Source organism: Mus musculus, chromosome 12 (genome assembly GCF_000001635.26).
Source record: "Mus musculus strain C57BL/6J chromosome 12, GRCm38.p6 C57BL/6J".
Lineage (NCBI taxonomy): Eukaryota > Metazoa > Chordata > Mammalia > Rodentia > Muridae > Mus > Mus musculus.
In genome coordinates, this window is record NC_000078.6 from 73,034,064 (window position 1) to 73,105,983 (window position 71,920).

The following is a 71,920-nucleotide window of genomic DNA, read 5'->3' on the forward strand; positions in this document are numbered from 1 at the left end:
TAGGCGGGGCCTTAAATTCTCTATTCAGCTGAACGCCTTAGTTCCTGTCTAAGTAATTTGTCATCTAAGGCACCTTGAAGAGCGTTTCATTCTCACCAGTGGAATTCTACCATGTATGATGGCATCAATGCCAGAGTTCAAATCATAAAGAATATAGAGCAAATCTGAATACTACTGATTAAATATCACTCCTGGATTGGGTTACTAGATTCTGCACTTACCTAGAACTTTAATAAATAAATTTCAGTTTCACTATCCTTCAAATAAAAAACAAACAAACAAAAAACCCTAATCAAACCTTAGTTCCCTATAAAATAATGTTTCTTTCATTGTTCTAAACAAAAGGAGAAATTACTCTAAGCTGCCTTCACTGGAAACACTAGCATCATGGGAATTTTCACAGTTTTGTGACAATCCAAGGAGACTTCAAGGATGTTATAATTATAGCCACTGTTCATTATATATGTATTGTGCTGAGCGTTTTATATTCAATGCCCCGGCTTATTTTAGGCTTCCCTGCAGTATATCATAATCCCTACCTTCCCAAGGAGGAAATCAAGGCTTGGAGTATTTAGGAAGCTTTCCCTCAGGCCGCACAGTTTGCAGGTGTGTGCAAGAGGTGGATATCTGGGCACCATTCTGCTTCCTGGATCAGTATCAGTTCTCTGTGATGGGGGAACTGGGGGAACTCGCCATCACCGTGAAGATTGAGGAGATGAGGACTCATAATGCTGTCTGGGGAAGATTTCTTAGTACAGAGGACGAAAAGGAAAGAAGAAGAAAAAAAAAATCAGGGTTGCAGGGAACAGTCGCAGCTGTTGAATTAAGGAGAAAAGCTCCCCCTGGAGGGGCTCTGGCTCTCTTTCCTCCCACCTACGGAGAGCTCAAGCCCACTTAGGGCGCGATGATTGACAGGAGCCTACGAGCCACCGATGGAGGACCGCGTGGGGCTCAGAGCAAGCGTCAACTTTTCGGCTTTGCTTCTCCCATTACCTCTCCCCCCTCCCCGGACCCCACCCGGCACCCGCTGGAAGCTTCCACCGCCAGGGCCGCGAGGCAGACAGAGGCCGCTGACTGATGAGGGCGGCCGGGGCGGGAGGGTGCTGAGTGAGGCCGGGGCTTTCCTGCCTCTTCGCCCTGGGACCCAGGCAGCTCGCCCCGCCTGTGTGGCCTGGTCGGAAGGGGCGCTCAGGCCCAAGGCTTGGCCTAGGGTTCTAGAACCTTCACCTAGGCAAAAGAGGATGGTAGAAGTGAGGCCTGGGCCTGGGCCATGGCCATGGGGACTTGGAGACCCGTGAGGCCTGGGTTCCTAGGATAGAGGTAGTAAGGCTCAGGTTTTCCTCCCACCGGGGATTGACCCTGAAGACGGATTTCACTGTGTGGCTGACTGGGGTGCAGGAGAAGAGCAGGCCTCAGACGCCCAGCCCCCAGCCGCCCTGCTCGCCTCCTCCTCCTCCTCCTCCTCCTCCTCCTCCTCCTCCTCCTCCTCCTCCAGCTCCACAAGCTTTGCCAGCCTAGGCCCCAGCCTTCCCCACCCCTCCCGCTTTCCCTCCATCAACTCCAGGCCGAATTCAATCCGAGAGGGCTCCTTTGAGCTTTTGTGTTTGCTGGGGGAGATGTGGGCGCAGGACGGATCGCGTTACAACTTTCATTTCCTGAAATGTTTGAGGGAACATCCAGGGTTTTTATCCCCACATCAGGCCCGGCCGTGGGCTCGTGTTTCAGGTCTTGTCACTCAGCTGTCACCAAACAAACGAGGCTCTCAGAGCCCAGGAGAGGGAGAGAGAGCTACCTGCTATTCATGACCCCTGGAGCAGGTGATCGCTCATGGGAAAAACAGGTAGAATTAATCATAGGGCTGGTCGCTGCTTCCTCTCCTTTTTGGCAGAGCTGGCCACCGTGTGAAACCTATCAGAGATCAAATTAACTCTTTCTTGTCCCCCACGGGAACAGAAAATATTTTTTTTCAGAAAACTCAACACATACCCACACCCAATGACAGAATGAGAGTGTGAGGTGACATCTTGCATCCCACCCTACTTGGCAGAGTTTTAGCTTCTAGTGTTCCCTGAGTTTGGGGTAGAATGAGGCACTACCATGACACCTATTAGAAGTCCTACATGTTAGAAGAAGCCAAGGGTATAGTCCTAACCTCCAGCATCTCCCCCTGTTCACCTGGATACCATTACTTGCTTGTAGTAAAAGGGAAACTTCAAGAGGAGTTCCTAAGAAACTTCTGTTGTTAAGTATATCTCTGTCCCCCATCCTTCCCTCAGCTCTCAATATGTAGACTATCCACAGATCTCTGTATTCGACCAAACTCTCAAAATCTCCTCCATCATTTTCTTATTTACCGTTTGAAATTTTCATGCATGCATGTGATCAAATCCACCGCACTTACTTTCTCAACGCCTCCCATCTCCCACCACCACACCCTAACTTCATGTCTATGTTTTAAGCCCACGTAGTGCTGTTAGTGTGTGTATCGGTATAGGACCACCCCCTAGAACATGGCAACTATTAGGGGCTACACCCCTAAAGGAAAGCAACTTTCCCTCCCTCCCATTCATTGTAATTGTGATTTAATTCTTGCTCTAGCTAGACCAAAGCAGAAAGGCCCACATTCTTGTACTCTTTGCAGATATATATAGCATATATATATGCTTTAAAATTGTACTATGAATTTTAAATTATATGATTTTATGTTTTGTTATGTCTTTCCTTTTCCTATACCTCTTTCTCTCCCTAGGGGAAAATATTTTTAGACAGGAAAATAGAAACTCATTCAGCTTGTTGCTTAGATATATTAATATTGGAAGAGGAACAGTTTAGGAACTTTAAAACAGATTGTTGGTTTTTTTTTTTAAGTAAAAATATGGTAAGGAGCCTGTTATTACCATTCTGTCTGTTAGTTCTTCCACAAAAAAAAATTTTTTTTGTGGGAAACCAGGAGATATACTGCATGTAAAATAATCCTCCTGGCCTTTTTTATGAAGATTTTGTCTGTTTACTTTGAAAATAGCCATTGGTTCCAGATTCCCAGAACTGATTTTCTTAGGTTAGTGATTTGTACTTAGAGTTAGAGCCCTGAGCAATATTATTCTTCAATTAAAAATTTCTTTTAAAAAAACAAAACAAAACAAAAACCCTTGACTTTAGGGGAAGTGTGTCATGTTTATATAGCATCAGCAATGCACAGAAGATATTCACCACACATATCTGAGAGCAGACAAAGGTTCAATTGTTTAAATGTCCTTTTCGCCCCATAGACAGTAAAATGTGCTCACATTCTATCTAGCTCAATCTTTTTTAAAAAATGACTACCTACTTCCACCTTTAAAGCATTCTAAATAACTTCAGCACTAGCCCTGTCTTCCTTATACTAACTAGGCTCATGTCTTAAAGGTACAATTAACTCTGCAAACAAAATATCGCAGAGACTGCCATCTCACTGTCAAAATGAGTGTTCTCTAACAACACTGCAAGTTTCTGTTTTCCTCTACTCCACACCAGTCCCTATCACTACCACACACAGGAAGCAGCACAAGCCAAGGGGAACGTCACCACATACAGATGCTTACAGTAGCATAATATTTGTATGAGAGCCAACCAAAGATGCCACACTTTGTTGTGTTCTTGGGTGAGACAGGGGTCACAACCCCATTGTCTTCTCCTGGTATTTAAACCACTCGGATGATTCTAGAGTCAAAATGGAAATTTTACCAAAGCGTGATCGAGCCTTTCCTGAGGGCAAAGGGGAAAAAGTTTGTGTGGAGAGGGTGGGGGAACAATGGAGTTTGTAAAAATACCCAAAAAGTCAGCCTCACAAGTCTGCTGCCCGCAGATCTGTAGATTATCAAGGACACTGAGATGTATTCTTTATGAATCCCACACTTGACATGTCAGTAAAGATGTGGAGTCTGGGACTCTTACTTAAATTCCACATGCACAGCATCTCAAATCCTGAAATCACCACCAATTCCCCACCTCCCCCTCAAAAGTTGTTTCTATTATAAATGAGTCATGGCATTTTAAAAGTCACAATCCTTTTAAACTCCCAAATTAAACGAATGTATATGGCATATTAAAGTAGATTTGGCTGTCAGTCCACCATGTTCCTGTTAGAGTCTACCTGTGTCCACCTCATAAAGTATTTATCTTTTAACTTTGAGGGAAGGGCAGCAAGGGGACCAGATGAATTCGGGGGTGGGGCATACATTTTTAGAGTGTATTGCACAAAGTAAAGGTACAGAGCAGAATCTCTCTGCTTTTCTTTCAATGGCAATCGCTACCGCTAACAATAAGGGAGAAGAAAGAGTCTCAGTGTCTTTCAGCCATATTTTATTTAATTACAATTGAGTGGCCGCTTCAGGCACACTGAAGTATGTGTAATATATAAAACTAACCCATTCTCCCATTTCAGTAAGACTTGCTGTTGATGTTTGGCTTTTAGTTTTCCTTTCTTTCCTACACTGTTCTGTTTGGTCATGGAGAATATTTTCGCTTTCCTGTAAAGAATAGTGAGTACTTTTCTAAAAAGCAGTGTGGGGTTGTACTCTACCTGCTGAGAAACCGGGTCTGGGCCATCCATTAACAAGTTAAAAGGAGATCTGAGGCAGGGATTGGAGAGCAGGCAGCTTTCCGGCCCCTAGCAGTCTCTTTTTCTTTGTTTTTAAACGCTACTGCAGTGTTGTTTCTCGCTGTCTGAAAGGAATACAGCGTCTAAAACCCTGATTGTCATCCTCAGTAGGAGAACAGGTCTCCAATTTCATCAGCTGGAACGAAGTTGTGTGTGTGTGAGTGTATGTGTGTCTGCGTGCGCAATAAAACGAGACCATTCCCGGACAGTGTTTTGTTTTGTTTCTCTGGATAAAAGAATAGCCAAGCTTTCGGACATAATTTTGATAATTTTTTTTTGTCCCTGGCTGGTCCACCAGTATTTTTTCTAGCTCGTCCCTCTTAAAGACATTTCCAGGTAGAGTTTGTAGACCCAGTCAGAGCAGAGCCTGGAGTGCTCAGAAGTGCCCTCTCTAGTGGGTAAGGTAATCCAACACACAGGCAAACTAGGAAACGAAGTCCTCCGATACCCTCAGTGGCTGAATGTTCCTGAGACAAAGTGGCCACCAATACTAGCTCCTCTGGCTTTGGACCGCTGGAGGGGGGTGGTCTAGAAGGTTTTAGAGCCTTCTGGGAGAAGGCTTTGGAAAAGGAACACCCCACCTGTGCCTGTCAATACCACCCACGTCTATAAAATCTGGCTAGAATGTGTACTTCAACCGCCAGAACCAGAAATGCTGCGCCCCTGGGCTGGTGCCTTTCGGCTGGGATCCGGGACTGGACAAAGGGAAGAGGGAGCTGTCCCCCGGAGCCACCCGACTACACTGTGGAAGCAAAGCGACGACTCTGCCCTAAGAGAAATACTTTGGAAGCCCGGGTACCTCTCCCCACCCGCAGAGATGGAGGCTAACTCCTAATTAGGCCACCTTCCTGATAGGCACTGCTTGGCCAGCGATCGGTAAGGCGTTTAAGTCACGGAGTCGAAGCCAAGGCTCCAGTCTAGTGGGAAGGGCCGCGGGGGAACGGACGGCGGGGCCGAGGCGGCACGGACCGAGCGGACTGTCCAGGGCGTGGTGTAAAAGCCCGGGGGCGCTGACACTTGCTCTGGGAACCTCTTGCAGCCAGGAAATCTACCCCACTTCAGGGCTGGGTGTCACCCTACGGTGGAGCGCCCTGTGCCACTCACGTGGGCTAGGAACTCATCAGGGAGGTCGAGCCTTGAGTCTGGGAGATGTCCCGAGACGCCCAAGGGGACAGCTGCATTGTCCGGGCCCAGCCTAAGACCTCCTCTTCTCCCTTGAGGCCAGGCGGGACTGGAGACTGAGAAGTCTCCGGGACTTCTCAGGGGTCCACCAAGCCCCTGCGCCTGGAGCTGCCATACGATCCCGGTCCTGAGACAGGTGCGATTCTCTTTGGAAACTACAGGGAGCAGAGCCTGCCCTTGAAGTCTCAGTGCCCCAGGACTGCTCTTGCCTCCTTAATGCAGAGTGGCACCAACAGCTTCCCGAGCAGGCGGATAACAGACGCTCCCCCAGTTCTCTGCAGCAGAAGCCTCTCTATCCTAGGTCTGGAGTCCTGCCCGTGGGCCCAGCGAAAGACCTTCAGGCCTGGGAGGCCTCTATGAAGGCGGCCTCTGCAAACAGACGATGCAGAGGCCGAGGGTCGCTGCGCAGGGGTGAGGTGCCTAGCCCTTGGAGCTAGCCCATCAACGCGGTTCCACTGGGAGCTTCCATCCCATCTCCAGATGAAGACCAGGCTGTCCTTGCCTAGAAGATAGGTTTAATACCTCCTGCTGACAGTTCCAGTGGTCTTGAAATCCCAGTTCTTGAGTCCCTATTATCTGTTAAACCAAAGACTCAGGAACTGCTGGCCAAACCCCTTGGCCTCCAAATACTTAGGAAACTTCTTTCTCAGCCAGGGGGTCACAGGGAGAAGAAAGCCGGATCCTGGCGACCTTGTATCGAGATTAAAGACATTTTAGAAAACATCACTTGATTTGGTGGGGGTTTTGTTTTGTTTTTGTTCCTCCCCCCCACACACCCCCCCCCCCGCTTGGCAAATGCTGTGAAGTTTCGTCCTAAAACCGCCTTATTTGTAAGATCCTGCTCATTATTTTTGGCTATCGCTATGAAATCTGTGGAGAAACGAAAAGTGGCTCTAGATTCAGTTAAACTTTGACTCCGAGAAGGCAAATTGGCCCCTCAACAGCTGGTTCTCTCAGTTTTCCTCGAGGGAAAGAAATATGGTTAGCTCCCCACTAATGATCGCTCTAAAAATGATTGCCAAGAAAACTAAGCAATATCCAGCTTTCTCGCCTTCCCCCGCGTGTCCCGCTCTTAGCCAGACTGATCGGAGAATGGCGGAGAAGGGCAGACTGCAATTTCTTGTTAGACACATCTGGAATACGCACATTCTGGATCGGGTGCCAGGGATTTTACAAAGAGTTTATGGCTATGACAGAAAACTGTCCTTTTAACGAGTTTACAAGCAGTAATCACGGGGGCTTTTACAGGACCGGCCGTCTTAGCTGCTAGCCAGACCTGCAGACTTTTCCAAGATCCACCAACCAAGCGAGCAGGAAGTGGGCCGGCGCGCCCTGGGATACAGAACTTTCACGACTCTAAAATTATGCCAAGCGGAGCTGCAAGAGTGGGGGGTAGTCGGAGTAGGAAGCGAGGGCATGTAAGAAATTAAAGTAATTGGCCCTTCCTTATTTTCCAGAGAGATTTCCGCGGTCTCTTTTGAAGCCTGTTAGGGTCACTGAAAGCTATCTTTGTGCCGGGTGTTTGTTTTGGGGAGTGAATGTGAAGAATGTGTGGAGATTCCCTGAGAGAGCCCCTCCTGCAGAGGGTGGCATTTCTCCGTGGCCCAAGACGTGGAGAATAAACACCCTAGTGACTTAAATAAACACCGACTTAATGATCCAAAACACTAACAAGGGAGAATGGGACCCGGAGCTCCCAGACCAAATGATGGTCTCTGTGTGCATATCTGTCCATCACCAAGGGAAAATGACTTTATAAGTAAAAGTGACTATATTTAAAAGCACAATGACCATTTCTCTTCTGAACTCAAAACAATCCGACAGTCAAAAAAAAAAAAAACTCATTATAGGGAGCCTTACTTTCACACATTTTCTCTCTCTCTCTCTCTCTCTCTCTCTCTCTCTCTCTCTCTCTCTCTCCAGGTCAAAAACAATACGGAAAGATAAGAAAGAAATATATTAATATTGACACTTATAGATGAGGAAAAATCAAAATTATGAAACTGTCATGTCAGAAAATAAATAAACTCTCCCTGGGGAACAATATTTTACAAAGCATGAGCAAGCCAACCCTGTTATCCTGAGTAGAATTTTAATAAATAATGCCATTTGTCTTACTAGTCTTAAAAGCTAAATACAGAAGATACATCATTTTGCCCCAGGCAAAAAGATCATGGAGCCTTCTTGATTCCTGGGATTTTTCTGGGCACTATCTGACAAAAGAGCTTCCGATGACCTGCTTTTTTATTTGTACAATTCAATTCATAATCTTAAATTCTTGTTCGAGTTCCCTTTTAAAAAAATAGATAAATTAGGTTTGCTGTCACAGTCTTTTCATAAGTTGCTAACACAAAAGAGCCAAGCTAACATATGAAGGCTGTGGAGAAGAAACAGTGGTAAACAAAACTGCATTTCTAAATAACAAAAAAATAAATAAATACCCAAGGCTAATTTTTTTTTTCTTTCGTCATATCATTAACCTAGCCACTATTCTCTCTGTTTCGGGTGACAGACTTCAAAAATACCCTCTGCAACTCACAACTACTACTAAGAAAGCAAGAAAACTTGTTTTTAAATAGGCCCGGTGACAGCAATACACAACTCACCTTTCAGAAACAGAATCAAACTCCTGCTGGGCTACTGAGTTTTAATTTAGACTGGTTTAGGTACAATAGAAAGGAGGCCTAAAAACACATGCTGTTTTAGTAACAAACACCGGGCTGCCAGATTGGTTGGCACCCTCTTGTAAGTAGGAACTAGGAGTAGTAGCAGAGCCCTCTGCACAGAGGCAGCCTACAGATAGGAGAGTTTCTGAGGAAGAACTGATGACATTTAGGAAAGCGGGTTTTCCCCCTCCCTCGTTGGTACACGTTTAGAGTTTGTCATAAAAATTAAAAAACAAAACAAAACAAGAAAACAATCACCAAAACCCCTATTAAATTTGACAAAAATAGTTGTATTACTAACATCGCTGCTACCCTAACCGCCTCCCATAGAGAGCATTAAGACATTTAGGCACTTGTTTCCCTTGCTAATACTGCTCTTTTATTTTAATCTACATAAAATTATTTAACACTAAATATGAAAAATGTAAACTTAATCTTCCCATCAAAAAACAGCTGTGATTATAGTTTTCCTATTTGTCTTAAGAAGGCAGCCAGTTCCCCTCACACTGAAGGTTTCTTGTTTTCATTATTTTGATCTCTCTTCATTTCCTTTTCCTCTTCCCTAAACCGTTTCTCCATAAATAAATTAAAAAAATAATTACAATCCAGCTGATTTGTAATTTCTGTTCATTAAAAGAAGACGAGGAGGAGGAGGAAGAAGAGGTGGAATAAGGGACTACTGTAAAGGATGCCTGGGTTGCCCAGAACCAAGCCTGGCTGTTTTTGTTATTTCCTGACCTTTTAGTGGGAGGGGAAATGCAAGGGTATTAAGAGTTGGAGAGGAGGGAGAGGATGCTCAACTGAGACCGCTGTTGGTTGTAATTTTTAAAAAGACAATTGTGAAAGCCTGTGGTTCCTTTCTGCGCAAAGAACCCCAGAAACAAGCTGCAGAATTGTCCCTGGCTTCTATGTACAAGTGTCCCCTAGATTGCTGCGGTTGGTTGCTGCTCCGGCCATCCCTTCAAGGCCCCAATATCTCCCCACTTAGGAACCCAAGTCCACCAAACTGGAGGTGAGTGGGCCCAGCAGAGAGTCCTGGAGCTGGTGCTGATGGGCTTGCAGACCGTGGCTGGGCTGGGAGGCTGTGAGGCCTGGAAGAGAATAGTTTGAGCTCCTGGCGTGGCCCATATTGCTCTGGAGCAGAAGGACCGAGTTCTGGTCTGGACTTTGGGGGGGTGAGAACTCCTCTTCTGAGCTGGACATGAGCGGCTTGCCCCCTTCCAGAGGAGAGAGTTGATTCTGCTTGTTGGAGGAGGAGTTATTGTTTTCGGTGTTCTCCCTGAGAAATAGAGGACAACGCCATATGGTTAAAAAGAAGTTTTGTTTTGTTTTGTTGCTGTTTTTAAAAAGTGTGAGATGAAAGAAGGGGGGCTGGGAGGAGGAAAGGGCCGTTGTGCAATCTGTCACCAACCCAAACGGAGGCGCTCTGCCTCCCACCCAGCCCCAAGGGTCATGGGGGAGGTGAAGAGGCAGCCTAAAGAAATGGGGGTGGGGGGCTGCTGGGAGATAGTTCCTTACTTTACTGTACGTCTCACAGTCGGGTGAACCAGATTTATTTAAAATAAGCCAAAAAGAAAAAAAAAATGTTTTCAGCTTTGTATGTTTAAGTACCTATTAACCAGCCCCATAGTTCCAAGTAACTGTTTGGAAGCCTTCCGACAAATGGTTGTTGCAATAACGAAATGATCGGGAGACAAACTGCCCAATGCACAAATGCTTGCTCTGACCCAAGTCAATTGCCTGCCTCCATCTGAGGAAACAATTAGATGACCAGTTTCCCTGCCCCTGTCTGGAGGCTGGGGTTCCAGAGACCTAGGACAGGTCATGGGAAGTCGTGCCCAGAGCGGCCCAGTGACCTGAGTAAACACAGGGAGCTTAGCCAGTCTCTCGGATTTCACCCGGGAGTGGGCCCTCGCTTGGCTTGGGGACCGGCCGTTTTGTAAACTAAAGGGTAGCTGGAGCCGAGCAATCCCTGTTTCGTTACTCCTAGTTCATTCCCCAGCCCCTCCTGCTCTCCTCTCTGAGCTGCTCGCCCACAATCCAGAGCCTCCCACCCTTTCTCAGCCGGGCAAACTTCGCTGCCCCGCCCCGGCTGGGCGCCGGCCGACCCCGCACAACGGAGTGTCAGTCCGTCCCCGCACCGGGTCCCCGGGTCCCCGGGTCCCACTCAACTTCAGGACTGCTCGCTCTTCCTCCTTTCCAGCGCCGGCGGCCACCCGGAGCCTAGCGCTCGCCCGCCTGCACACTCCCTTCCCAGCACCGTCTTTCTCTTCCGGAGAGCCCCTTTCCCCGGAATTTAGGCAGGCTCTGTGGTTTCCCCACCCAGGGGGAATCCTGGAAGCCAGATCTTCGGCCCCCAGGCTGACAGTGAACAAAGGCGAGCACAGCGGGGCTCTGTGCCCAGCTCCCCAACTTTTCCGCCCCGCGCTCCTCCGAACCTCGGCCAGAAGCTCCGCTACGAACCTCCCGGGCCGAGGAACCGCCGCGTCTGCGAGAGGAGAGGAGGGGAGAAGGGAGACTTTTCCCCTTTCTTTCTTTTTCTTTCTTTCTTTTCTTTTCTTTTTTTAAAGCTTTGCTTCCGTGCTCCCGGGAGGGGGAAGCCAGCGACTGGAGCCCTTCTCCTCGCCCGCAGCGGCGGCGGCGGGGCCAGCGAAAGCAACCCGGCCAAGCATGAGGGAGCGCGGCAGGCGGCAGTCTTCTCCCGGCTTGGGGCCTCTGATAGGACACCCAGCAGCGACACCCCCAGTGTCCCCTTTCCAGGGTATTTCTTTTTACAAGACTCCTCCCTTTGTCCAACTAGCGCGAAATGAAGCAGAACTCTCCTCCATAGACTAGCCGGAGAGAATGAGCAGAGAGCCGGGAGGTACTGGGGGCCGAGCGTTCGACTCAGACCAGCTTCAAGACGGAGCGAAAGAGCGGAGGTTCGAGACCTTCCGCCGTACCGAACAGCTTCCCTCGCGATACCAAGCAATACCCCCGTTTCCTCTGATCTACAAACTCCCTGGCCATCCCTTCTCTTCGCCGGAGCCAGCCCGGAGGGCATGAAACAAACCCAACGCCGACCGTTCCCCACACTTTCCCTCACCAAAGAAACCCACGCGCGAGTGCTCCACGCAAACGCGACCCAGTCCCTAACAGGCAACCTCAAGAGTTCATGAACCTTCACAGCAGCGTCGCCGAGGCCGGGGTGCCGCCCCACGGACCTCTGCCGGGTGGCGGCGGGTAGGAAGCTGGTGGCGACGCCTGCGGGGGGCAGAAGGGAGCGAAGGGTGAAACTTCCCGGGGTCACCCGAGCCTGGGCAAGCACGCCGCGTACCTTTCCTTGGCCTCGGCGGCCCGGTCTCTTTGCCTCCGGTTCTTAAACCAGTTGCTGACCTGGGTGGTGGTGAGGCCGGTGGCCTCGGCCAGCTCCCGTTTCTCCCTCGGTGAGGGGTAGGGGTTGTGCGCGTACCACTCCCGCAGCACGCCCCGAGACTTCTCCTTAAAGCAGTAGCTGGTCTCCTCGCCGTCCCAGATGGTCCGCGGCAACGGGAATTTTCGGCGCACCCGATATTTGCCCACGGCACCCAGGGGTCGGCCGCGAAGTTTCTCGGCCTCCACGTAGTGCGCTTTCAGCCACAGCTGCTGCAGTTTGGGGTGATTGTGAGGCGAGAACTGGTGGCTCTCCAGTATCTTGTAGAGCTCGCGGAAGTTGCCGCGGTGGAAGGCGACCACCGCCTTGGCCTTGAGCACGCTCTCGTTCTTGTGCAGGTGATCGCAGGCGGGCAACGACCACAAGAACCTGCCCAGGCGTTCCAGGTTCCCTCCTTGCTGCAGAACTTCGCACACGCACGCCACTTGCTCTTGCGTAAAACCAAACGACGGCAGCATCGACATGGCTGGCGCTGCCGGGGCGCACGGGCCCGGGCGCACGCGGCAGTGAGCAGAGCTGGGAGAGCAGGGGGCGGCTGCCGCGGGGAGGGGGGCGCGGCTGCTCCTAACCCCCTCCCTAGCCTTGGCGCGGGCGAAGAGACCAGTCGAACCTCGGCGGGTGGGAGGCCAAGGAAGACGAAGAGAAGTAGGGGTGAGCTAGACTCCGAGTGGCTGGCGTTCTCTACAGCCTTCTGGGCCTCGCTGGCTCCCGCCTGCCGCCGGGTGGATGCTGCTGGTTGCCGGGGAACTTGGTTTCTGTTCTCCCCGCAGCGGCCTTAAAGCGCGCAGCGTCCCCGACACGCTGATTGGCTGCGAGCGGCGCCTATCCGAAGCTGGCCAGCCTGCGCGCCGCCCGGCCCGGCAGCAAAGCCGCGCCACCCTGCCGCCCCGCGTGGGGAGGGCGAAGCTACCGAGTGCTGCCTAGGATAAGAAGTGGTGGGAGGAGAAGGACCCGGAGAGGTGGGAAGTGAGGTGGGGTCGGGAGGAGGGAACTGGGGTGCTGAAAAGGGTGGTGACCAAGTCAGGACCTTGCGAAGCGGCGCCCTCTTTGGTGTCACCTAAGGGGAGCCTCACGCAGCACAAATCAATGGCTGCAGACGTTCTAATGACCCTCTTCTCCATATTCTTAGCCCTGTCTCTTGCAGTCTTGGCTTTTCCCGGTGAGCTCATATTTAATTACCTTAATGTTAAGATGAATAAATAATGGATTGATGAATAGCTTATGGAATGAGATAAATAATACAAAAGGAGACTAGGGTTCTGTGCTGCAAGCACTCTGAAAGTGGCTTCTTCCAGGTTTGGTTCCTGGAGGTGAAGACAAACCTAGCCCCCCACCCCCACCCCCACCCCCACCCCCCAACTCCTACACCCTTTCTCTTCCTAACTCCTAACACCTCCTAAAGGTCTCAAGGACTCTGATCTGGGCAACATTCCCCTCATTCTCAAAGTGCCTCTAGAAGAGGGATCAGAAGGGTTGACCCTGGCACTGTAGCATAGAGACACCAGGGCTTCATCTGCAATTTAGAATCTTGCTGTCCATAGACTTCTGGACTCAGTTTCCCCAGTTGTACGGTTGCGTTTTTTCAAAGCAACCCCTGCTACCGATGGATGCTGAAAAGCTTTACTTGCCATTAGCAAAAAAAAAAAAAAAAATTGGGGAACCTCATGCAAAAGGCGCTGAATGGGGTGTAAATTAAATAAAACTGCGCCCAGCTCCAATAACTGTCTGGTTGTAACATAATCCTTGCCCTGCTCTGAGAGGGACACTGCCCTCTAAGCTAGAACCACAGTGGCTCCAAGAAGATTAAATAAAGTGTGTGTGTGTGTGTGTGTGTGTGTGTGTGTGTGTGTGTTTGCAATGCTGGCCTATTTTACTGCCAGCCAATGAGATGTGTCCTGCAATTTAAGTTCCATCATCTGCTATTTTGTTTCTGTGGGGAGAATGCTTAGTAAAACTGCACAGACAAATGAAGCTGTAATTAACTTAAGCCTCATTTGCACACCTTGTTCCAAAGCAATTATTAAAAAGATTTCAAAAACAATTAGCCTCTCTAAACAAAGATAATCTATTGTCAGTGGCTAAGTCAAGCAAGAGATAAGAACAATGGGTGGAGATAAGGGAAGGTGGAGGGAGAGTGACTTTATGACTATACTTATCTCTGATTAGATAAGTTGAAAACAGAATTTTAAGTACACTTCAAAAATGCTTTTGATTCCGGTGTGCCCTCTTAGGGAGTGGCAGGGAGCAAACACTGGGCTCTTCAAACTAGCTTGTCTCCTTGCCGTGGTTTGATTCCATCAGCCAAAGAACTCTTTGCATTTTGAGATCCAAGTGAGAGAAGGGATTCCCTTTGTATTATTTAGATGTTTTTTTAAAAAATGCACCCAGTTCAGTGCACCCTGCTACATGCCTTTCAACATCATAAAGGGTTCCCACCTCAGGGCTGTTTCCCTGGAGAGATTGTAAGTAGCCAGAAAACCTCTTCTCTGATGAGCTCCCACACAAGGCTTTCTGCTTCCTTGAAACTCCGTCTACCCTGAGCAATTAAACCTTGGAAGCAGATGCTGATATGTCATTACATTTAGGCTTGGGTTTTTTTTTTAAATATATAAAATGCATTTAATGGTATTTATCATTTCAAAAGAGCTCCTGCCACATGGTATGCCTGATGACTTACTTTCTAAACTGGAAGCCTGGCACTGCTGAGCCCAAGGCTGTGTGCCTGGTAATTTTCCCTCGCTGTCTTATTTTAGTGCTCATGACGTTTCAGTTGAAGTCTTGGGGAACTGTAGTGTCCTGCCAAGAGGAATGTCTCTGCTTGGAACAGTCCTTATTGACATGGCAGCTGTGTGAGGACCAGAATGGGGACTTATACGGGCTCTCAAAATCAGTACCCTAAAGTCTGGAACAAGTGTGCACAATTAAAATGGGAAGAGGGTTATAAGCACAACCACATCTCTTAAAAGGCAAAGCCGTCAGTTGAGTACAGCAGATAATTTGTAATTAACTGTCTTCGTAGAGACAGGAGGTATAACTCACAGATAAGGACGGGTATACATTTACAGAGGATAACGGAAGGAAGAGCAATAGTATGACCACCATTTCAGGGCATCCTCCAGAGCCCCCTATGTTTCATCTCCGTTCAAAAGGAGTCAGGACTGTACCAGACACTGGTGACACGTGGGAAGAGGAGTGGAGCGGCTGATATGAAAACTAGCAATGAGGTAAATGAGAAAATGTTTTTCCTCAGGGGGGGTGGGTGGGGAAGGGGTTGGACACACCAGTATTCCCCTGCCCCCTCCCCCTTATTCCATTTATTCCAATAGATCGCTTAACTAAAAGGGAGAAAGAAGTGCTATGTGCTTTGTACCAAGGAGCCTCTCTGCTATTTGGATCCCTCGGTTAAGGGAACCAATTGTTATAAATGATAATTATTGGCTTGGATATATAAGGTTTCCCAAAATGGAACCTTTCACTGAAAACCACTAAAAGAGGTAAAATGACATGAATTTACAAACCACACAAACCAAATGCTCCATTTTAAATCTCTCACAGAAAGGTTTGAGTTGTTCTGTAATATAAAACCTTTGCTGTCAATGCAAATCGCATGAAAAGCAAAGATGCGTCCGGAAGTTAAAGGAAACTCAACAACTCTAGTCCACTCCTGCTTAGTAGGCTGAAGCTGGAGAGATGCTCTTGAAGTCGGGTTTCAGCACTGGATGCCTTTGCCGTGCAGGTAATGAATGGCAGGTAAACTTAAGCAGTGGACCGAAAGGCCAGGGAGAAAACATAGGCTGACATAGGCCTTGGATCAAAACCCTGTATCTGGGACCTACTTGCTTTTTTTCCTGGCTTGAAGCAAGATGCCTTGAGGCTCCCAGTCGGGTTTCTTTGAGTTCATTTACCATCAAGAAAGACTTGGGGCTCATACCCTACGTTCAGATTGGAAGTCAAGGGTATCTTCAATAAACTAGTGTCGTCTTTCTGCGGCAGTATGTAGACTCAGATCCGAGCGGAGGCAACATTATTCATCTTTCCCCTCTGCTTTGACAGAAGCCGCTCATCCCCAAGGTCCTTGGGAACCCGGTTAAGATCCTAAGCGACAGTACGGGAGCTGCCGCCCACCTGCCCTGGTCAGAACGCCATTGCCTACCAGGGCTGAATAGGCCTAGGGATCAGGAAGGGAGATTTGCGGACCCAGGGAGGAGAAACTCAAAACCAGTCCATTAGTAAATGAGTTTTGTGTTGTCAAGGTTCTTTCCCATCCACTTGCTGTTCTGAAAAATAGATCACGTTTCGTTATCTTTAGTGGGAATCTGCAACGCGACACCGGATCCGCGCGTCCCCTGCCTCCCCCCTCCCTCCCACCATCCTCTTTGCCTCGTTCTGCCTCACTGGGGGGAGCCGTCCGGCCTCCTCGGCTTATTTCTAAACAATGAGGATTTGTCTGTAGTCCTGATGTATTTATGTATGGGAATAGGGGGTTGTAGTGGCTTTCTCCTGGATTCGGGGAAGCTTGGGGACAGAGGCTCCCGCTTCCGTGGTACTAGGCTGGCCCAGGACTGCCAGTCGACTGCCGCCCCCTCCCACACCTGGACAAACAGAACTAGCTGAAGTCCCACGAGTGAAACCCTGTACTCTGTCCATGCATGCAACCCCGAAAATGCCATCTCAATCTCCTCACTGTCCCGAGAAACATAGAGGGGCAGATAAAACAGGACACCCCCAAACACACGCACCCTAGCTCTGGTCTCCACCAATCTGAGCTCCCTATCCCTATCCTCTCCTCATACTGAAAACTCCCAGAGAGGGAAAAGCAGGGGTGCTGGGCCCTTGCCTTTGGAAGGTATTGCTGTGTGCCTCAGTCTCATTCTCTGTACTATACTCAAAAGTGACTTATATTGTCAGCACCTGAGCTGTCGCTCCTTCGCTCACCCTCTACTCTTGCTTTGTCCCTTTGGTATCCACCTCTTCCTTTCTTCCAGCTCCCTTCCTTTCTTCTCCTTCCCCTCTCCCCGCCCCACTTCGCTTATTTTATTTCAGCTGCACACGCACACGGAGGAGGCTCAGCCCAGGGACACCAATGGTCACGTCTGAACCAGAAGATCCCATTCAGCATGAGGTGGCCATCACCTTTCTGGAAAGTGAGGTGTCACAATCAGTCCTGAAGCCTGTAAAACACATGGTCCGTTTCTCCTTAAACATTACATCGGAGAGCAAGTTTACAAAATGAAAACTCCCCGAGAGTCCTTATCTTCCATTGGATTTTCAGTCAACTTTCCCTCCCTCTCTCTCAACTAATGTACATCCTGAGTATCACATCTGTCTAAGCTAGAAGAATTTCCTTTCGGGAGGTGAAAGCCTGCAGCTCCTCCTGTTCAGAGGAAAGTGCCAGTGATGCTAATTCGGGGTGACACTAAATAAACAGTTAGGGTGGACTGGAAAGATGGAGTTAATTATCCAGTGAGCTGCGTTTCAGCCCAGACCATCAGGGGCTGATTTGTTTTGGCTCATACTCCAAGAAAGGAGACAACCCGCTTCTTCTGCACATCTCTTTGGGATCCTGGTCATTCATATCTTGAACAAACAAAACAAAACCCACTATCCCGGTACCACTGCTTGAACTCTCTTTATTAAACTTATACAGACTGCAAAAAAAAATGTATATAGAGAAAAATGCAAACATATTCCTAAGAGAAAACAATCAGGATGGTTAGGGAACCCCCCAAAATTTTTTAAAGTTTCAGTTGTAAGGAAGTAGTCCATGTGTACCCCTCCCCATCCCTTTGCTTGTTTCTTTATAATCAACTTGTAAATCTACATGTTTATTTTTTTAAAAACTAAAATGTTGGTCTGCCTTTTGTCGTGCTCTCTCTCTCTCTCTCTCTCTCTCTCTCTCTCTCTCAAAAATCAGACTTCGTGAAATTTTAGATGCAATTAGATTTATTGTTTGCGTGATTCCCTGACTATCCGGTTTCCTCAGGTAAGCCTGTACTTATATATAAATCCTAGTAACTTAAAACGTCTCCCTCCCCAGTTTAACCCCCCCTCACACACACACACACACATTCTGATATTAATAATCCCCGGCTGCCCCTCTTTCCGGGTCATTACGGTACTGCTGGTCTCTAATCAATCCTAATGCGATGGCAATTGGAGTCCCTGATGACTGCGGCTCGGATTTCTTGTAATGGCTCTACCACATTTTCCTGGACCTCTTTCTTTAACCTGAGATGCCAGGGGGACGAGTCCCTCCTCAGCTACTGATTACTTCAAGATGTGGGGGCTGGTTTGAACAGAAGGAGAAAGACACGCGCACAGTGTGGCCGCCACAGCCTGCAGGGATGAATAGAGGTCTGCGCGCCGGGCAAAGGCACCGGAGTACCTCTTACTGTTCTCCTTTCTTTCCTGCGTCATTGCCCAAGGCCCAATTCACCCTGGAGGGCCGAAATGAAGACTTGTAGACTGTCTCCCCCACCCCTATCTCTGGTGTGCAGAGGCCTGGCTGTCTCTGAGTCCCTCCAGCTTTACGGAGTTTCACCTTAGCCGAGCTCTCCCACCCCACCCTACTCCTTCCAGGCCTGCCTTTTACTGCTCCCCTTCCCTCCGCTTCCTCCCCAGTCTCAATGTGGTTTCCCAGAAGAGACCAGATTCTCCAATACTGCTTCAGACCTTTGACCTCTCTTTCTGCTCCTCCTTCCTAGCAGTGTCTAAAGTTCTCAACCTGTTATAGACCCCAAAACCCGCTCTCTGCTTGACCTGATTATGTCAGGACACTAGCCTTTCTTCCCCCCCAGCTCTGAGGATCCGTCGCTGGGAGACCTTAATCTGTAGGGGCAAAGGACTAATTCTTCTTTCTGACTGGTGGAAAGACAGAGCCTACAGCCACAGCTCCGTGCAGGGTCTCCCTCTCCCCAGTTCCTCGATCTGTTCCCCCAATCCTTGCCCAGGCTCAACCCTCAGGCGATCGACACGTTCGCCGCAGTCATGTTCTTCCATTTCGCAGTCTAAAGCCATTTAGAGTAACCCGAGCCCAGGATAATTGCCACGTCTCTGCCGTGATACTTTTTAAAAACAGGGTAATGCTTCTGAATTGCGGAAGAAAGTGCTGCGGACAAATTGGGCGCTGAGCTGCCGAGATAGATGGCTTTGTTAGGAATGGCCAGTGGTTTGTGGCTCAATTAGTTCATTTCTGGGAGCCGCCTGTGTTCAACAGAGAGGTCACCTCGAGACGAACTCTCCCTATCGCTCCAGGGAACAAGAAGGAGTTCCGTCCAGGGTGTGGGATCATTTTAGGCCTGTGATTTCTGTGGACGAATGCCCACGTTGTAGGAAATCTGTTAGCTATTGTTTTTCTACAAGGGCTGAGTTGGGTTTCACAGGCGGAGTTGTGCTGAATGGGCCGCGCAGCATTTATTTGTCTGCAACCCTCTCAACAGTAGAAAAAGAAACCTCAGGCCGAGGGAACCGGGAAGGTGTCCACTCACCCATGCCTGTCTGGGAGTCTTAGCCACTCTCCTGTGCTTCTACTTTGCAATACCGTTACAGTTCTTGGCAAAGGCCTCCTGGAAACCAGCGGGGTAAGGCTGCTGGAAGCCTGTGAACCTCGAGGGACACGTTTAGGACTAGGAAGAAGGCTGCACGATTTTTTTAATTCCCCACCCCACCCCCACCCTAGTTTAGCCGCCACCCCCACCTATCACTTCGCGTGCAGACTGGGTCCCGGATCCTTAGGTGCGCTCAGTTAGGTGCGCACCCCAAGTGTTCCCATGGGGACCGCAGAGCCTGGCCTCACCGCGGACCCTGATGCCGCCGCAGTGCGGAGACAGCTCCGCCCAGTTGTGCAGAGCGGGGGTCGGGTGCTCTAGCTAGATGGCCGGGGGACCCCGACCCAGGCGTGCTCTCAGGCCGCTGCTCTCCAGCTCTCCAGGTCTGATGGACGAATAGAAGGGCGGAACGCCGTAAAGGCTGGAGGAAGGAGGAGACTCAGGACGGGAGGGCGGGAACCAGAGGGAGGCGCCGGAAGGTCAGCGGAGCAGGGAGGGGGTGAGGGCCGACCGACCAGGCCGGAGGAGAGAGGGCGCTGTCTTCCTGGCAAAGCAGCATTCGGCCTGCAGGAACCGAAACAAAAAAAGGAACCGGGTCGACCGGGCCAGCGATGGAGGATCAGGGAACGAGGGGCGGGGGAGCAGATTCTTAGCTGTGAGCCACGGAGCCTGGGCGCGGGGGTCTTAGAGGGACTTGTTTGGGCTTCTAGCCTTTCCTTCCCTCCTCTTTCCTCCAGGCTTAGCCCCCTCCACTTACACCCCAGTCTTTTCCTTCTCCAAACTGGAGGCTTCGGTGGCGTAAGGAACTTTGCAGGCCAGAGGTGCTCCAGTTTGCTCTAAGCAAGCAAAGAATGCGGACTCCTTTTCCTAGTGAAGGTGTCTTGGAACCCGCAAGCGACTTCTCGAAGCACCTCAGCAAACGGTCTCACCTAGTTTGCTCGCTCCTTGCCAGGAAGAGCGAAGACTAGGAAAAACCTCTATGTTACCATCTGCAGTTGACCAGGGTGCTCTGGTAAAGACCAGAAACATCCAAAAATCCATCTATTAATCATTCTCCGTCCAGATCCACAAATATGAAAATTATTTATTGAGAAATTGTTATCCCTCTATTCCCAATGTCCACACTTCTCTATCACCTACCAAGGACACTGTGTTCTTGTCTTCCCATAAGCATAACAAACCAGACAACGCAGAGCAGAAGGGACTCAGAGCCAGATAGGTCCCACATCAGTGAGCTGTCTTGAAAGGTCCTTCTTAGTGGGTAGCTGTAAAGGACCTCCTGCTTTGGGCACGGATACCAGAACCCATTGTTTCCATTCCAGTGGAGCATCTCAAGTTGCGAACTCCTTTTGGATTTCCTGAAGAGACCTGACTCTTCGGTAGCCCCTCCAGCAAAATCCAGGTGGCCTTGTAGTTCCGCCTTTGGTTGCAGAGCTAATTCCCATCAATAACTGGGTGGGCCGCCGTCTGCCTGACTCTTCACGTTGACAAACGCTTCTCTTGTGGGAACGTCTGTTTCTATTCATCCGATTTTCTAATTTCTTTGATCAGACTAAATATTTTCTTGGCAAACGGAAATTGACCGTACCATGAATATGATAACAACCCGCTTGGAAAAGAGCTATTTTGTTTCCAAGCAGCAGGAACAAGGAGGGGTAATGCGGGTGGGGGTAGGGGTCTGGCTCCTAGAAATGCCTGTAACAGATTCCAGCACACATCTCCCCCCCCCCCCCCAACCTCTGAGAAAACTGCCTCTTCCTCCTGGTATAGCGCCTTCCCTTTCTCCCCTCCCTTCAGGTAAACACACACCTGGCCTTCTAAGACTCTTTGATACTCTTTATTAAAAAATAGAACTTCAATGGATGCCTCTGGAAATTTTTCCCTTTTAAAACGCAGATGAAAGGCAGGGCTACTACAATGTTCTCTTAATCCCTTTGCCTTCTGAGTAAAAATAAATATTTTCTTCTGCATGTGATGCACATCCTGCCCATTTGACTGTGGCTATAAGCGAATCAACTGGCAATAAATGTGTTTTTGAGGCTGTGTATGAAATGTAATTGTCTTGAAGTTGAGGGGGGAGGGGAGGAGGAGCATGAGTTGGTGGCTTTCTGAAAAAGCTGCAAAAAAAAAGGACCTTTCACCTCTCATTAGTGACGCCATCAGTGCTCAGGCAGAGTGGGACTGAGGTCATGTTACATATGGCACACGGTCTGCTCAGCACTTGAAACGTCAGCTTTGAAATTTTAGAGAGGGGAAAGGTCATCTTTAATAAGCTAACGTCTGGGGCTCCCTTTGCCCTCTTGCTTACTGGGTGGGTGTCCATATGCTTCAGACCCTCTGCTCAAGGTTTGGTTTTTTCTTTTTTCAAGTTTGAGTTTTAGGCTGATTTGGCATCCCATCTTCATTTAAGTCTTAATGTTTTCAACTGTTAACACATACACACACACACACACACACACACAAAAAAACCCTCCTATATTTATAACGACTCTGTCATATTCCCCTTTCTTCTTATGCAATCATAAAACTGTCCATTCTGAGAAATAGCTTTTTTAGAAATCTAACTTCCCATGAGAAATGAGGTATATCTGTCCATCTGCATACATAGATCCAGACGTGTGGGCTATAGGGTTACCCATGTGAGTGGATAATTTAGCCTTCACTCCTGCTACATAATTTACTGAACTTTAAAACTTCTATGGCATGTGAAAGCTTTCATTTCTGAAAACTCCTAAAATGTCTCGTGCCAGTTATTGAAATTTCATTTTATTTTGACCATGTGGAGTGGAAGAGATGCTCCAATTAGAATACCCTGATTCTTCTACAAGGCGAAAAGCGAAGGCTACTTGACAGGTGGCATGATGGCTTGACAGCACCAAGCAGAAGTGATAACATTCCACCTCCTCCCTTAGAAGACATTAGGAACATTTGTGAGTGTTCAATCCTTAAATTTGTTCAAGAAGTGAAGTCGTGAAGTCAGACAAAGCTAGGCAACTGAACTAGCCCCAGACCTCTTTGTAACCATTGTAAGGGGGAATAAAACTAGCTTTGTCATAAAATTCTGCATGAGTGTTCTCAATATGATTTCTCAATCTACTCAGTTTCCAAAACTTTTCTCTCCATCCAACTGGTGTCACAGCCCTGGGACACTGTCGATGAATCCCTCCATTATTTCTTCTTCATACCTGTCAGTTCCTTTTTTTTTTTTTTTCTGTTTATCTTTGGTATCCCAGATTTTTGGGTAATCCCCCTGCCTTTCCTTTCTTTCCATAATTAACCAATTTTACTCACAAAATAAACCTTAAAAAGATAACAATGAAGGGAACCAACTCCAAGCAAATACATCTACCGGTATTTCAGAAATCTCTCTTCCATTCTGCAATTGAAAACACTCAAGTGTTTTTTTAAGCATCCAACTGAGCCAATAAGGGGCTGTTCCTTTGTAAAGGATTTAATGGTTGTAGCATATGGAGAGGCTTGGGGGCTTCGTTATGACTATTTAGAATTTCAAAAATTCTTACTGCCGAATAAGCAAAATTTCGAAAGAGGGGATCGTGCACAATAGCAACTGAAACAAAAGATGGGCAGAGGGATTTCACAAGCAAGCATGACATCCAGTAAATAATTCATTTGTAACCGCTCTCGTACATTAGGGCTTACTGCTAATGAGCTAGTGGACTCGGGGATACTTCGGCCAACCCAAAGCACTCGAGGCTGCGATGACCCAAATGGTTAGGTTCAATCAATCTAGTCAATAAAAACTGCAAATCAAGATGCACACGACAGTCAGAGAGAAGGAGAGGAGGGAGGGAAGAACGAGGATGGATGGATGTGTGCGTGACATGTTACACATGTGCTTACATGTGTGTGCTTGGGAGAGAGGTAACATTGCTCATTATATTTAACTTTATTAAAATTTAAAGTCTGCCTACACACACACACACACACACACACACCCTCCAAGGATAATTTATGTCTCTCCAGTAATCCCGAGAAAACAAGGACTGATTTATTTCAAGCAACAGATTAATCAATGACAGGTTGATAACTCATTAAAGGCCTGTAAAAGGAATAGTAATAATTTTCTCCTCTTATAGAATCCCTCACTGAAGAACCCTTCCCATTTTACAAGCCCGAGCCCATCCGTCCTCTCAGATCTTTGGGGAGTGTTGTGTCTATTATAGAGGATGATTCTCTCTACTGTAGGAGCATGGCAGTACTGAGTGCGTGCGGCACTACATGTCTGTAACCCCAGCCTGTGGGAAGCTGAGGCAGCAACTTCAAGAGCATGGGGCCAGCCTGGGCTACCGAGTGAGACCTTGTCTAAGAAAACAAAGATATAGCAGTGTGTGTGTACACTTTTCCCCTGGGGGTGTAATGGAAAGGCAGTTTGGGGGACAAGAGCTATGAATTCCAGTCTCTCTGTTGTATCTGTTCATTTGTTGTGATCTTGAGAATAAATCCAGTGTCTCTCAAATGCTAGCCAAGTGCTCTACCACTGAACTATGCCCCCAGCCACCCCTTTATTTATTTATTTTTTTAAAAAAGCAGTTTTCAGCAGGGAGTGGTGGCACATGCCTTTAATCCCAGCACTCAGGAGGCAGAGGCAGGCTGATTTCTGAGTTTAAGGCCAGCCTGGTCTGCAAAGTGAGTTCCAGGACAGCCAGGGCTATACAGAGAAACCCTGTCTCAACTCCCTCCCCCCCAAAAAAAGAGAAAGCAGTTTTCCATACAGAAACAAATGATTAAAATGGGTTTTGCCTGGTGTGCTCATGACCCTATCGCTGTGTTGCATCTGTCCCTAGCACTAAAAACAAAAACAACAACAATGTGAATCCTTAGACTGTAATACAGGGTCAAGATATTTGGGACATTTCATCAATGTTTTTAAATTGCCAGGATGAGGGGAAAGAAGCAACACAAAATAGAATTGGCCTTCTCAGTTCTCCCATTCTGTCAGGAAACAAGCTGTTGTCTTACTGCAAATGTCCCATGGGAAGAGATGATTTTAGGGCTATGAACTGTCCCATGGAGAAGTTATTAAGTGTTCACAAACAGGGTCACAATGGAAAACTTGTCGTTGACAAGACCTGGTCTATTTTGAATTGTTTACTAGTATTCGACTTATTGAAGAGCAGAAAGATGAGTGAAGTTTCCATAAGAGTAAAGATGGGGTCATTTACAGGGCAGCAAAAGAGACCCCGAAGGAAGTTCCACCCAGCCCTCCAGTGGCCAAGGGCCCTGGATTCCTCACTAAAGCAAACACTGCAGACAGGGTTAAGGCAGCTAGCTGGTGAGCTCTCTGAGAGGGAAGCTTCATTCTCCTGAAGCCAGAGCATAGTAGAAGGGAGAACTTTTCAAGGGGAACAGAGTTAAAGTTCGAAATTTACTAATTTGGGACTTAATCTTTCACACTGTTTGTTTGTTTGTTTGTTTGTTTGTTTGTTTGTTTTTCGAGACAGGGTTTCTCTGTGTAGCCCTGGCTGTCCTGGAACTCACTTTGTAGACCAGGCTGGCCTGGAATTCAGAAATCCACCTGCCTCTGCCTCCCGAGTGCTGGGATTAAAGGGTGTGTGCCACCACGCCTGGCTCTTTCACACATTTTTAAGAAGATTGAGAGGTTAGGTTTTTGGTGAAGAAGAGACAAGGTTTCCAAATAATCCTGTAGAAATGAGAAGTTGATGGAGGGAGGCCTTGCCTAGCGTGTGCTTAGACACTGGCCTATAGCCTCAGAACCACAACAGAAATGACTAAAACCAAGCCATTCCTCTTGCTGAGTTCCTACAATTAATAACAGACCGGGAGCCCAAGAGACAAAAAATCTCTGAAGAGAATCTTAGCACCCGTCACAGACGTTAAGCAAGTCTCCTGGTCTAAGGAACAGTGCAAGGTGTCGTTTCCTAACCATGAGCATAAAAGCTAAAGGTTTTTTGGATTTGATTTGGTTTTATATTTTTTGAGATACGGTCTCATTATGTAGCTCTGGCTGTCCTGGAACTCACAGAGATCCACTTGCCTCTGCTGCCTATGGGCTGGGATTAAAGATGTGTGTGACCACACCTGGTAAAGTTTAAAAAAAAAAAAGATTTACTTATTATTATATCTAAGTACACTGTAGCTGTCTTCAGACACACCAGAAGAGGGCGTCCGATCTCTTTAAAGATGGTTGTGAGCCACCATGTGGTTGCTGGGATTTGAACTTAGGACCTTCAGAAAAGCAGTCAGTGCTCTTAACCTCTGAGCCATCTCTCCAGCCCCGTAAAGCTTTTTCCCTTTTTAACACATCTCTCTATTGTGCCTGAGTCCTGTTGCAGAGCATAACTCAGATTTTTCTTCTACATGTGCAAGAAATAGAGATGCTCTGGAGAGCTACTGTGTGACTGAGGGGTCATAGAAAGGATCTGTGAGGACTGTAGATGTCACTGATGCTGAGGGTAGCAGCTCTTTGGTGCTCATAAATGTGTATAAATGAACTTTAAGTTACTTATTTTCTATTTGTTTATGTGTGTGTGAGTACTCGTGCAAGTGTGTGTGCCTGTGTGTGGGCATGTGTTACTGAGAACAGGAGCCAGGGCCTCTCAAATGCTAGGTAGGCATTCTACCACTGAGATAAGCCTTTAAGTCACACTACCACCACCACCACCACCACCACCACCACCACCCACACACACCTCTTTTAAGACAAGGTCTTATTAAGAAACCCAGTTTGGCCTGGACTTATTATTTTTCTGCTCACCCTGGCCTGGGAAGGGAAGGGAAGGGAAGGGAAGGGAAGGGAAGGGAAGGGAAGGGAAGGGAAGGGAAGGGAAGGGGAGGAAAGGAAATCTTAGTTCTGTTTAAAATACTAAGCCGTGCGTGGTGGCACACGCCTTTAATCCTAGCACTCGGGAGGCAGAGGCAGGCAGATTTCTGAGTTTGAGGCCAGCCTGGTCTACAGAGTGAGTTCCAGGACAGCCAGAGCTATACAGAGAAACCTTGTCTGGAAAAAAAAAATACTGCCATGGCATCCGGAGAGATGGCTCAGTGGTCAAGAATCCCAGGTGATCTCTCAGAGGTTCCCAGATCATTTCCCAGAAACCATATGCTGGCTTACAACCATCTATAACTCCAGTTCCAGGTGATCCAATGTCTTCTTTTGACCTCCTCAGGCACGAGGGATGCAAGTGGTGCACAGACATGCACGCAGGCAAAGCACCCAGACATATAAAATAGTAAAGTAAAATAATAAAATATACCATTACGTTATAAGACTCATTCCTCCACATCTACCTTATATGCTTCCAGATTCACCAAGACAAGAAAGATACACCCAGTGGCAGCAAGTCCCACGCACCTGGGAGCCTACAGAAACTAGACAAGATGTGAGAGGAGCATCAGAGGCTCTCCAGTTACCTGCTGGTGAACTAGAAAGCCAGAGTGAAAGCCCACCAGCTAAACTGCCCTTTCAAGTTTCCATTTTAGGCGTTCCACTGTTTGCCCACTGCCTCCTAGGCTGCGAGCTCACTACAGGAAAAGTAAATATTGTCATTTCAAATAAAGGGCTGTTTATTATATAACAGAACAGAGGCTGCCTTCTATTTTTGAGTCTCTGGTGAGTTAATTGGGGACAGTAGCCAAAGCAGCTGCCCAGGAGACAGTGTATTTCAGCAGCCACCGTCTTTGACGCTGACTGGGTTCATGTTTGTAAAGTGGTAATTGCCTTGTGCTTTTCACTGAATGCTCTCTTGGCATCTGCTGGGCTTGAACAAACTTACTGCCTTACCAGCCTATGTGACACCCATCTCAAGGGCAAACCGAAAGCCAAAACAGATCAAACCCTGCCTGAAGCCTGGCGACTGAATGAGAGGCAGCCCAGATGAATCTCGATAAAAGAAGGGAGTCTGGGGTATAGTTCGTTATCAGAGCACTTGCTTAGTGTGCACGAGGCCCTGAGTTCAATCCTTAGCAACATACAAACAAAAAAAGAGGGGGGCAGGGGGGAAGAGCACAGCAAACAAGCAGGCTGGGAAGATGGCTCCATGGGTTAACTACTTGCCTGGAGAGTATGAAAATCTGAGTTTAGATCTCGGGTATCTATATAAAAGCCAGGTGCTGCTGCATTCACATGTAACCCCAGTGTTGGGGACAGACAGGTGACACCCTAGAATTTACTTACTGGACATTCTAACCAAACTGGTGAGTCCCAATGGCCAGACTCTGACGTCACATATATCCACCAGAAGGAACACACTCATATACAGGGGTGGTGTTGGGGGAAGAGGAGCCAGAAGATGGGGAGAATACAAGAGAGGGGAACATTAGTATTTTCATCAAAACTAGGGGGTCCAAAATTTAGGTTCAATATAGCTCCCACTGCCTCTATTTCCTTCTCCCCTCCCTTCCTTCTTTATATTATTCTATTATATATTAGATGTGTATGGGCACAATGCATGCCACTGTACATATGTGAAGGTCAGAAGACAACCTTGTAAAGTCATTTCTCTTCCTCCACCTTTACGTGTGTTGTGGGGGTTAAATCTGGGTTCCCAGGTCAACATAACAAGCACATTACCTGCTGAGCCATCTTCTGGCCTCCTCCATTTGAGTTACAGTCACTTTCAGATGCCCAGGCTGCTCTCATCATACCTAGGGCTATAGGAGATACCACCATATAGGCTTAGGTTTTTTTTTAAAGCTTTCACACACACACACACACACACACACACACACACACACACACACACACTTCTAGCCCACTGTTCAAAGGTAGGGGAGAAAATATAGTAAATAGGACAAGGAGATGTGGACCTGTTTACAAATAGTTCCTTGAGGGGATTTTAATCCCCATTTGTCAGAATCCCAGCAGTCCAGTTCAGTAGTGTCAGGATACCAAACATGAATCAGCGGTAATGGCATGATCCAGCAGAAACCGTCAGGCCTCCACCAAATCAGCAGGAGCAACCAGGACCAGCTGAGATACTAGGAGTTCTCTGCTGTGCCTTTCTCAACAAAATGAAGATCAGTGAAGACAAAGATGAACAAAGCCTTGCAAAGCTACTTAAGCAAGCACCTACTCTCTACCCATTGAGTCCTACTTATTATACTCTCTCCAAACATCATGTGTCCTCAGCAAAACACCATGTGAGCCTGTACCACGTGACTCACCCAGAAACTTTACCACCAACCTGCTGAACCTTGCATTATCATAGCATCTCCACACCTACATCCATCCTGAGCTTCTGCTCACATAAGTTTAAATGACTAACAGGAAAAATAAATCTGATTTTAAAGTACCTAAGTTTAGGCTAATAAAAGAATGAGTGAAATCAAGTGTCTCCTATGTCTTCCTCTCTTCCCAGCATCTGAAGCATCTATCGATGTAGTTTTGTATCAGTAGTTTATGTTATTTGAGTTGCTTCTACTTCTTCACTATAATGGATCAAGACTTTAAAAGTAGACTTGTAGGAGGCTGGAGAGATGACTCAGCAATTAAGAGCATTGACTGTTCTTCTAGAGATCCTGAGTTCAATCCCCATTAACCACATGGTGGCTCACAACTATCTGTAATGGGATCTGATGCCCTATAATGTGATCTGGCAAGCAAGTGTATATATACATAGGAGAACACTATATACATTAAATAAATATTTAAAAAAAAGAATAGATTTGTACGTATTCTACTGGGTATATATATATATATTCTCATTTTTCCTGGCTGTATACCTGAAGTCAAAAACAGATAGAACCAAGAGCTATTTGGGGAAATGCTCAGTATCACAAATCAAGTGGAATGTAAATTAAAATGTAATGTCAATTAAGAAATAAAATAGGGTTGGAGAGATGGCTCAGCGATTAAGAGCACTGACTGCTCTTCCAAAGGTCCTGAGTTCAAATCCCAGCAACCACATGGTGGTTCACAACCACATGGTGGTTCACAACCACCTACAATGAGATCTGACTCTCTCCTCTGGAGTGTCTGAAGACAGCTACAGTGAACTCACATATAATAAATAAATGAAAAAAAAAAGAAATAAAATAAAAGATAATACTCCCTAACTGAGTGGTGGTGGCCCACATGCCTTTCATACCAGAACTCTGGGAGGCAGAGGCAGGTGGATCTCTGAGTTCAAGACCAGCCTGGTCTACAGAGAGAGTTCCAGGATAGCCAGGGCTACACAGAGAAACACTGTCTCAAAAGCCAAACAACTACAACAAAAAGACAATACTCCCACCATGTCAGCTAACACCTGATAGGGCTGTTAACAAAAAGACAAAAGAAGATGAGGCCTGGGGAGGATGTGAAGGATGGGCATTCTTTGTATACTGCTGTCGGGGATACAAGGTAGCACGGAGGTGTTTACTGCTCTAAACATGGGGTGAAGGGGGGCGGGGCATGGAGGCTGAAGTCTTTATTCAGAGCACTGGACAATTTACACTCTGAGAGTTAAGTATGGTCACATGAGTAAAGGAAACAATCACAAGGGTAAGCAGCTGCGTGTGGCAGACAAGACACATGTGGCAAAAGCGTCCTTTTCCATAGAGACACATAAACAAGTAACAATAGCCAGCAGTAATGAATGATCTAAAGCAAGCTCACTCCTATTCCCCACCCCCGGAAGGGGCGTGAAAGCATGTCCCCAAACAATTCCACGTTTTTTAAAGAAACTGAGGGCACAAGGCTCTTGTTTTCTCACAAGAATTCCCCTCGCTCCAGCCCATTCTTGAACAATGTTCCAACACGGAGGTTCTCTAACTTGGTAGAGTGGTAGGAGGTGACAGAAACTTTGAAATCCCACCACTGAGAAGACAGACAGGAGAACTGGCAAGTTTTAGACCAGCCAGGTTACATAATAATTTAAAGCCTCCCTGGGCTACATAGCAAGGCCCCACCTCAAATATTAAAAAACAAATATTGCTAAATATGGAGCTTCCTTGCAACCCAGAAATCTTATTTCTTTTCCCATTTATCTGTCAGTGGGAAAGTGGTATGTGTATATGTAGTGGAATATTACTAAGCTTAAAAGGTGATAGAAATTCCACTGTTTGAGACAATACAGATAAACCTGGAGAACAATATGTTAAATGAAATAAGCATAGAAAGGCAAATTCCACATGAACTCAGTTACATGATTAGCCCAAGACCTCAAACTCCTGGGAAAAAAAGACAATGGTGACATTTGAGATCTCAGAGGATGAGGGAGACCATAACTGAGGGCTACAGAGTTTCAGTTGGAGGATGAGGGAGACCATAACTGAAGGCTACAGAGTTTCAGTTAGACTAAATGGTGGGTGACTTCTGGATATCGACTGTACAACATAGTGTCTACAGTTAGGAATAAAATGTCATAGATTCAAAACATTTTTTGGCCCCACCCCTTATTAAGGAGCTATTGCAAATTCCTCTTTTTTTTTTTTTTTTTTTTTTGAGACAGGGTTTCTCTGTATAGCCCTGGCTGTCCTGGAACTCACTCTGTAGACCAGGCTGGCCTCCAACTCAGAAATCCGCCTGCCTCTGCCTCCCAAGTGCGGGATTAAAGGCGTGTGCCACCACGCCCTGCTGCAAATTACTCTTTTTTGAATGTGTGGCTATGACTAGGAGTTCTGTGTTCCAGTGGATGGCCCTATACCATGTACATATGAACAATATTAATTGGACTTAGGCATGAAGTTGAAAGCAGAATGTGTTGAGAGTATTTGGAGGAGGGAAACCGGGGTATCCATGATATTTCATTGTTATACATGTATGAAATTCTGAAGAATGAGGAAAAACATGTTTCATTGTCAGGACAGTGGATTTTTTTAAAAGATTTATTTGTTTGTTTGTTTGTTTGTTTGTTGTTTAATGTAAGTACACTGTCGCTGTCTTCAGATATACCAAAAGAGGCATCAGATCTCATTACAGATGGTTGTGAGCCACCATGTGGTTGCTGGGATTTGAACTCAGAACCTCCGGAAGAACAGTCAGTGCTCTTAACCACTGAGCCACCTCTCTAGCCCAGGACAGTAGATCTTAAACATTCTCAAAACACTCAGTTAATCAAGTGATGTAATGGATATGTTACAGTACTTGATTGTAGTACTTGCTTAACAATGTGTACATATAACAACGCATCATATTACATACTATAAGATATACATTTTTTGTCAACTAAACCTCAACACAGCTAATGAGAAGATTGCCATGTCCTTAAGTAGGTGTGTTTGTTTGTCTGGTTTTATTTTTTTAATTAATTAATTAATTAATTTTTTGAGATAGGGTTTCTCTGTGTAGCCCTGGCTGTCCTGGAACTCTGTAGACCAGGCTGGCCTCAAACTCAGAAATCTGCCTGCCTCTGCCTCCCAAGTGCTGGGATTAAAGGCGTGTGCCACCATGCCCGGCTTTGTTTTTATTTATTTTTTGTGAAACAAAGTCATGTTGTGTAGTAATCTTGGCTGGCCTAGAATTCACTATGTAGACCAGGCTAGCCTTAAACTCATAGAGACCTGCTTGTCTCTGCCCCCAAAATGGTGGGATTAAAAGGTATAAAGGCCATTTGGATAGTATCCCTATGTGGTACTTATTTATGCTTTGTGGCCATTCTTTTAAAATTGTGATATCTTAGTCAATGTCCTATTGCTGTGAAGAGACACCATGCCCGTGGCAACTCTAATAAGGAAGAACATTTAACCTGGGGTTTGCTTACAGTCCCAGAGGTTTAGTCTACTCTCAGCCTGGTGGGACATGGCACACACAGTGCTAGAAGAGCTGAGAGTTCTACTTCAGGATCCACAACCAGCAGGAAGAAGAGAGACTCTGGGCTTGGCAAACACTTCTGAAACCTGCAAGCCCATCTACAGTGACATACTTCCTCTAACAAGGCTACACATCTCCTAATCCTTTCAAATAATGCCACTCACTGGTGACCAAGCATTCAGATCTGTGAGCCTATGTGGACCATTCTCATTCAAACTACCACAATGGGCAAACACTCAGACGTGTGGGTGGTACGAATGGAATATGGGTCTTCTGGAAAAGCTGCTGGTGTGTTAACTACAGAACCATTCTCCAGCCCTGTCTGTCTGTCAGTCTATCTGTCCGTCCATCCATATTATAGACAGAATCTACTATGTAGCCTCTGGCTGGCCTGGAACCACTCCATTGGCCAGGCTAACTTTCAGCTCTCAGAGATCTTCCTGCCTCTGCCCATTGAGTGCTGGGATCAAACACATCTGTCATCATACCAAGCAATTGTATGCATTTTAAGCTTATGGTATTCTATCCATATTAATTTAGAATTCTTACTTTTTTTTTTGTTTGTTTGTTTTTCGAGACAGGGTTTCTCTGTGTAGTTCTGGCTGTCCTGGAACTCACTTTGTAGACAAGGCTGGCCTCGAACTCAGAAATCGCAGAATTCTTACTTCTTACTACTGAAACCAACACTCTATGCAGTGTCTCTGCTTGCCTGAATGTGCATGTGTTCCGAAAACATGAAAACACAGTCAGTCCACGATCGGCGTTTGCATGCTGATCTCTTGCGTCCTTTAGAATGAACTGTGTCTTTGCTTCAAGAATGTTTCTAATGAGCAGCATATAATCTGGTTTTATATATTAAAACACTGAAAATGTTTATAGACTGAGTTTTCTGATAGGACCGTGTGTAAATTGACTTTTTTCTTTTGGTTCCCAATTCCCCATATTCCATCCCTACATAAGGAAATGAGATCTATGAACAGCTCCCTATATCATGGAAAGCAGAAAACAGATAAAGGAGCATGGTCTGAAAGATCAAAGGCTGCCCTCCAGTGACCTACCTCCACCAGTTAAGTTCCACAGTCTCCCCAAGTAGTGCCACCATCTAGCGGTCATGCGTTCAAACCTGTGGGGGTACATTTCACATTCAAACCATGACAATCCTGATTTAACTTTTATTAGTATTATACTTTTTTTTAAAAAAGATTTATTTATTATATGTAAGTACACTGTAGCTGTCTTCAGACACTCCAGAAGAGGGCATCAGATCTTGTTACAGATGGCTGTGAGCCACCATGTGGTTGCTGGGATTTGAACTCCGGACCTTCGGAAGAGCAGTCGGGTGCTCTTACCCACTGAGCCTTCTCACCAGCCCTAGTATTATACTTTTAGCAGCCACAAAATGATTTACTTAAAATATTAAATCCTGCCGGGTGGTGGTGACGCACGCCTTTAATCCCAGCACTTGGGAGGCAGAGGCAGGCAGATTTCTGAGTTCGAGGCCAGCCTGGTCTACAGAATGAATTTCAAGACAGCCAGGACTACACAGAGAAACCCTGTCTCGAAAAAAAAATCCTCTCTTTCAGGAATATAGTAATTTTCTTTTCTCAGGTTGTGTCAAGTGTGCAGGAAGGTATATGTTGTTCCTGCGAAAATGTAGATTTACCTGAAATCCTAGCATGCATTTTTTTAAATTTGGGAATGAGGGAGAGATTTAAGGAAGCTAGAGGTGAGATTATACAGGATTAGCATAGTCCTTAAATCCAATGGGAGACAGAAAAGGACACGGGGATGCAGACAAGGGAACCTCGTGAAGACAGCTGTACACATTGCCAAGGGATTCTGCGAATTGACAGACCTACGGAAAACAGGTGAAGTGGTGTAGTGATTGCCACTAAGAGAAGGAAATCAGCAGCCGTATCCTTCACTCCATCTCTAAGAGAGACCAATCAACAGACGCGTCCTTCACTCAGGACCAACCCTCTGAAATAAGACAGAATACCTTCTTATTGCTTTAAGGCCCACAATTCTTGGCACCCTAGGGTAGTCATAGTAACAACACAAAGCACCCAGGGAGAGTTTTAGAGTTTATTAGCATAACTCTGGAATTTAAATTTTAAATGCATTCTTAATCTTAAGTACTTTTTATTGCTATTGTGAATAAAATCTGAGGGTTTTAAAACTAAATTCGTGTACTTTTCAGACAGTGTCTCCTATGTAGCCCGGGCTGCCTAGAGCTCATCATATCGTCCAATCTAGACTTATACTTCCCCCATCTTTCTGTGTTTGCCTTGCTGAGTCCTAGGGTCACAAGGTGTATCACCACGCCAAGCACAGATAAGATCTTTAAACTCCCAGTCAGCCATCTGACCACAGCTGAGGACCTAGAAAAACTTATTTTCTGGTGGGGGAGGGAGTCGAAGATTGGCCAGGAACACCATTGTCAGCATATCCTAAGCACCAAGCCGTTACCTTGTTATCTTTTATCTGCTCTCCTTATTAATATTGCTATATATATATTTTTATTATTCTCACTGGTTTTTCTAGGTTGGCAAAAATGAAGTTGAATTAAGTGCCCATAAATTACTACTAGAAGCATAAGTAAATTTTAAATTGTATTTACTGTATGGGTGTTTCCATGTGCTTATATGTACATGCATAAACACAGGAGCCAGAGCACATGTGTGGCGGTCAGAGGACAGCTTATAGGGCTAAGTTCTCTCCCTCCATCCTGTGGGTCCAGGAGATTGAACCTGGATTTTTAGGCTTGGCAGGAAGTATCTTTACCTAATAGTCCCAAATATAGGTAAACCTTTATGGGAGTTATCTCAAATTCTTTGTGTAAAAAAAACCCTAGGTCATGATATAAAATAGTCCTTCATATATTACCAGACTAATTTATTTGTTAAAAAATTTAGTGTGTAGAAAGACCCAGCCCAGCACCTCGCCTGAACAACACAGCGGAACTGGCCCTGAATGTGATGGGGTGCAGGTGAGCCAGCCCCAAGGCCATGACGGCAGGAGGGCCAGCCCTGCCTCTAGTCTACTGTGTGAGGGTGGTGGCCAGGTTGAGGGGAAAATGTCCTTCTCCCCCTCCCTTGTCCCTTGTCACCTATGGCAGGCAGGAGAGCTGATCTTGGGTTCATGAGAATGAGAGAACTGGCCTGGCCCTGGCTGACTCAGGCTGTAACACGCAGGAGAGCATAGATCAGGCCCTGTCCCTCTCCTTGGCAACAGAACAGAGCTGGCCCTGGTCCCCCACCCCCCACCTCCACTCCCCAGGGTTTGAGAGCCAGAGGGTCAGTCCAGCCCTTCTCCTACTGCAGCACTTGGGAGAACAATCCCTGAACCTTACCTGGGCAGCACAGTAGAGTTTGCCCTGATGCCATGGTCATTGATGAACCAGCCAGACCCAAAAGCATGAGACAGAGAGCTGGCTCTGCCCCTTGCTAGTGACAGCATTAGCATTGGATGGGCCAGTGGGGGGCAGGGCAGGAGAGCTGGCCCTGATGATGAGGGTGAGGGAATGCTGGTGAGCTGACCAGCCCAGACACCTCTTAGGCTCAGATTCAGGGCCTGGAATTGGCCCACCCCAACTAACATCTACCCGATTGTGTGAAGGGGCCGGATCCAAAACTACAGGATCTCAATGACACAGGGCAACAACAGGATAGCCGAGAGGAGTCCCAGTGAGGTTCTAGCATTGATAGAACAGCAGAAGTCAGAGGCCTTGTACCAGACCTCAATGCAATGAACATCTGCAAGCAAATGTTTTTCTCTGTTGGGGGGAGGGGGGAGGTTGCAAAAGCGGAGGGAAGGTACCCGGGAGGAAGAGATGAATGCGATTGAGGGGCATGATGTGAAATTCACAAAGAACCAGTAAAAAGTTGTTTTGGTTTTTTTTAAAGTGTGTGTGTGTGTGTGTGTGTGTGTGTGTGTGTATGTGTGTGTGTGTGAAATATGCATGTCAGCAGTCTATGTGTCAGGCTGCATGGAGAAGTCAGAGGACAACTTTGTAGAGTCTGCTCTTGCCTTACAGTTTTACATGGGTCCCAAGGATCAGATTCAAGTCTCCCGGCTTGCATGGCACCTTTCCCTGCTTAAACCTCCCATTAGTCACTTAGTGTTATTTATAATATATCACTGTTATTGGTAAACTGTTCTATTTTCATATTCTTTTTTGTTTGTTTGTTTGTTTGTTTGTTTTTCGAGACAGGGTTTCTCTGTGTAGCTCTGTCTGTCCTAGAACTCACTTTGTAGACCAGGCTGGCCTTGACTCAGAAATCTGCCTGCCTCTGCCTCCCAAGTGCTGGGATTAAAGGCCTGCCCCACCACGCCCAGCTATTTTCATATCTTTAAATAATCTATTGATTGCTTGTATTTTATGTACATCAGTGTTTGTGTGAGAATATTAGGTCCCCAGGAACTGGAGTGACGCAGAGTTGTGAGCTGCCAGGTGGTTGCTGGGAATTGAACTCAGATCCTCTGGAAGAGCAATCAGTGCTTCCAACTTCTGAATCATCTCTCCAGTCCCCTAGGTTTTTAATTTTTTGTTTTTGTTTTTGTTTTGTTTTGTTTTTAAAGAACATAGACAAGTCTAAAATATTGATGACAACTTTAACCTTTACTAGAAAAAAGACATTGTGGGGCCGTGACTGCTATTCCCAGTTGTCAACTTGACGGTATCTGGAATGAACTGCAATCCAGAAATCGAGGGCACACCTGTGATCCAGATCTTGAGACTGGAAGACACAGGCTTTTGGTCTCAATCTTGAGCCATAGTGGCCATGAAAAGCTTAGACCCAGACAAGGTAATACTTACCTTTAATCCCAGAAGGCAAGCCGATCTCTGAATTTAAGGCCAGCCTAGACAGCAAGTTCCAAATAAAGAGCAGCTTAGGTCCAGGTGTAGTGGTACACACTTTTAATCTGGGCCATACTTTCTGCTGGAGGTCTATAAGGACAATGGAAGAAGGAAGGCTACTTCTTTGCCTGTTTGCACTTACTTGCAAGCACATCTACTGACCTTGTGAGATCGAGCAACTACTAGATTCTTAGACTTTCCATTCACAGCTGCCCATTGTTGGGTTAGTTGGACTGCATGTAGAGACATAATATATAGATATATTCCATAAATTCTGTGACTCTAGAGAACCCTGATTCATACAGGGGCTAACGGCTAAGAATGCTTGCTGCCAGGTGGTGGTAGCACACACCTTTAATCCCAGCACTTGGGAGGCGGAGACAAGTGAATCTCTGTGAGTTCGAGGCCAGTCTGGTCTACAAAGTTAATTCCATGACAGCCAGGGCTATATGGAGAAACCCTGTCTCAAAAAACCTAAACACAGACAAAACATAAAGAAAGAAAGAGAGAAAGAGAGAGGGGAGAGAGAGAAGAAAAGAAAGGAAGAAGAAAGAAAGAAAGAAAGAAAGAAAGAAAGAAAGAAAGAGAGAGAGAGAGAGAGAGAAAGAGAAAGAGAAAGAAAGAAAGAAAGAAAGAAAGAAAGAGAGAGAGAGAGAGAGAGAGAGAGAGAGAGAGAGAGAAAGAAAGAGTGAGTTAGTTGTGGTCTGAAGGCTGAGAGATGGCTCCAAGCTTACCTTTGCATACTGTTCTTGCAGAGGACCCATGTCTGGTTCCCAGTACACAAGCCTGGTACTTCCAATTGCCTGTAATGTCAACTTCAGGCAGATCTGATGCCTTTGGCCTCTGAGGGCACTTGTGCATGTGCACACACTCACACACACACACACACACACACACACACACACACACACTTAAAAAAACATTAGAAAGAGAGAGAGGGAGGGAGGGAGGGAGGGAGGGAGGGAGAGAGGGAGGGAGGGAGGGAGGGAGGGAGGAAGGGAGAGAGGGAGGGAGAAAGGAAAGGAAAGGAAAGGAAAGGAAAGGAAAGGAAAGGAAAGGAAAGGAAAGGAAAGGAAAGGAAAGGAAAGGAAAGGAAGAATTCGTATCTGATTTCCAGCATCTCCCATGTCAGGTCTTGGTCTCAGAGTTGGACTAAAGTCAGGGGTTCTCCCTTCTCTTTCCTTCCTTTTCCTTTTCTTGCAAATTTGAAAGAATGTGTAAGTCTTTAGCTCAGTTCTTTGATAGCTTATGTTGGTTCTTTCAGGTTTCTTTTCCCTCTTGGTAATTTCCTATAGAGAGTGTACTTGGATGGTATTCACCTCTATTGCCTTCTCTTGTCCTCCGATTTCTGCTGAGCCCTGTTCTTCCCAACTAGTCTCCCTCCTTTCCTGTTTGGTTTCATTCATCTGGAGCACTTGCACATGGGCATATGTGTGTGTCCCACTGAGTTTAATTAGGAGTGTTTGCATAAGCATGGGTGAGGGGCTATTTATCAGAATATGAACAACTTACTGGCCAAGAGCTCCTTAGGGAGGGGTGGGGCCTCACAAGCTCCTCCCTGATGTGTGATGAACCGGTGATGGGCCCAGTCCTGTGCTGGTCTTGTTTAGGTTATCTCTGCTTCTGTGAGTTTAGGGATGCAACTTCCATGCCATTTCTACAAGACAGGTTTCCATGGCGCTACTAGTCTCCAGCTCTTAAGTTCTTTCTGCTTGCTCTTCCCTGTGGAGGGCTAACATAGATGTCCTGTTTAGGGCTGACCACTCAACAATGACAATCTCAGCACTTCAACCAGTTATGAGTCTCTGTAGTAACTGCTATTCACTGCAAAAAGAAGTTTCTCTGATCAAGGTGGAGAGTATCACTAATCAATGTACATAATTGCATATTTAGATGCTACTTTGGCAACATGTTCATTTAGCAAAACAAGAGTTGTAGTTTCTCCCAAAGGGTCTATGACCCACCCAGCCATGAGCTTTTTTTTTTTTTTTTTTTTGATCGGGTTTAAAATCCTAGGAATTCCCTCTTGAGGAATTTGCTTCAAATCCAAGCAGAATGTAATTACCCTCATTAGTCACACCACTTTTGCACTAGTGAGCACACTTTGCCTGTCATTTGGTGATGTAACATGCTGAGTCCTTCCAATTGGACAGGACTGTGGGTGCCTTTTTTCTCCTAGCATCCCGCAGCATCTTCTGGCGCTATGGAGACTAGCTAGAGGGTTGGACGTTTCTGATCATTTCCACTCGATTTCCTTGTGTCCAACAACCAAAGCATGAAGTATCTTCAATAATAAAGTCTTACCATCTAGTTCTGCTGAGCAGCAAAGAGAAGTGGCAATAGCCAATGTTTTGAGGATTTTCAGGGGCCTTCATGACCAACAGCTTCTACGGAGTATCCCACTAGGATTTTTGTCTGATAGACTAGAATTAGCATTATTCACCCATGCAGGGTACCACTGTCATATATACATATATATATATATATACATATATATATACATATATATACATATATATATATATGTATATATATATATATATGAATGTCTGTGCTTTTAATTGATTATTTAGTTAAAAATTAATTTAATTTTATAAAATTTTAATTAAATTAAATTAATTAATTTTATGTGTGGGGGTGTTTTATCTTTGTACCCCATGGGTAGTCCTGTGGAGACCAGAAAAGGATGTTAGATTCCCTGTAACCAGAGTTACAGACAGTTGTGATCTGTCATGTGGGTCCTGGGAATTGAACCCAGAATCTCAGGTAGAACAGCCAGTGCTTTTAACCACTGAGCCATCTCTCCAGCCCCTACATATTATTTATGTTTATATATTCTTTATGTATATCTTTATATGTTTTTTATAAATATAAGAACTCTGACCACCCGTCCCAACTCCATCCTTTTATACCTACCTAACACCTTCATGCCCTGGCATCCCCTCCTCCACCTCCATATACGCATGTGCTCTAGAGGGTTACTCTTTTGTTATCACTCAGTTCAGGATGGTGGGCATGGCATTTGTATGTGTGCTTGTGTAAGCGTGTGTGTGTGTGTGTGTGTGTGTGTGTGTGTGTGTGTGTGTGTGTGTGAGATCAACCTAGAGCCTCTTGCATGCAAAGCTCTACCCTGAATACCAACAGCCAGTGTAGTGGCTATTCCTGGTTGTCAACTTGACAATATTTGGAATGAACTACAATCCGGAATTGGAAGGCTCACCAGTGACCCTTATCTGGAGGCTTGGAGATCCTTATCTGGATCTTGGTTTGAAGATCTTGAGCCATATTGGCTATGGATTGCAGAAGATTGAATCTCCGAGTTTAAGGAACACACCTTTAATCTGGGCTACGCCTTTCATCTGGGATTAAAGGTGTGGTGGAACACACCTTTAATCTGGGCTACACCTTCTGCTGGAGACAATATAAGGACATTGGAAGAAGGGAGTCTAGCTCTTGCTCCTGCTCCTTCGCCTGCTTGCTGCGTGAGACTGAGTAACTGCTAGATCCTTGGACTTCCATTCACAGCTGTGACTGAACGATTGTTGGGAATTGAGCTGCCGACTGTAAGTCATCAATAAATTCCTTTATTATCTAGAGACTATCCATAAGTTCTGTGACTCTAGAGAACCCTGACTAATACAGAAGTTGGTACCAGGAGTGGTTCTAGAGTAACAGAAGTACAAGGATGAATCTTTTAAAATTCTGGAATTGGCTTGTTGATCCACCAGCACTTTCAACTATTGAAACCTCTCCAGATTCTCTCCCTCCTGGGAGCTCAGAGAATTTTGAAGACCCATGGTTGAAACTATATTCCGAACTTAAAGAAGCTAATGCCCTTGATTTTCTTAATGAATTAGGTGATTCAGTGCACAAAGCTTTCTACAAGATGGGGAAAAAATCGAAAAATGATTTTACTGGCTGGCTGCTCTTAGTATCTGTGGAAAAAATGATGAATGAAAGGAAGGAGTTGTGTGATAAAATCGAAAGGCTCCAGACACAAGTAAACGATCTAAAAGTTGCTAAGTGTGTCCTTGAGGAGAATCTTCTCTCTTGTAGCAATAGAGCTCAAGTTGCAGAAAATCAAACAGAAACTCTCATTGTAAGGTTGGCTGAACTACAGCGAAAATTCAAGTCTCAGCCTCAGAGTGTGTCGACAGTTAAAGTAAGGGCTCTAATTGGCAAAGAATGGGATCCTACAACATGGGATGGGGATGTGTGGGAAGACCATGTTGAAGCTGAGAATTTTGAATCCTCAGATTCTCAAGGGTTTGCCCCACCTGAGGAAGTAGTACCCTCAGCCCCACCTCTTGAAATAATGCCTTCCCCACATGAGGAAATTAATTTTGCAGAGTCTGCTCACGGCCCACCAATAGTTTCTTCTAGACCTGTAACCAGACTCAAAGCAAAACAGGCTCCTAGAGGGGAGGTAGAAAGTGTAGTCCATGAGGAAATTCGCTACACTACTAAGGAGCTTAATGAGTTTGCTAATTCATTCAAGCAGAAACCTGGTGAATATGTGTGGGAATGGATTTTAAGGGTGTGGGATAAGGGTGGAAGGAACATAAAACTAGAGCAGGCTGAGTTTATTGACATGGGTCCTCTGAGTAGAGATTCTAGGTTTAATACGGAAGCTCGCATAGTTAAAAAAGGTGTCAAAAGTTTGTTTGAATGGTTGGCTGAGGTGTTTATCAAAAGATGGCCTACTGGAAATGACTTGGAGATGCCTGATATTCCATGGCTTAGTGTTGATGAAGGGATTTTAAGACTTAGGGAAATTGCAATGCTAGAGTGGATATATTGTGTAAAGCATAATTGTCCACAATGGGAAGGTCCAGAAGATATGCCTTTCACCAGCTCTATAAGACGCAAATTGGTGAGAGGGGCACCAGCACATTTGAAGGGTTTTGTTCTTTCCCTTTTCCTTGTGCCAGATCTTAGCATTGGAGATGCTTCTGCTCAATTAGATGAATTAAATTCACTGGGTTTAGTTGGATTCCGAGGTAACAAGGGCCAGGTGGCAGCATTGAATCGCCCGAGACAAGGTGATTCTAGTTATTATAATGGACAGCGTAGACAAAAGAATGTTTATAATAACATACCCAGTAATGGTCAGCACAGGAGAGGTGAAATTTATAATGGCATGACTCGGTTGGACCTTTGGTACTGGCTAACCAATCATGGTGTTTCCAGGAATGAAATACATAGGAAGCCTACTGCATATTTGTTTGATCTGTATAAGCAGAAAAATTCTCAAACAAATGAAAGAAAGGCTACATTAGATCGTGGTAAACAGCCAAATGAAAGAAAGGCTACATTAGATCGTGGTAAACAGCAATCTCGGCCAGTGAATCAATTTCCAGACTTGAGACAGTTTGCAGATCCAGAACCCCTTGAATGAAGGGGTGGCCAGGTTCCGCTGAGGAAGGATCTTGATAAGACACTCAAAGGTTTTGCTGTTACCCTTTCTCCAGTTCTTCCCCAGAGGGACCTACGGCCTTTTACAAGGGTAACTGTACACTGGGGAAAAGGAAATAATCAGACTTTTCGGGGTCTGCTGGATACTGGTTCTGAGTTGACACTGATCCCAGGGGATCCCAAGAAACATTGTGGCCCTCCAGTTAAAGTAGGGGCTTATGGAGGGCAGGTGATTAATGGAGTTTTGACTGATGTCCGACTCACAGTAGGTCCAGTAGGTCCCCGGACACATCCTGTGGTGATTTCCCCAGTTCCAGAATGTATAATTGGGATAGATATACTCAGAAATTGGCAGAATTCTCATATTGGTTCCCTGAACTGTAGAGTGAGGGCTATTATGGTTGGAAAGGCCAAATGGAAGCCTTTAGAGTTGCCTTTGCCAAAGAAAATAGTGAATCAAAAACAGTATCGTATTCCTGGAGGCATTGCAGAAATTACTGCCACTATCAAGGACTTGAAAGACGCAGGGGTGGTGGTTCCCACCACATCTCCGTTTAACTCTCCTATCTGGCCAGTGCAGAAAACAGATGGATCATGGAGAATGACAGTTGATTATCGAAAACTAAATCAGGTAGTAACTCCAATTGCAGCTGCTGTACCAGATGTAGTTTCGTTACTTGAGCAAATTAACACATCTCCTGGCACCTGGTATGCGGCTATTGATCTGGCAAATGCCTTCTTCTCAGTACCTGTCCATAAGGACCACCAGAAGCAATTTGCTTTCAGTTGGCAAGGCCAACAGTATACCTTCACAGTTTTGCCTCAAGGATATATTAACTCTCCTGCCCTGTGTCATAATTTAGTTAGAAGGGATCTTGATCGTTTGGATCTTCCACAAAATATCACATTGGTGCACTATATTGATGACATTATGCTGATTGGACCAAGTGAGCAGGAAGTAGCAACCACTTTGGACTCATTGGTAACACATATGCGTATCAGAGGATGGGAAATAAATCCAACCAAAATTCAAGGACCATCTACCTCAGTGAAATTCTTAGGAGTCCAGTGGTGTGGGGCATGCAGAGATATTCCTTCTAAGGTGAAAGATAAGTTATTGCACCTGGCCCCTCCTACAACCAAGAAAGAAGCACAACGTTTAGTGGGTCTATTAGGATTCTGGAGACAACACATCCCTCACTTGGGTGTGTTACTTAGGCCTATTTACCAAGTGACTCGGAAAGCTGCTAGCTTTGTGTGGGGCCTGGAACAGGAGAAGGCCCTTCAACAGGTCCAGGCTGCTGTGCAGGCTGCTCTACCACTTGGACCATATGACCCAGCAGACCCGATGGTACTTGAGGTATCTGTGGCTGATAGAGATGCTGTTTGGAGCCTCTGGCAGGCCCCTGTAGGTGAATCACAGAAAAGACCTTTGGGATTTTGGAGCAAAGCTCTACCATCATCTGCAGACAACTATTCTCCCTTTGAAAAACAGCTCTTGGCCTGCTATTGGGCCTTAGTGGAAACTGAACGTTTGACAATAGGACACCAAGTTACTATGCGACCTGAACTACCCATCATGAGCTGGGTACTATCAGACCCTGCAAGTCATAAAGTGGGACGCGCACAGCAGCAGTCTATTATCAAATGGAAGTGGTATATACGTGATCGGGTCAGAGCAGGTCCTGAAGGCACAAGCAAGTTACATGAAGAAGTTGCTCAAATGCCTATGGTTTCTACTCCTGTTACAATGCCATCTGCTGCCAAGCATGCACCTATAGCCTCATGGGGTGTTCCCTATGATCAACTGACCGAAGAGGAGAAGACTAGAGCCTGGTTTACTGATGGCTCTGCACGTTATGCAGGTACCACCCAGAAGTGGACAGCTGCAGCATTACAACCCCTTTCTGGGACAACCTTGAAAGACACAGGTGAAGGGAAATCTTCACAGTGGGCAGAACTTCGGGCAGTACACATGGTATTACAGTTTGTTTGTAAGAAGAAGTGGCCAGATGTACGATTATTCACTGACTCATGGGCTGTAGCCAATGGATTGGCTGGATGGTCAGGGACTTGGAAAGATCACAATTGGAAAATTGGTGAGAAAGACATCTGGGGAAGAAGTATGTGGATAGATCTCTCCAAATGGGCAAAGGATGTGAAGATATTTGTGTCCCATGTAAATGCTCACCAAAAGGTGACTTCAGCCGAGGAGGAGTTCAATAATCAAGTGGATAAGATGACCCGTTCTGTGGACAGTCAGCCTCTCTCCCCAGCCATCCCTGTCATTGCTCAATGGGCACATGAACAAAGTGGTCATGGTGGTCGAGATGGAGGTTATGCTTGGGCTCAGCAACACGGGCTTCCACTCACCAAAGCTGACCTGGCTACTGCTGCTGCTGATTGCCAGATCTGCCAACAGCAGAAACCAACACTGAGCCCCAGATATGGCACCATTCCTCGAGGTGACCAGCCAGCAACCTGGTGGCAGGTTGACTACATTGGACCACTTCCTTCGTGGAAAGGACAGCGTTTTGTTCTTACTGGAGTAGATACTTATTCTGGTTATGGATTTGCCTTTCCTGCACGTAATGCCTCTGCTAAAACCACCATTCACGGACTGACAGAATGCCTCATCTATCGTCATGGTATTCCACACAGTATTGCTTCTGACCAAGGAACTCATTTCACAGCCAGAGAAGTACGACAGTGGGCTCACGATCATGGAATTCACTGGTCTTACCACATTCCCCATCATCCTGAAGCAGCTGGGCTGATAGAAAGATGGAATGGCCTTTTGAAGACGCAGTTACAGCGCCAATTAGGTGGTAACAGCTTGGAAGGCTGGGGCAGAGTTCTTCAGAAGGCAGTATATGCTTTGAATCAGCGCTCGATATATGGTACAGTTTCACCCATAGCCAGGATTCATGGGTCCAGGAATCAAGGGGTGGAAAACGGAATAGTTCCACTTACTATCACTCCTAGTGACCCTCTAGGAAAATTTTTGCTTCCTGTCCCCATAACTCTAGGTTCTGCTGGCCTAGAAGTTTTGGCTCCAGAGAGGGGAGTCCTCCTACCAGGAGCTACAACAAACATTCCATTGAACTGGAAGCTCAGACTTCCCCCTGGTCATTTTGGGCTTCTAATGCCCTTAAACCAACAGGCTAAAAAAGGAATAACAGTGTTAGGAGGGGTGATAGATCCAGATTACCATGGAGAAATTGGATTACCTCTTCACAATGGTGGTAAGCAAGATTATGTCTGGAGTGTAGGAGATCCCTTAGGGCGCCTCTTAGTACTACCATGTCCTGTGATTAAAGTCAATGGGAAACTACAACAGCCTAATCCAAGCAGGATGACAAAGAACGCAGATCCATCAGGAATGAAGGTATGGGTCAATCCTCCAGGAAAAGAGCCAAGACCTGCTGAGGTGCTGGCTGAAGGAGAAGGAAATACAGAATGGGTAGTAGAGGAAGGTAGTTATAAATACCAATTAAGGCCACGTAACCAGTTGCAGAAACGAGGATTATAAAGTAATATGAATGCCCATTGTAAATTTACTAATGCGTTTGCGATTGTACGAGGGATAGTTATATCATGTTAGGCGTATTTACAACCTTGTTATTGTTTCATGTGAACATGAGATATTATTTGTGTCAAGTTGACAAGGGGTGGATTGTAGTGGCTATTCCTGGTTGTCAACTTGACAATATTTGGAATGAACTACAATCCGGAATTGGAAGGCTCACCAGTGACCCTTATCTGGAGGCTTGGAGATCCTTATCTGGATCTTGGTTTGAAGATCTTGAGCCATATTGGCTATGGATTGCAGAAGATTGAATCTCCGAGTTTAAGGAACACACCTTTAATCTGGGCTACGCCTTTCATCTGGGATTAAAGGTGTGGTGGAACACACCTTTAATCTGGGCTACACCTTCTGCTGGAGACAATATAAGGACATTGGAAGAAGGGAGTCTAGCTCTTGCTCCTGCTCCTTCGCCTGCTTGCTGCGTGAGACTGAGTAACTGCTAGATCCTTGGACTTCCATTCACAGCTGTGACTGAACGATTGTTGGGAATTGAGCTGCCGACTGTAAGTCATCAATAAATTCCTTTATTATCTAGAGACTATCCATAAGTTCTGTGACTCTAGAGAACCCTGACTAATACAGCCAGATTATTTCTTTTAAAATAAAGTCTAGTACTTTTTCTTTGTAAAAATATCTATTTTACCTGGACTATTATGTTGTTATTATTTAAGGATAATTTTCTTTTGGAATCTAGACCTTTAGGCTGATATACTTTATAGTGAGGTAATTTTTATAAATGTTTAAATGATTTTTAAATTAGTTGAACTTTTATATATTAAAGAATACATGAAGATATACATAAAGAGTATATAAAGCAGAGTTAAGTGTAAATGTGATTATAATTCAGTAGTTCAAATTTAAGTTAAAAAAAATGTCATTGTTTATTTTTTGAGACAGGGTTTCTCTGTGTAGCTCTGGCCATCCTGGAACTCACTCTGTAGACCAGGCTGGCCTCGAACTCAGAAATCCGCCTGCCTCTGCCTCTGAAGTGTACCACCACCACCCAGCTTAATTCAGGACAACATTTAATCTAAGATGAAACATGTTTTTTCTCATATATTATATATATTATACATATAGTATATATAATCAAATGTTTATATTATTTCTTATACTATTTCTGAGAGTTGTTTATTACTATGCCATTGCTTCCTTCATGTCCCTGATTCTCTTGTTAGGCACAAGTAGCTATTCAACTTATCTGGTATTTCTTTATTTATTTTGGGTTTCTTGAAATAGGGCTTCTTCTTTGTAACCTTGGCTATCCTGGAGCTCACTCTGTAGACCAGGCTAGCCTGAATTGCAGACATCTGCCTAACTCTGCCTCCTGAATGCAGGGATTAAAGGCGTGTGCCACCATTGCTGCTGCTTCTTCCCTGCCTTCCTGCCTTCCTGCCTTCCTGCCTTCCTGCCTTCCTGCCTGCCTGCCTGCCTGCCTGCCTTCTCTCTCTCTCTCTCTCTCTCTCTCTCTCTCTCTCTCTCTCTCTCTCCTTCCCTTCCTTCCTTCCTTCCTTCCTTCCTTCCTTCCTTCCTTCCTTCCTTCCTTCCTTCCTTCCTTCCTGCATTTCTTTACTAATATGCCTAGATGTCAATATTTTGCCACTTTCCAGGAGAAGATTTGTCTGCACTCTGTCTTTTCTGATTTCTGTTTACTTTTTGGGGGCGGGGGGTTGGTTTTTTCGAGGAGACAGGGTTTCTCTGTGCAGTCCTGGCTGTCCTGGAACTCACTCTGTAGACCAGGCTGGCCTCAAACTCTGAAATCTGCCTGCCTCTGCCTCCCAAGTGCTGGGATTGAAGGCGTGCGCCACCACACCCGGCTTCTGTTCACTTTTTTCCTTTTGGTGATTGTACTGCTAATCTCTGCAAACTCTTGTTTTCTGTACATCGTGACAGCCTCTTCTGGTTTAATGGGTTAATGGTTAAAGTCTGATCTCTTGGAGATACTAATGGGAATTCCTTGTGGTTTCTAATGGTTTCTTTATTTATTTGATGTGTATGAGTGCTCTGTCTTTATGCACATCAGAAGAGGGAACCAGGGCTGGTGAGATGGCTCAGTGGGTAAGAGCACCTGACTGCTCTTCCAAAGGTCTGGAGTTCAAATCCCAGCAACCACATGGTGGCTTACAACCATCTGTAACAAGATCTGATGCCCTCTTCTGGAGTGTCTGAAGACAGCTACAGTGTACTTATATATAATAAATAAATAAATCTTAAAAAAAAAAAAAAAGAAGAGGGAACCAGATTTCTTTACCAATGGTTGTGAGCCACCATGTGGGTGCTGAGAATTGAAATCAGGATCTCTTCAAGAGCAGCTAGTGCTTTTAACTGCTGAACCATCTCTCCAGTCCCCTGGTTTCTTATTTTTAAAAATTAGGTTTCCATGCTTGATTAGTTCTTCTGGTGTTTATTTTGATTGTTTGCACTAAGCAACCGACAGCTCTTCCTCATGACCTATGTCACTTTTCTTTCTTTTTGTGAACTAAGGCTCTTTTTTTTTCTTTGCCCTGAATTAGAGCTGGGTGTTGTGTATGTGGGTAGACAAATGAATGACAGGACTCACTTTAAGGTGTTAGGGACAAATATGATCAAGATGAGCACATTTCCAAATACCACAGCAAAGGAAGGCAGTTCTTCCTGGTGCGCTGTTAGAGCACAGGATGCAGTGGTCCACACTTGTAAACCGACCACTTGGAAAGGTGAAGCAGAAGGGTTATTAATTCAGTCCAGACTAGACTAAATAAGAAACCCTGACTTAAATAAGCAAGAAAGGGAAAAACAGAAACAAACAACAGCAGTATCAAACCTACAATAACAAAGCCAAACTGTAGGTCAAGCAGGGGAGATGCATTCATTCCTTAGGATTCTGAATTATTAGTGGGTTCTGAATTATTAGTTTGTTTGTTCATTTGTTATTTGTTATGCTGGAAACCAAGCCAGAGCCTCAGAACGGATGATTTTACATCTCCCAGGTAAGTGATCTCCCACTGAGCTACATCCCAGTCCTAGTCGGCTTTTGTCTGATGAATAAGCCAATAACGATAAATGCCAATGATAATTATTGGCAAGTGTAATTAACCACGTTTTATGAATAAATTTGGTAAAACTATGAAGGAATCAGGGGGCAGCATGATTGGGTGACTCAGCCTCCTGTAAACATATTGATCACTGAAATTCAGCTGAAGAGTGAACATGTGATCATTCCTGTCAGTTTAATTGTGGCCCACTCTCTATCAGTTATGAGGAGAAAGGACAAGGCTTGAGGAGGGAAAGGCTCTGCCTGCTACAATCACCACAGTAAGGATGTGGTTGGCATTACTGGAGACCAACTTCCAGTCTTGGATCCACTGATAATCTCTCCTATAATGAGCATATCAGGGGCTGGAGAGTTGGTTCATTAGTATACAGCACTTGTTATCTTACAGATTATCTGGGTTCAGTTCCCAAGTGGTGATTCACAACCATCTATAACTCCAGCTCTTGGAAATCTGATGTCTTCTAACTTCTGCAGACACCAGGCCATGCACGCATGCGTGTGTGTGTGTGTGTGTGTGTGTGTGTGTGTGTGTGTTTGTGTGTGTGCGCGCGTGCGCGCCGGAAGGAGACTATGTCTGTAGAAAAGAAAATTGGGAATTCTACAAGATGTTTGGGGTTCTAGTCACTGCATTGCTTCCTCTCCCTTCTTTTGTAGAAGTTTTATCCACTTCAAAGACTTTCCTGAGTGCTGACAGGGAAGAAAGTTCTGTCAAATTGGAACCTTCAAAACAGATCAAGATTTTCAACATAGCTGGAGCACCGTTAGATTAGACGCAGATAGATTTCAACCACATCACAATGTTCATGGGATCGCTCATTTCCTTCCTTTTTACCAGAATAACTGTCATTCCCAGATGCAGGTCAGTTGTCTAGTCTTTACAAATGTTGTGGTAATCAAAATACAGGCTGATCAGCTTCTCCAGTTTCTCATCTGTGTCTCAGCTGTAATATTTAATTTTCATTTCCTCTTTTCAATTGACATCTTAACCGAGTCAGGAAGGCCTGATGGGCCATTCCAGAGGATGTTGTAACTTCCTTACTCCTACATAAGAGCTGGAATTCCATTTGGAAAGAGAAATTACATTGGGCTTGATCAATAACCTCAAAGAACTAAAAGACAAGAATTACCTGCTATCTGACTTCAATACGTACTCCATGTCTGTGATTTGTGTTCTTGTGTTAATTTAGGGCCACTAGTTTTTTGATTAGCTATTATAAAGATCTAAAATTGATTCAAATGCAAAGAGAATCAATACTTGAGCAAAATGTTTACAGGACACCAATAAGAGACTGAGTCCTCCCAGTTGAATTATTCTTTGCCTTATACATGTTTGAAGGATGGGAATATTTAAAAGAGATTTAAAATCTATTATTTTAATGCATTTACTTTTGGTTTTATTTTATTCATTTATTATGCAGCATCTCACTATGTGACCCCGGTTAGTGTGGAACTCACTTATGTCTTAAACCAGACTGGTCTCAAACTCACAGAGATCCACTTGACTGTACCTTCCCTGTGCTAGGACTAAAGGCACACTTCACCACACCTGGAAAAATATATTACTGTACATGTCTCTATAAGTTGCTTTCTATGAGCATAGACATGACTGTCACTGGGGCTGTGCTGTATTTTGTTTAGCAATACTGTATGCTTAATACTCTATTTTTCCTTATTTAGTTTTCATAACAGAGCATGAAAAAGGTGACAGATAATTAAAGGATAACCTGCCTCCCACCAAGTCCCAAGTGGAGTATTGGGCTGAAGGTTAGGTCTACAGAGGACAGACCTAAAACCCAGGAGGCTATGTGTGAACACATGCACACTGATACAGACACACACACACACACAGACAGACACAGCAGTACACACACAGGCATACAGGCACAGGGCCTTCAATATGCTAAGAAATATGGTGCTACTGAGCGGCATACATTACCAGCACAATGTTTGCTAATCCAATTTTAGTAAATCTTTAAAACAGAAAAAGTCTAAATGTAGAGGCAGGTGGATTTCTGAGTTCGAGGCCAGCCTGGTCTACAGAGTTCCAGGACAGCCAGGGCTACACAGAAAAACCCTGTCTCAAAAAACAAAAAAAAAAAGTCTAAATGTATGATGTCTTGGTTACTTTTCTATTGCTGTGAAGAGACACTATCTATAATCAAGATAATTTATAGAAGAAAGAGTTTATTGGGGCTCACCGTTCCAGAGGACTAGAGTCATGGCCATCATGGTGGGAGGCATGGCAGCAATCAGGGCAAGCATGACACTGGAGCAAAAGTTGAGAGCTTACACAGCGTTTAAACACATGAAGCAGAGGGACTCCAGGGTGGGAGAATGGGCTTGGGGGTGGGTTGGTGGGGGACACACAAGGAATGGCATGATGGGCTTTTGAAATCCCAAAGTTCACTCCCAGTGACCCACTTTCTCCAGTAAAACTACAGCTCCTCATCTTTCAAATAGTTCCAACAACTGGGGACCAAGTATTCAAATTCATGAGCCTGTGGAGACCAATCTCATTCAACTCACTGTAGATGATTTTGGGGTCTACTAATTGCTAGCTCTAACAGTGTGCCTGTTTTTACTCTCTCGTTAGGTTGGATAACTACAAATACTTATTAAATCTGATCCTACAATTTTAGTGGTAGAACTCACAAAACATTTTAGCGTGTTCAAATCTTTTGGGTTCTCTGAGAACTTAAGGGTGTGTACAATCTTGGACCACAGCATTATTCAGTACTGGGAGTTCTGGGAGAGCTCAATCAGTCGGGTGAGGTAGCTCCCCTCCTCACCTGTGTGGGTGTGTGCTGGAAGTCTCCGGAGGTCCGGAGATCTGTAAGACTAAAGGGTCTCCAGCCGAATACCCTTAAGCACAGTCAATCCTCTGCAAACAACAATCTCCTACAGGCATATTCTGCGGGCTCCTTGGTTCTCTAGAGTCTCTGGAGAAGTAGTCATAGTCATGCAAATGATTAGATCAGCAGGGGCTCCAGCAGAAAGTGCTGTTGCAGGATCTCTTGTGAGTCCCCACCCTTGCTTTGCTCCGCTGGACTTCAAAAAGATCAGGTAGCTGGAAAATGAGTAAATTTGCATAAACACTGGAAAACCAAACCAACCAAACAACAACATAAAAACCCTTTTCCTATGATTCAATATATTTCTAAAGGACCTAGACCATCTTGACTGAGGGATGAACAAACGGCCAGCAAGGACATCAACTGTCCCATGTAGAGTCACCTCCTGATGCCCCCCACCCCCCAGGTGAGAGAACGTGACCCGAGGGCATAATTGAGATTGGGTGTCACCTCTAGACTTTGTCACCTTGAGCAGACAGAGGTAAAGGAATTCTACCAGTGCCCAGGCCTGCAGTGTGCTGGATGCAACGTTCAAAGGTGTGCCTCATCCTTTCCTAGTTTAACAACTTTAAGAAGAAATAAACTGGGGACAGAGAGGTGGTTTAGTGATTAAGAGCACTGGCTCCTCTTTTAGAGAACCTGGATTCAATTCCCAGCACCCACATGGCAGGTTCACAACTGTCTGTAACTCCTTCCCTGACCGTCTTCTGTCCTCTATGGGCACGAGGCACCAGAGTGTATGTGTAAGGTACACATACATATATATATCAAAACATTCTTACACATAAGAGCCAATTTTTACAAAGACTTTTTTTTTTTAATTTAAAGCTAGGTATGGTGGCACACATTTTTAATCCCAGCATTCAGGGGCAGAAACAGGTGGATCTCTAAGTCTTTGAGCTTAGCCCAGACTACATAGCAAGTTCCAGCTCCTAAGGCTACGAAGCAAGACCTTGTCTCAGACATACGTTTTTTAAACCTTAAAGAGGAGCAATATTTTAATACGCATTCCAATAGTTCCCAAGTATGCTAATGACCCTAAGTTGCTGGGTTTGGCTTTACGCTGACATATGTTTTGAATTAAATTTTTACTTTCAGTGAAAATGCTTAATTTGAGGATATCTTAAGCAAACTAAGATTTATTTTTGAACTCAATTGGCTTTGCCAAAGATCATTCCAATTTTGGAATCACTAGTCCCCACCATTTTGTCAAAACTGTTTGTGTTTGCTCTATAGGAACCCAAGGACGCACCTTTTCCAGCCCTCGTGCCGGACAAGGTGCTTTTGTTAGAAGTGTCTAGGCTGAAAGAGTTGCCCCAGGCAGAGCATGCTCAAGTCCCGGCTTCAGTACACAGTACAGCAGAAAGACCCACCAAGACTGTCCTGTGAAACAGGCTGAGGCAGGAGGATGGAGAGCTGGAGGCCAGCGTGGGCTACGTAAGACCCCACATTAAACAAAATAAAACAAAAGGAAAGACTATATCAAGTAGTTCCGGAAACTTTGGTAGAATATTCTTGACCTTTTATTTTCCATGTTCGAATGTTGGTGTGTATTTGTGTTTGTATGTATGTAATTACACATGTGGGAGTGTGCACGCATGTGCAGAGCATGTGGAGGTCTGAGGTTGGAATCACCTTTGTCACTCTTCCATCTTAGACAGTCACTACATCTAACCCAGAGCTCACAGAGATAGCTAATTACTCTAGCCAGCTTGCTCAGGGATACCGTCTCCATCTTGCAAGGGTGGAATCACATGGCATTTCTGTGGGCTCTGGGGATCTGAACTGCAGCCCTCACCCTTGCAAAGCAAGCACTTTAAACACTAGGCCATCTCCCCACCCTTCTTGACTTTTAGGCCAGCTCTTTTCACCCTCTGACACATGCGGATGATCCCTAGGGAAGTGTTTCTGGACTGAAGAGTGCCCTAGGAGGTGGGAGATAGAGGTTCAAATCTTGGAGCTTCTACTCATCTTTGGAATGAGTCAGGAATCAGAATTCTGAATTTTAGTCTGAGTGTTCAACTATGCAATGGGAGGAGACGACAGAGACCTTGCAGAGTTTTTGGAATTTAATGAGCGACAATGTAAAAATTTCTACTACTTAAGTATTAGCATGAGATATACTCTGGTTCTTCTGATCCATCCTGACTTTGGCAAATTAGAATATAATTTACCACTAGCTTCCTTAAGACCACATCAAGAGTTTATCATAGAGTTGAAGAATCTATGTCAACAGAAACAAATTGTGCAGCAGCCTCTCTGCACAGCGTGGGATGATAAAACAAAACACCTTCAGACAACAGATGGATAGATGGGTTCCGATTCCTTGCTGCTACTGCTATAAAAAAGCTTGCCTTCCATTCTTCTTCTTCTTTTTTTTTTTTTTTTTTTTTTTTTTTTTCTGTTTTCTTGAGACAGGGTTTCTCTGTGTAGCCCTGGCTGTTCCACTCTGTAGACCAGGCTGGCCTCCAACTCAGAGATCTGCCTGTTTCTGCCTGAGTGCTGGGAATAAAGATGTGTGCCTCCACTACCTGCCTTGCCTTCCATTAACTCATGGAACAAATACTTATGGAACATCTGCTACGGACCAGGATGCATTCTAACCCTGGAGGAAATACTTATTAAACAAAGGAAGCAGTCCGTGCTCCTGACAGAGGGCTACACTCTGCAGCATTAATGACAAAGCGGGCACAAGGGGGAAGGACGTAGAACACTCAAGCAAAAGGCTATGTTGGCATGGGCCTGTTACACAAACACACAGAGGGGGGAGGAGGAAGGGAGAGAGAGAGGGAGAACACATGTTCTGTAATTCCATTCATATGAGATTCCTAGAATAGTCAAGACGCTGCTGAGACAAAGAGTCAAAAAGGTGCTGGAATAGGAAGTGAAAGCTTAGAATTTTCAAAACTTAATGTAATAAGGGTTCTCAAATGCTTCAACTCTCCTTCTAGCCCACAGTCCAAAGGTAGGGGAGAAAAGATGGTAAATAGGACAAGGGGATGTGGAGCTATTTAGAAGTGGTTCTTTGTGAATGTCATCTCCTTTTGTCAGGATACCGGCAGTTCAGTTCAAGAGTCACCAAACCCAAATCAGCAATGGCAGCATGATTCAGCATGATTCAGCAGAAACCACCTGGCCTCCAGCTGCAGTGCTAGTTCTCTGCCAGACCTTTCTCAACGAAGTGAAGATCAGCAAAGAGGAGAAACCAAGGAAGAGCTGCATAGATCACTATGCACGCTCCCCCCCCCCCCCCCCCCGTCACTGTCTGTAGGGCCCTACTTATACTCTCTCCAAATGTCACTTGTTTTTCCGTGGGTCTTGCCTCAGCAAAACATCACGAGTCTGTATCATATGACATAATCAGAAAAAAATATATATATACATATATATGTATATGTAAGTGTGTATATATATATCCACATACATATATATATACATATATATATATATGCAAAGGATATCAAGATTGTTATAGTTCTGGAGAGTGCTTACAGGACACTGTGAATGCACGCAATACTACTAAACACCATATATATGTTATATATCCACAGACAAACATATATACTACAGACCATATATATGTTATTTATACACATACAAACATATATACTAAACACCAAATATGTGCTCTGGCTCTGAGCTATATTCCCACATATTTCCAGCCCCAAAACTGTGCATTGGTTTGGTTTGTTCTTTGAGACAGGGGGTTTGTCTGTCTGTTTGTTTGTTTTAAAATGGTTTATTTATTATTTTGTGCATTGGTGTTTTGCCTGTATGTTTATCTGTCTGAGAGTGCTAAATTCCTGGAACCAGCATTACAGACAGTTGTGAGCTGCCAAAGAATTGAACCTGGGTGCTGGGAATTAAACCTGGGTCCTCTGGAAGAGCAGCTAGTGCTCTTAAGCCATCTCTCCAGACCCAGATTGATTTTTTTTTTTATTAATGTGTTGTCTTTTGCCTGAGTGAGTGTGTGTGTGTGTGTGTGTGTGTGTGTGTGCATGTGTGTGCCATGTGTGAGCCTGATTCCAATGGAGGTCAGAAAAGAGCAGTGGGTACTCTGAAACTAAGAATCACAGATTGTTATGAATCACCACGTGGTGCTGGAAATTGAACCTGGGTCCTTTGCAAGATCAACAACTGCTTTAATCTCTGAGCCATCTCTCCAGACCAGACCCAGGGTCTTAACACTGCAGCCTACATTGGCCTGGGACTCAGTATGGCGTCTAGATTAGTCTCAAACTTGTGGCAATCCTCTTGCCTCTGGTTCCTGAATGCCTAGGCTACAGGTATGAACCATGCCTGATTAAACATCACATTTGTTTAGATTTATTTATTTTATGTATATGAATGTATCATTTGCATTTATGTATGTGTGTCATATACAAGCCTGGTGCCAACTGAGGTCAGATGAAGGCATCAGATTCTCTGTAACTGCAGTTATGGATAGTGGTGTGTCATCATGTGGATGCTGGGAATTGAACCCAGGTCCTCTGCAAGGACAGCAAATGTCTTTTAACTGTCACACTATCTCTCCAGCTGTGAGTTGTATTTTCTAAAAAGGTTACAATAGTACATTTTATGTTGTATTTATTTTACCACAATTGAAAACAAAGAAGACCGGATGGCCTTCCTCCTCACATATATGTAATTACATATATACACATAAAATAATCTCTTTACTTCTTTTATGTCTGTATGTGTGTGGGTGTGTGTGTGGGGGGGGGGGGTGCCACAGTATGAAAGTGGAGCATCTCTCCACCCTGTGGGCTCTGAGGATTGAACTCAAATCGCCAAGCTTGGTGGCAAGTGCTTTAATCTGCTGAGCCATTTTTCCAGCCCCAGCTTTCTATAATTGCACAACCTAACTTTTATACTGTGACAGTAGCTGGCTTGTTGCACTTAGGAACGTGTAACAAGTCTACTCCACTGTGGCTTGGGGCCTAGTCTCACGCCTTCTCAGAAAGTAATGAATTAAATCGTAAGAAAGGAGGGCACATTATCTAATCTTCCTTTTCTTCAAAGCTTGAATTGTGATTATCAAGGTGTCTAGTGGTATATACAAAATGTGACTAAGGTACACAGTGGAATTAGCTAACCAAACAACAAAAGGCAAACCCAGGCAGCACTCGTCACCCATCAGGCTAGGCCAAAGCAAACAGAGGTATTTTGCACTGTGAGTTAAAGGTTAATAAGCAGACTTTGCCAGCTCAAGAGTGGCAGAGAAACGTGGAAACAATCCATCTCAAAGTCAAGCCACCAGCTAGGCCTCGGATAAGATCAGTAAGTCTATGCCTGCAAGGAGACTGGACAAAACCAGCTAGCTGGCTCTGGGTGTTAGAAAACAGTATTTTATTATCAGGTCAGTTTGGGGTAAACAAGCTCGATTCCAGGATCTAATCAGCAGGTAACTATGAGTGTTTTTGCTGGGTAACTAGATGGTCTGTGGGGATGTAATCTGGGCTACCATTCGGGGACAGAAGGAAAGACAAGGTGCTGGGTTTTTCACTTCATAATACCTCCACCATCATCACAGTTAAAATTAAAATGCTTTCACTGGAAACTCTGGTTCTCTGTGTGTGTGTGTGTGTGTGTGTGTGTGTGTGTGTGTGTGTGTGTGTTGCTGTTCTGTATACTGTATGTACACCTGTGTGCACAGGCATTTGCCAGAGAAGAACTTTGGTTGTCACTTTGGTTGTCACTCTCCTCCTTACTTCCTTGAGACAGGGTCTCACTGAACCCGGAGCTTGTTGGCATAAGTCATCCCCCTTCCCAGCACTAGACTTACAGGCACTCAGGGTGTGACCACACTTGACTTTTTTTTTTTTAATTCTTATTATAAACTGGTCGAAGTGGCACATACCTTTAGTCCTAGCACTCAGGAGGCAGAGGCAGGCAGATCTCTGTGAGTTTAAAGCCAGCCTGGTCTACAGAGAGAGTTCCAGGACAGCCAGGGCTACACAGAGAAACCCTGTCTCGAAAAAAAAAAAACAAATTTTATGTGTTTTTGTAATTTATCTATTTATGTGTTTGTACCTAAGAAGCTCAAATAGGTATCAGATGTTCTGGAGTTGGAGATACAGGTAGCTGTGGCCTGTCTGATGTGGACGCTAGGACTTAAATTCAGGTTCTGTCTCTAAGAACAATTTAAACTCTTAACTACTGAGCCATCTCTCCACATGCAACTCAGTAGATGGGCTCTCATGCTTGGTCAGCAAGTACTCTTACCCGTCGAGCTACTTGCTAGCCTAGCATTTACTATTTGATGGGTAAGCAGCCATCTCCTAGGTACCTTCCACTCTCATGCCTCTGCCCAACCTGTCCACTGGGTGCTGCCATCTTCTCTTAAAAAGCTGCATCCTGTTCCATGACTTTGTCCAACTTGGCCAATCACATTATCCCTAACTTGTGCACCATGACTGGGTCTTGACTGGAGTGTGATCTCAAATGGACCTATGAGAATGCATAAAACTTAGAAAGGACCCGAGTGATGTGCCCAGCACCACAGGAAATGAATGAACGAATGAATGCACAGGTAAAATGGGCCAATGAAAACATTTCTCTGAGGTTGTTACAGTGAACACTCCCAGCCTGTTTAGACAATGGGGAAACTTCTCTTTCTTTTCTTTCATTGGGTAATGTGTTACTTTTGATTATTCAGTTTAAGGCTTCCTATACACAAGTATTCTACCACCTCTACAGCTGCAATCCAATTCCTCCTTTGTCTATGTAAAACTAGAATATGTGACCCTTGCAGCTGCTGGGAACAGGGACATCGGGCTTATGGAGAAAACATAATTGTCTCTCACAGCTGACACTAACTCCAACTCAGGGAGGGGCAGAAGGAAGGAGCTGGTTCTGGGCAGTTCTAGCACCTGGCCTATGATTGTCTACATCCATCTTCTTCTTATTATTATTATTTTAAAGGACCTGAAGATGTAAAATGCTCATATTGAAATCCCGAAGCCCTGGGCTCTGTCCCTATCACGTAATAAAACCGGCTGTTGTAGTGTGTACACACTCCTAGAAGATCACTCAGAAGAGGGAGGCATCCTCAGCCAGCCTGGGCTATATATCACCCAGTCTCAAAAGTAACTTTAAAATCTGGAGGGCTGGGGAGATGGTTCAGTAGGTAAGGCCCTTGGCATACCAAAGTGAGAACCAGAGTTCAGATACCCCAGTACTCACCGTGGCCCACTGGAATCCCAGCTAACCAAAGGCAGAGACAGGAGATTCCCAGGGCAAGCTGGTAGCAAGAATAGCTGGGTCTGTGCTCTCTGGCTAGTTAATCTCTAATCAAATGATAGGCCCAGCCTCAATATATAAGACGAGGACTGACGAAGAAAGGTACTCAACACCAACTTCTAGCCTCCACATCCATATGCACACATGTATACATGAGAGCATGCATACACACACACATACAACATATAGACATACATATTCAGAAACTTTTTTTTTTTTAATTTGGCTGAGCATGCTATCCATGCCTGTGATCCCATTGCTTGGGAGGAAGAGGCAGGAGGCGTGAATTAGAAGTTAGCCTAGGCTATTATACTGAGGCCCAGTCACAGAAAGTAGAAGGAAGGCTGGGGCTGTAACTCAGTGCCAGAGAGCTTCTATAAATAGGTCCTGGTCTTGATCCTTAGCAATGAAAGACAGACAGACAGACAGAGAATAAAGCCAGGAATGTTTGTGATATTATTTTTAAAAATAGTCAGATGTGGTGGTATGTGAATATTTTTCATCCCAGTTCTCAGAAGGCAGAGGCTGGACTGGCCTACATAGAGAACTGGAGGCCAGCTAGGGCCACATAGTGAAACCCTGTCAAAAAATTCTTCTTCTTCTTCTTCTTTATTCTCCAACTTTTTTTAGAAAAACTTTTATTATATGTGTGTGTTGGCCCAAAATATTCTCTAATTTTCAACCAAAATACCTTTTTTTTTTAAAAAAGTAATATTGGGAACTGAATTTAATTAAGCCTTCATACAGGCTAGTAAGTATGTTGTTGAGACCCAGCAAGATGGCTCTGCTGGTAAAGATACTTGCCATGCTGGCCTGATGACTTGAGATCGAGTTCCTGAACACAGGGTGGTAGGAGAGGAGGGACTCCTGCAAGTTGCATACACCACACACACACACACACACACACACACACACACACCCTGTATGTGAGCCTGTAACAGATAAAATATAAAAATGTTTTTAAACTCTATTTTTGTAACTATGTAACTTAGATTCCCTGTCCCCACCCTTGGCGCTGGGGACTGATTCTAGGACTTCATGCATGGTGGCAAACATGTTACACGTCCTGGAACTCTGTGGGTTCAGAAAGAGAAGAGCAGGTGAGTCAATAGCTCTGAGTAAAGGCTCTTGCCATGCTAACCTGAACACCACAGTGAAAGAAGTAACCTCTGAAGGTTGTCCTCTGACCTCTGTACATACAGACCTACACTCAAACACACACACACACACACACACACACACACACACACACACACACCACTCAACTATTTTGAGAGAGGGGGAGGGAGCAGGAGGAAGGAATCAAAGAACCCTTGTTTCCCCTACAGCTAGTTTTATGCTTTAATTATTGTTAGTGATTTATCTTTTCAACACAGGAATCTTCAGGGACTTTGCTAGGCTCTGGTGTGGGAGAAACTCCGTTGTTGTTTTCTGAGGATCCACAAGGTTAGATTCTGCTGCTTGGCCCTTGATCCCTGGTAGGAGGTGGGGCACAGAGAAAAAGGAAGAACACAAAGGGTGACATTCTCTGTGCTCCCCCACTTACCCATCCTCTTATTCCCACCCTGAGTCTACTGCAGTACTGACAAAGGGGAGTTAATAATTCACCATTGATCATAGTGCAGAGCCCCTGAGATGGAGTGCTGACTCATCATACCTTAAACTGCTGAGTGCCAACACCAGGGGGTCACTTATCCGGGCAGCAGTGTAGTGACCAAGGGAAGAAACCCCCACCCCCACCCCCAAATAGGGGCAAGGTAGATAAGAGGGAAGGAGGAAGATGAGTTAAAAACCAGACCTGCGCAGTGGTGGCACACACCTTTAATCCCAGCACTTGAGAGGAAGAGGCAGGCAGAATTCTGAGTTCGAGGCCAGCCTGGTCTACAGATCACTTCACTGTTCCAGGAAGGCAAGGGCTACACAGAGAAACCCTGACTCAAAAAACCAAAATAACAACAACAGAAACAAACCAGACCTGCTTTATCTGTCATACTTTGGATCCCTCATCCCAAGGAGTCAAGGGTTGTGGACCTCATAGCAATTATTTAATCTAATTTTTTTTAAATATTTTTTTTTTTGTATGTGTCTCTGTGTATTCTTGAGTGCACATATGTGTGCCACGTATATGCAGGAGTCCATGGAGGTCAGAAGAGAACATCAAGTCCTCTGGAACTAAACTGCCACATGGGCGCTGAGAACTGAAGCCAGGTCCTCTGGAAGAACAGCCAATATCTCTCTGGTCCCCAGTTGTTTTATTTCAGATTTGTTGTCCTTGGTCATTGTACACTTTCATCTTAGAATTGGTTTGACTGTTTTTTGTTTGTTTGTTTGTTTTGTTTTGTTTTGTTTTGTTTTTGTTTTTCGAGACAGGGTTTCTCTGTGTAGCCCTGACTGTCCTGGAACTCACTCTGTAGACCAGGCTGGCCTCGAACTTAGAAATCCACCAGCCTCTGCCTCCCAAGTTCTGGGATTAAAGGCATGTGCCACTACTGCCCGGACGGTTTCACTATCTTAATTCTGTGATGTGAGTTTCATTAAACCATTACATAATATGCTTTATATATCTATATCAGGTCTACATCTAATATAGATATCTGCAAACTGCATAGATCTCAAGCAATCTCAAAGTAGTGATCTCTACTTAGCACAGAACAACGGAGCTGAGGGGTGAATTAAATTGAGAAGTCTTAGGATAATTGTAACTCACAGTTCCTGACACATGCCTCCTCATTGCCTCCTCTGTCTCTCACCGATTCTGTAGATATTTGTTTAACTACAAGCAGTCTGGGTATATCCACAGAAAACCGTTTTGGAAACTGTACCTATACCTAAGTATAAACAGCTCTTCTGAGTATCAGGGCTGTTTTGAGAGGTTGTCCTAGGATGGCCCAGTGAGGTTGTTTGTTTGCTTATTTTGTTTTTGTTTTGTTTTTGTATTTTTGCTAATGCTGCTCTTGTTTGTCAAACTTGGAAGTAAGTGGGAAAAAAAACCCTCTGGATCATTAAGGAAAACAATTACCATAAAAACCATCCACTAATGCTGGAAGACTCCAAGAACCACTCCCAGACTCTCCCTAAATGTATCGATTAGATTTGGAGCTTTAAATGCTGGTAAGGGCTGGGGATGTGCCTCAGTGGTATTGGCACTTGCTTAGCATATGAAAAGTACAGTCCTGTGGGGCCGGGTGTGGTGGGCATGCCTTTAATCACAGCACTCAGGAGGCAGAGGCAGGCAGATTTCTGAGTTCGAGGCCAGCCTGGTCTACAAAGTGAGTTCCAGGACAGCCAGGCTATACAGAGAAACACTGTCTCGAAAAACCAAAAAAAAAAAAAAAAAAAAGTACAGTCCCCAGCACCGGAAAAAAATGGGCATAATATTTTAACTATGTGGTTCTCTAACCCATGGCAGTCAAACGCCTTTAAAGATGAGGGAAATACAGGCATAGCTTAGTCTTAGAATGTTTTCCTGGTATGTATCATGTATGAGGCCTTTGGATCAGTCTCCAAAAACAGAAAGGAAAGAAAAGAAAAGAAGAGCTGGGCGTGGTGGCGCACGCCTTTAATCCCAGCACTCGGGAGGCAGAGGCAGGCGGATTTCTGAGTTCGAGGCCAGCCTGGTCTACAAAGTGAGCTCCAGGACAGCCAGGGCTATACAGAGAAACCCTGTCTCGAAAAACCAAAAAAAAAAAAAAAAAGAAGAAAAGAAAAGAAAAGAAAAGAAAAGAAAAGAAAAGAAAAGATGACACAAGACTCTGTCCAATTTCAGAAAAGCCCGCTTTGTTATTCTTTGTAGAAGAGAGGGGTGAAGCAAGGCTTCTGGGGAGACGAGACAGCCAGCGGTTCTTGAGATGAATTGGATGTATAAAAAGATCTGGAATTTCCAGGAAACACTCACGTGGAACTGGGACGTTGTATGCTCAAGTGGGGATTTAAGGGTTTTTTGGAACCCTTAAGTTGTATTGGATGGTGTTTTGCTGGAGCAAAGATGTGTTTTCTTGAAGCAGACACAGGTGAAAGGTTAAGGCAGACTCGGAAGGAACTAAAGTAGACACAGGTGAAAGGATGTTTTGTTAAAGCAAGCACGAGAAAGGACATGTGATGAAGGAAGGACTTTTCGCTAACCACACACATATACTGGTCTGTCTCACACAGTGACTCCATAGAGAGAAATGCACCAAAAAACTCTTGGTGGTGTGTTAGTTTCTCGTCATTTTCGGCTGATTGACAGAGTGATGTCAGCTAAGACAGATGCCCGTGCTGAGGCGAGACATGTGCTAAGACACATCATGTGGTGAGACAAAGTCTGAATGTCCCATCTCCACGATGTTGTAAAAAATGGACCAAGTAAGGAGCAGATGCTGGGAGACCAGAGAGAATGGGCTGCAGTAATTCAGTAGGGAAAGGATAACTCTGAAAACAACTGGGGTGGAGGTAGCAAGGGAGAAGAAATTAACCCAAGCTGGCTGGAAAAAGGCAGACCTGGGGCCTGGGAGACCCAACAGAGCACTTGTCTAGTGTGTGCAGAAAGCTTGGGTCAGTCCCCAGCCCTGAAACATAACAAGGCTAAGGGAGTCGATGCTTTAATTTTCACAGGTAGAGTTAAGGAACGAGGACATTCTGGAGATGTTCAATTAGGAATCAGAATTCACCAGCCTGGATTTCAGGGAGCAGAGTGGCTTTGGCTTGCTGCAATGGAGTGCTTAGAGGACATGCTATTCTGGAGATCTTTGTGGGCAAATGGCCCTCCCCGCTGTTCCAGGGCTTCTGATCCCGATCTATTTTCTGTCTGACAACTCAGCACAACATGGCAATGTTGCCCAGCTCCTGTCTTCTTTAAATCCATTTTCTAGAGTAGCCACACTGATATTTATAAAGGGCAAATTATTCTATTTGCACTTTAAATTTGTATTTGCCTAAAAACCACCAAGGTCTTATCAGACTCAAATCCAAAGTACCTGGTACTGACCCTATAGCTCTACATTTGATGTTGCCCCTGCTTAACTCTTCATGAGGCCCCATCTATACCTGAAGTTAATCTTGAAATTGGGACCTGCTTCTCTCCAAGAGACTTTAAACCTGCTGTCTGTCCCTTGTGTTGGCACACTCTGCTTTCAGTTCTGAATCATATCATTTAAACATCGGTGCTGAAACAGTACTTGTTCAGACCTTTCTGGTCTAGTCTGTCTCGTGCCCAACATAACCACTCCCCACTTGCAATTCCGTTATTCTTTGCTATTTTGATGGTACTGACTTCTGTGTGAGTGCGTCTTGTTTATCTGCTACCAAGGTGTCTTCTGGGAGATTGGAAAAGCAGGATGGAATCAGGAAGCCAAAGGCTTTGAATTCCTGTTGAATTTTAGTAGATTAACTAGCTTTGGGGAAACCACAAACAAGGTTTAAACAAGGCAAGTACCTTTCAAATGCTTTACAATGCATGTTTGGTTAAAAAGTTATGAAATGTAATTACTTCATTTTGTGCCTAACTGGTTTGACTTCTCCAGAGAACACTGCCAAGTGAGCTGAATGGCAAGAATGTGTCTAGACATTCCACTTGACACTAACCTGATGGCTGTAACTAGACTCGTAGAAAAATTGTACCACGGGTTCCCGATCTGGTTGTTCAACATCTCCTGTGTTGGAGTAGAATTCAGACTTTATGTAATTATAAAATTAGGACCAAACTAAATTAGCACTCAATCATCTCCACTCAACAGAAATGTGGCTCTAGCCAAGTTTACTTATCCCCCCGGGGAATAATCACAATTTGGTTAACAGCAGTACCCTGGGAGTGAGCAACAGCAGTACCCTGGGAGTGAGCAACAGAGCTCACATTTGAATAAGTCAGTACTAGAAAGGTTTTTGGCACTTCCCTCATAATCCTGTAGCATGCCTACTATGTGCCATACTCCACATCCAGCTCTTGGGAGAGAAAAACAAGTAAGGCATATTACCAGTCTCTAAGGATAGACACTATGGTTTAGCTGAGTATATAGTGAGGCAGAGTGAGTTATATAATGCTGCACAAAGAACAACACAGAGTACTTTTCTAAAATCACTCCAATTGGCCTTCTAAGTGTTTTCCAGTTGAAATATTCTCATTTTCTTACTCTCTCTCTCTCTCTTTTTTTTTTTTTTTTTTTTTGGTTTTTCAAGACAGGGTTTCTCTGTAGCCCTGGCTGTCCTGGAACTCACTTTGTAGACCAGGCTGGCCTCGAACTCAGAAATCCACCTGCCTCTGCCTCCCGAGTGCTTAAAGGCGTGCGCCACCACCGCCCAGCTTCTTACTCTTTTCTCTTCTAGGCAAACATAAAACTCCTGTTTCTTGTCTAATGAAATGGGTTACTCTCATTTTAAAAAGTAGCATTTCCCCAAATAATCTTTCTTCAACACAAAGTATGTATAAATATAAAGTTTATTTAGCATAGTGTTTAGAAAAATAAGTTCACATCATTTCAGAAAACAAATAAAACACTTAAATTGTCCAGGCATAACCCCCATTACAGTACAACATACAGACTTTAGATCTCTTTGGTTGGGTAATTAAGCACAGAAATGCTCTGGGCCATGCCGTGTGCTATCACCTAACAGTGCAGTAGAGAGGCTCTGTTCCCCACCCCGTGTCATACATTCTGTGTAGAGTTTCTCTTCAGGTAAGGCACAGTAAAACCATATTGAGTATACAACTGATTGCCTCTGAACATACAGTACATGCAACAAAATGATACACTTTTTTTTTTTTTTGAGAAACCCTGAAAACCCAAAGAGTCACATGCGATATAATTTGGATTAATAAAACATATGGTGGTAATATCTAATTAAATCGAAATGTCTCGATTAGACACAAAATAACCATTAGGGTCTATCATCCAAGTTTTAGGAAGACTTTGAAACTGCTCTTGTAAAACATAGTGACTTTTCCCCAGACTTCCTGAATTATTTTTATGAGATGATCTGTCAAAAACACTTGAGAAAAGAGGACTCGAGTTTATGCACTAATGTTCACATATTGAGGATGTAGCAGGGTAGTCTGCCATACACGCCCAAGAATTCCAGCTTTAACATGCAGAATAACAAGGGTACATACAGAGAGTTAAGGTCAGTGTGCAATTCAACTATGGATTTAAAAAACAGACCTATGGCTACAACATCTACTTGCCTTTCACAACACAAGAAAGGCACCAGACATGTATTAAGTCTTCACTATAAATCTACATGAGATATTTATACAGTACAACACAGGGGCCTTTGTTTGTTTTGGGGGGGGAGGGAATGAACCTCCTTTGAATGCTAGAGACCATTCTCTCTACTAGACGTAACTAAGAGCTGAGTGCCAATTCTGGCTATAGAGTGCATAGATAGGCTGGCACCAGAAAACCCCACAGCCAGCAGCAGGGGTGGGATTTAAAGGGGGTTATTTACCTCTATTCTGATTCCTCATCAGGAATCACTAGAGGATCCTTTGCAGCATCTTCAAGCATTGGTTTATGTAAGAAGGATATTCTGCCACGTGAACTCCAAGGGCTCCGAGGCTGGGCCCTTGGTGTTGGGGAAAAAAGTCATTTGCAATTCTGTGCAAGGAGATCACGGGGTTTACCATATTCCATTCACACATACATGGGCTGCATATCAACTGGCCCTTATTTTACTGAAAGAATAGACTAGAACAGTAAGTTCTCATAATGAGCACTGAGTCTTACCGGGTGGATTGTATAGATACCTGGGGTGTTTGTAGGGCTAGAAGCTCATCATGTTGGAATATGAAGACATTTCCTAGGTAAGTACTTAGTTTTGTGCTATCTTTTCTTTCTCATAAGGAGAAAAGGAGGAAGAACTCGGAATAAAAAAGATACTTTTGTCAGATATATGGGAGTTTTCCATCACACGCACGCAGACACCCACACACACCCGCCTTATAGAACGTTTTGACTTTCCCACTTCCCTTACCAGACAGGTATTTTAAAATAATGTCCTCTTGATATCTGCAGCAATCTAGTAAAAAATAACATTTTTTAAAAATGTAAACTATACTACAAGACCAGGATGCTAATCACATTAATATGATCAGTAAATAACTGGGAGACGGGGGCAGCCAAGCTGTGTAAGTAGTGTCAGAGTGGAAAACCACACTGAAGCAACTGGCTTCATGAAAATAAAACAAGAACATCCAAAACAAACAAACAACAACCTCTGGCCCAAATTGCATATTTCAGCAATTGAGGGACATTCACCAATTTCACAAAAATGGGATTTAGGTTCTTGATCAAAATGATGGGCACAGAATTCTTCATAGGGCTCTTAATCTTGACTGAAAGTTCCCTTGTGTAACAACAAATGTTAAGTCCCCAGTGACCGTTACTCTGCAGGCTCAGCTGATGAGTGTGTTAGTTAGAAACCCTTCCACCACCTTAACAAAACCAAGGAGTGGTACTATCTTTGTGCTTAGCAACTGAGAAGTCACCTTAGAAAAAGTCGCCTTCTTTCTGAAATCAGAGATGCCCTGGACTAACAGCATAAAGGCATTGCATTGTTATATCATAGATGCAGAGTCCTACTAAAACTTTTAAACAAAATTTCCCACAGAAACCGGAAGGATTTACTTCATTAAATACGACAGGCAACAGTCATGTATACCGACCAATTCAAAACACTGGAAATGAGCTTCAGTTGAACAGATTTTTAGTACAATTTACATATATATTTTTTATTTTAAGTGGTTGTTGTCAAGCTGGGTAGTGGTGGCCCATGCCTTGAATCCCGGTACTTGGAAGGCAGAGGCAGGTGAATCTCTGTGAGTTCAAGGCCAGCCTGGTCTACAGAGTGAGTTCCAGGATGGTCAGTAACAGTTTCTCTGTTTAACAGAGAAACCCTGTCTCAAGAAAACTAAAACCAAAACAGAATTAAAAAAAAAAAGGTTGTTTTCATAGTCATAGCCTGCAGAACTGCTGTTTCATGGTCTTTCTATACTTTTCTACTTTCATTATAATGAAAAGCATCGACTATATCTGTCTATCCATGTGCATGGCAAACCTTCCACATGATATTTAGTGAAACGGAAGTCCTGCCTTATGCAGGGGTTCTGTGGTAAACTTAACCCTGTTTGACGGTACAAAAGAACCATCAACACTGCTGTTGACACTTCTGTACCTGACTAGTAATAAAAAGGCCACAAGGTAAAAAGGCACATAGGAGTCTATAGAAAACATATTTAAATGAATCAAAGTTGTTAAAGTAAGAAGGATGTGATGAGAAGTGACAAAGTTCCAGTACTGGGGGTTAACAGTTCCTGTTTCAGTGTTAATTAATATTGACCTCAATAGACTCTTGATAACAATTACAAAAAAAAAAACCAAAAACAAAAAAAAACAAAAACAAAAAAAAAACCTTGGTTGGAAACAAAGATGTCCTATTCCCGCTCAAACAATAAATATAAATTAAACAGTAAGAAGACATTTTCTTTTCAGTTCACAGAGCCTGAAGGGAGACATACAAGGTATAAATAAAAACTCACTGTACTTACTCAGATCTTGCTTAGAGACCTGTATTTACATTCGTACCCAAGTTGTGTCAGAGTTTAGTGGCGTCTCAAACTTACTCTGCCACGTTTGACTATTAGCAATCACATTTGGAAACACGTAGAGACTTAAAACCAAGCCTTTCCCCCAAATGCTGAAAACGATGAATGTGTGTATGTACACACACACACACACACACACACACACACACAAGCTACATAATTTGAAAAATATACCCTTATGATAGTCTAGAGTACCATTGTTTCTTAACCATCTCAATGCCCATGGAGTAAAAGTAAACAAACAAACAAACAAACAAAAAACCAACTGCATCGCTTCCAAGAGCCTGGAGCTATTATTTAATCTCCTAAATTAGGTGTATGCATTTTAAATCTGAAATACTGTCACCTTCCATTTCGCCTGTGGAGTTATACTGCTGACTAAATGATAGACGATGGTTAGATGGATGCATTCACTGTTGCCTCGCCCCATCTGTTTCAAAGCGAGCACGATGTGACCAGAGGGGCTTCGGCAGTGCAGGTCCACTCCTGTGTATTTAACTACGCTCTTCATGCAGCCCAAGCCAGATGCGCTTGCTTGCAGAAGTACAGTGTTTTCCTCTAAATGAATAGAAGCTCTCCATCCTCGGGGCTTCGCAAAGAAAAGGATTTGCTCCTGTTAAAGCAGAGAAGGAGGGATGTGGAGTGAATCGGGCTTATAAGTCTTGCATGTCTTCATCCAACTGGACGGTTTGGAGCTTGGCCAGCTCTTTTTTGTCCGTTCCCAGGTCTTCACAGCCGGCTTCAACCATGCCGTCCAGGACGTACTTGGATTTCGAGTCTAACATCATTAAGTTGTTTGTTGCTTTGTTCTCAGAATTTTGTAAGAAATTCTCTTTTATGTTAGGGACTGACTGCAGAACCAAGCGCTGTTCTCTGACAAAATCCTGGTGGACTGCTGTTGAGGCGTGGCTCACCTGCTCTTCAGCTGTGGGTACGATCTCACCCAGGGCAGCCTGGGTCATCGGGCCGGACAATAGGTCTTGCCCCGGAATAAGGGAACAGTTCTGAAGGGTTGCATAGTTAGTGTTGCTGACAGATGACACAGTACATTTGCTTGCCACAGGTGCAGACACGGGCTGGCTCTCGGCAAGGTCAGGGTTGAGCTCAGTGGGATTAAGTAGTGTAGGGGGGGTCAGGGAAAAACCGTGGGCGGCGGACACATTAACCAACGACGAGGTCAGAGGATGGAGGCCACTCCCAGAGAGATTTTCCGAAGACAGGCTTGCATTTACTTGTGCACTGTGATTGACAGGCATCAACTGAGAAAAGACCAGGCCTCTTTCTAAGCCTTCCTGTTTCACAGCTCCTACAGTCTGGCCTGAATTAGGAACGGTGTATACCACTGCACTGGGGGTAAGAGGGCTCAGGAAAAGTTTACCGTGCTGGACTGTGGCTGGCTCACTTGTAAATGTGCTTCCGTCCGAAGTGCTTGGGGTAACTGAAAGATTACCTAGGGGGAAGAGGACCAATTAGCATTGATGAAAATGATACAGAAAGAAAAACAAACACACAGTCACTCCTTTAGCACACACGATTTTTCCTCAGGTATAGTATTTATGGAGAGGTGACACTTAAATATGTAATGTAGTTCAGCTTCAGTATGGTAAACTGCAGAGTCCCAGGCTGAGGACGCAGGCCGACTAACTTTCTCTAGATACATTTTGTATTTCTTTTTGCACTGCTGCTGACTGAACTCAGAGCTTTCTATCTGCTGGGTAAAGATTCAGTCACTGAACTACATTTTATCTACATTTGTTAACCTCCCTTGCCATTGTAAGGACCAATGAAAGAACTGCAGGGGGCTTAGGAAGCAGGCCTAGGGAGAGGATCACCGAGGTGCAGGCCTTGGGTTCACGCCTCAGCATCACCAAAAATTAAAACAAACAAAAATACAAGCCAACCAATCAAAAACAAGCAAGTATGTGGGACCTGGGGATAAAAGCCGAGGCAGGAAGATTGCTTTTGAGGCCAGTCTGGGCTACACAGTAAGACCTTATCTCAACGAAAAAGAAAAAAAAGAAAAGAGAGAAAATTCCGTCCAAGCTTCTGGCTCTTTATCACAGACTTACCATCTCTTAATCAGTTGCTAGTGATCACTAACTCTACCAGTTAGGATGAGAGAAAGTGCAAAACAAACTAGTTCCGTTAGGACTGCTCAGGTACTGAGCATAAAATGTAAACGAAAATACCACATAAAATGAGTTTCTCTGGAACTTACAAGTTAACGACATCAACCTGTACAGACAAGTCTCTGACTTCCACCGAACTACCAATAAAGCAGTCTCAAGTCAACAAAACCCTCTAGGTTTTTTCTTTTTTTTTTTTTTAATCCTCTCTCCCCATTTGTTGTGCTAGCTTTAAATTTTCAGGGTTGTAGCAATCAGAGAAATGAATGGTAACCCTGGAGTGCTCTTTTTAAAATAAAGAAAAACATAGAGGGCTAGAATTAATGCCTCTGTCAAAGAGGTGCATCTTTTGAGACCCCACTTTAATGGTCCATGGAGACTAGAAGAAAAAGTATAAGCAGAAAATAGATGTTTAAGTGAGGAACTTGGGACAATGAAGACCCTGGAATCCCCATCAAATAAACCCCCGAGTCTTTACAAGGGGAAGGGAACTGATGGCGGTCGGATGACTTGGGTCCCCAAATATTATCAGAGAGAGAAAGATGAATTTAGGGAGCTTTCTGGGGGAGAATTAATATGGGGTACTTATCTACCTGACTCTTCAATTAGAGATCTAATCAACTCCTTTACAAGTGCAGAAAATTAAGTGGGTCACTCAACGTTGCCCTTCTTGAATTTGTGTAGTCTAGATGACAGTACTCTGTATGTGAGGAAGTTCCCAGGGCCACCCATGGCTTCCAACATCTTTAAGCACTTTTTATAAGCAAAGGAATGTCTTTCTATGAGAAACCAAAAGAAAAAAGACTATATTTGAACTCCTTTAAAAATGTTAACTACTAGTACATAAGTATTATCACACAAAGACTATTATGAGCCGGGCAGTGGTGGCGCATGCCTTTAATCCCAGCACTTGGGAGGCAGAGGCAGGCAGATTTCTGAGTTCAAGGCCAGCCTGGTCTACAGAGTGAGTTCCATGACAGCCAGGGCTACACAGAGATACCCTGTCTCAAAAAACAAAAAAACAAAAACAACAACAACAAAAAAAGACTTACAAAAAAACATTTCTGCA

At 44.8% G+C, this 71,920-nt stretch overlaps 2 protein-coding genes and 1 non-coding gene across 4 annotated transcripts in view; 1 reads left to right on the forward strand and 2 right to left on the reverse strand.

Moving 5' to 3' along the window:
- Positions 1-7,763: 7,763 nt before the first annotated feature.
- Positions 7,764-12,649, reverse strand: Six1 (sine oculis-related homeobox 1). Its single transcript, NM_009189.3, has 2 exons — positions 11,804-12,649; positions 7,764-9,766 (listed from the first exon to the last, which is right to left on the reverse strand). Exons 1-2 carry the CDS (start codon positions 12,361-12,363, stop codon positions 9,472-9,474), a joined length of 855 nt encoding a protein of 284 aa, NP_033215.2. The 5' UTR covers positions 12,364-12,649; the 3' UTR covers positions 7,764-9,471.
- On the forward strand, positions 11,822-11,885 carry Gm51264 (predicted gene, 51264). The gene has a single exon (NR_162772.1). It is a non-coding gene; the product is annotated as a predicted gene, 51264 (primary transcript).
- A 52,896-nt stretch (positions 12,650-65,545) lies between the features above and the next one.
- Positions 65,546-71,920, reverse strand: part of Six4 (sine oculis-related homeobox 4) — a 14,423-nt gene continuing 8,048 nt past the window's right edge. For both annotated transcript variants that reach the window (XM_006515632.4, NM_011382.3), the window contains one exon: positions 65,546-70,175. In XM_006515632.4, coding sequence (XP_006515695.1) covers positions 69,379-70,175 — 797 coding nt within the window. In that variant the 3' untranslated portion in view covers positions 65,546-69,378. The remainder of the gene's footprint in view (positions 70,176-71,920) is intronic.

Excerpts from the sequence above, each read along its gene's own strand:
- Six1 (NM_009189.3), bottom strand. The coding sequence starts at position 12,363 with ATGTCGATGCTGCCGTCGTTTGGTTTTACGCAAGAGCAAGTGGCGTGC. Across the intron at positions 9,767-11,803 it reads GCCGCCGAGGCCAAGGAAAG|GGAGAACACCGAAAACAATA; the intron begins GTACGCGGCGTG and ends TCTATTTCTCAG.